Raw genomic sequence first — 72,089 nt, 5'->3', positions numbered from 1 at the left:
AGGGAGAATGTAATCCGGTGTACATCACTGTGCAGTGCAGCAACATGCATAGCTAGTCATTTCTGTTTGCGAAACAGTTAGGCTGCGTTCACACGGGCGAGATTTCCGCGCGGGTGCAATGCGGTAGGTGAACGTATTGCACCCGCACTGAATCCCGACCCGTTCATTTCAATGGGGCTGTTCAGATGAGCGGTGATTTTCATGCATCACTTGTGCGTTGCGTGAAAATCGCAGGACCTGTGGTGAGCATTAATTACAGGTAAAGGACTTTTGGTGACGTCACTCCGGTGATCACATGATCCATCACATGATCTTTTACCATGGTGATGGATCATGTGATGACCGGAGTGACATCACCACAGGTCCTTTACCTGTAATTAATGCTCACCACAGGTACTGTTCAGCAAAGGAGACAGAAGGAGATGCAGGGCTACGCGATCAAGTGGACTAAGGTGAGTTAAATAATAATAATTATTTTTTTAACCCCTCCAGAGCTAGTTTACTATGCATTCTGTATTCAGAATGCTATTATTTTCCCTTATAACTATGTTATAAGGGGAAATAATACAATCTACAGAACACCGATCCCAAGCCCGAACTTCTGTGAAGAAGTTCGGGTTTGGGTACCAAACATGCACGATTTTTCTCACGCGAGTGCAAAACGCATTACAGTGTTTTGCACTCGCGCAGAAAAATCACGGGTGTTCCCGCAACGCACCCGCACATTTTGCCCGCAACGCCCGTGTGAACCCAGCCTTACTGTTTGTCAGAATGACAGGCAGATCACATACAGTACAGACCAAAAGTTGGACACACCTTCTCATTCAAAGAGTTTTCTTTATTTTCATGACCTATGAAAATTGTAGATTCACACTGAAGGCATCAAAACTATGAATGAACACATGTGGAATTATATACATAACAAACAAGTGTGAAACAACTGAAAATATGTCATATTCTAGGTTCTTCAAAGTAGCCACCTTTTGCTTTGATTATTGCTTTGCACACTCTTGGCATTCTCTTGTTAATTCATAGTTTTGATGCCTTCATAGTCATGAAAATAATGAAAACTCTTTGAATGAGAAGGTGTGTCCAAACTTTTGGTCTGTACTGTATATGGCCGTGCACATCGTGCAGGCCACCAACATCACTAGCTAAACCAAAAAAAAAAGCATACAGCATCCTTCAGTAAAGCAAAAAAATGTGTCCCAATGACTCTTTAGTGGAACAAAATAAGGACTGGTTCATGACATGGAACAGTTCCTTCCCAGTGTGATTCCATTCACCCAGGCTGACCAGGTGCAGATCCGCATGACAACTGATGCTTAGCCTCGGTGGTATGCTGGAGGACCACTGTGAACTGTGCTTACAGTGAAGGCTAAGGATAAGGCGGAGAATGAGGAAGCAGAGGAGGACATTGTTGCAGAAATCCCACAATTACAATGTGGAGGCAGAATTGCCATCACCTGGCCAAGTTGCTGATGTCCCTGGCCTGGAACCACATTTACCTTAAAGGGCCTTAAAGGACATGGGCCTTAAAAGGACATATATTGTCATTGACCATAGCTACAGCTCCACACGTCAACATTGGTATGAACTGTACCAGACGCCGACAGGCTTAAGGACTGGCCCACCTTCTGCTCAACATATGTGAGTAGGGCGGTACAGCTTTTTTAGAAAAGTAATAACGGCTTGGGACTCTCCACTTTGGGTGGGCACAAGCCATCAGCACTCTGAAATGGGCAGAGTCAATGACATGGAAAGGGAGGGATTGTAGTACCAGCAACTTGGCCAGGTGCATAAATGAATTCTTCAGGTTATTACCGTCACGTGTATATTAAAATGTATACTAAATAATGGTGTTTTAGGGATTTTGGACAATTTTTTTAAAATAGTTTTATTTTTATTATATGACTTTATTTCAGACTTATAATGTAATAGCCTACTTCTCTATGTATGCTGATACACTGTGCTCTGTGTCAGTATGACACAGGATGCTGTTAGGGCCGCACTTTTTAAATGAATAAAGTACTACAAAATTATTTTTAACAAAAATATGTAACAATCTGCTCAGCTCATTTTGCTCTAAACATGACAGTTTCCCTTTAAACATTCCACATTTCCTAGGCTCAGCTTAACCCGTTTTTAAACATTGGCAGAACAAGAAAAGTAAAATCGCGTACTTCATATACTCTTCTGAATAACTTCTGCATTTTTCGCCCTATTAGACACACCGGCCCATAAGACGCCCTTAGGTTTTAGAGGCGGACAACAGGTCAGACCAGCAATCAGACTCCCAATGCTAATCAGGCCTCAGATCACAGCTCCAATCAGACCCCCAATGTTAATAAGACCGCAATAAGACCTCAGATCAGACCCACAATCAGACCTCAGCTCACACCCAAAAGTGAATGACCCCCAATCAGACCTCAGATATGAGCCCCAATATAAATAAGATACCATTCAGACCTCAGATCAGACCACCAGTCTCAAATCAGCCCCCATGCGTCTTTTGATCAGCCCCCAGTTTCATATTAGCCCCCATGCCTCTTTTGATCAGTCCCCAGCCCCATATCAGTCCCCATGCCTCTTTTGGCTAGCCCCAGTCTCATATCAGCTCCCATTGCCTCTTTTTTTCAGCCCCCATTGTCTAAGATGTGCCCCATGCCTCAGATGACATAAAGTAAAAAAAAAATATTACCTCTCCTGCTCCTGGACGCCGCCGCTCCTCACCACCCACACTCTTCTTCCTGCTGTCGGCTGTGCTGTGAACTGGCACGCACAGTGTGACAGCCAAGGACTGGACGGGCGCAGACTACATTGTGTAGTGCGCACGCGCAGGGTTTCAAACAGGTTCAGGAATTACGTCAGTGTGCCGGCTCTTGAATATATTATATTAGAGGTGGCGCTGGACTCAGGAAGGCGGCGCTGGGCACCGGACCGAGGGATGCAGCTGGGCATCAAGTAAGGAAAGGACATCTCCTCTCCTTGGGCACGTTATATAAGTCATTAGCATATCACTAAAATCGATTTTATAAAGAAATAAATCAAGACTATTAGTTAATATGGGCATCATTTAATACAGCTCAGGGAGACCTACAAGTAGCTATGTTTTACTGTAAGGGGTAAAATGTGGTGACAGAATCCCTTTAATGACTGATATTTAGACCAATATGAATAAGTGCAGAATCTGAACGAATGTTGTGTAAACTTTATTATGTTTCTGTCTAAACATAACTTAATTGATTAAATAGAAGTGTTCATATTGCTCCTGCTGAAACTCCTTGGAACTGATTTAATAAGATTAAGTGTGGTGCAAGTAAAAATACATAATATATAAGACTACTTGTTCTTTTAAAACGTGCCTCTAATAAATCACTTTTTATAGAATAAAACAACCAGGATCCATTCTGTGCTCACAGTAGAACGCTATAAAAAATTCCCGATAAGCCTGTTTGACTATAAGGGTTGTCCACCTATTAGGGCATGCATATCACATCTATTAGCATTGTCAAAGTTTTTCAAACAACTAGAAGCCAAATCTAAAAATTTAAACTGGGGGAGACGTCCATTATAGCTAAGGAGACGAAGGAGAGGCGATCAATCCGAAACACGATATAATCAAACTAATTAAGATTGCACTGGTTAGTCAGTCCGCATTGTTAATGTCTGTGCAGTATTGCGGGTGGCGTGTGGCCATTAACAATGCGGGCTGCGGCCCCGCCTCCCTCGTCTCGCTCCTTGCTGGGCGTCTTATCGCCCCACCACCGACTCTCTGCCTCTATGTCCTGCCGCCCTCGCCTCGCTCCTTTCCGGGCGTTTCATCGCCCTATTACCAACTCTTTGCCTCTATGTCCCGCCGCTCCATTGCCTGCCCTTGAAGGGAGCTAGATGCCGGCCGTGCGGTTGAAGTAAGGCACCCTGGGCGTGTGGCTGAAGCAAGCCACCCTGCTCGTCATTGCCTCCTTGTTCCAGCTGTTGCCGGTGGACGGTGAAGCTGATGCTTGGTTGACCTGGTGATCTTCTGCCGACGCCGCCCTACCGCCAGGAACTTTTGGACGGGGGTCAGACGTTTGGATGTCTGGGTGAAGTGAGGCCTGTGCCTGCGATCTAAGGTGGCACCTTATCCGCTATTTATTGTGGACAATCCTCAAATGAGGTGGTGAGGCTAAAATTGGTTAGCGTCATTAAGCATTTAAAGTACTGGTTTGGGTGGTGGGTGTGCAGAACAGGGGCTTTCGGTGGTGTTGGCGCCACGGGCGGAAGAGCAGAAGGGCACACTTGGTGTGAGCAAGGGTGCCCTGAGCCCTGCCATGGCCGCTTGGTTATCCCCTGTACCGCCCTAGTTGTGCAATCAGTGTGCTGTCTCGATCCCTGCAACGCCTCTGATGGGGATGAAGAGGGGTTCCCTGTGAGAAAGGGAGAAGACCCCAACGTTTCAGTGCTTTCTATCCCCTGTTTGGCAGTTTCATTGCTGACACCCCCCTTGAAAATTGGAGGGGAAGGGAAGGAAAAGGAAGGATCCGTTGGTCACCCCGCTTCAGTGGGGGTAGTTTGTCTACCACCCTTCACCAAGTTAACCTGGGCCTTCATTATACGTCCATTATATGTTCTAACAGATACTAACCAATTGTTGATAACCTGGATTGAATGGTCCCCACTATATGACTTAACAGACACTAACTCTGGGTACACCGGGACTGAATGGATTCTCTGCCTCTCTGTTATAACAACATACAGTACAGACCAAAAGTTTGGACACACCTTCTCATTCAAAGAGTTTTCTTTATTTTCATGACTATGAAGGCATCAAAACTATGAATTAACACATGTGGAATTATATACATAACAAACAAGTGTGAAACAACTGAAAATATGTCATATTCTAGGTTCTTCAAAGTAGCCACCTTTTGCTTTGATTACTGCTTTGCACACTCTTGGCATTCTCTTGATGAGCTTCAAGAGGTAGTCCCCTGAAATGGTCTTCCAACAGTCTTGAAGGAGTTCCCAGAGATGCTTAGCACTTGTTGGCACTTTTGCCTTCACTCTGCGGTCCAGTTCACCCCAAACCATCTCGATTGGGTTCAGGTCCGGTGACTGTGGAGGCCAGGTCATCTGGCGCAGCACCCCATCACTCTCCTTCATGGTCAAATAGCCCTTACTTTCAAAGTTTTCCCAATTTTTCGGCTGACTGACTGACCTTCATTTCTTAAAGTAATGATGGCCACTCGTTTTTCTTTACTTAGCTGCTTTTTTCTTGCCATAATACAAATTCTAACAGTCTATTCAGTAGGACTATCAGCTGTGTATCCACCTGACTTCTCCTCAACGCAACTGATGGTCACAACCCCATTTATAAGGCAAGAAATCCCACTTATTAAACCTGACAGGGCACACCTGTAAAGTGAAAACCATTTCAGGGGACTACCTCTTGAAGCTCATCAAGAGAATGCCAAGAGTGTGCAAAGCAGTAATCAAAGCAAAAGGTAGCTACTTTGAAGAACCTAGAATATGACATATTTTCAGTTGTTTCACACTTGTTTGTTATGTATATAATTCCACATGTGTTAATTCATAGTTTTGATGCCTTCAGTGTGAATCAACAATTTTCATAGTCATGAAAATAAAGAAAACTCTTTGAATGAGAAGGTGTGTCCAAACTTTTGGTCTGTACTGTATATGTTTCTACCCAGTGTAACCTTTATTTTGTTATAATTTTTAGTTGCCATTACGATCTGAAAATCTGGTCATAGTGGTATGCTCATTATTTAATTTTGTACGACTTAATTTTGAATTTCTCCTTCAGGTCGCGTATCACTGAATGTAAACTTTGGTTACGCTATTAGATAGGGTGGTAATATATTTGGTTACTATGCCCCCTAAGTTTCGGAAATCAGGGGGAGGTGCAAGCCCGTCGAAAGGCGGTCTAAGGACCAGCCGCCAAGCACGTCTAGACAAATTTCTGCGGTCACCCATGCCTAAAACTAGGGGGGGGTCCCAAAAAGCGGGAGCCTACCTTGTGGCGGCCGGGAATAAGACGGCCGCGGCAATGTTGGTCTCTGTGGAACCTAGTGAGGCCGAAAGGGAAGGACTGGAGGGAGTTAATAATAAACTAGCAGAAATCCTGGGTGCAGTAAATAAGACCAATAGCACTGTCTCCCAATTAACAACTACAATGGTGGCCTTACAGGGGGACATCACCATAATTAGGGATGAAATTACCAAAATAAGAACAAAAATGAAAGATCTGGAGCTGGAGACAGGGTACTTAGATGCAAAAGAGAGATAGACAAAATTTGCTTTCACGGGAATGACATCCAAATTTACCCGGATTTTTGTTGCGAGACACAAAATAAGAGACGCTCTTTTTTTATGTAAAAGAAAAGGCTCATTTCTGCGCATGTAAAGTATGCGATGTTGTTCCCGGCCAAACTCAGGGTTGTCTATAATGATTCAGTGCATTTTTTTTCCACCCCTATAGAGGCCGCAGAGTGGCTGGATTTGACTGGTTTATAGCCCCTTCTGGGACTTCTAATGTATTTATTGATTTGTTTGTATTTTTTTCATGTTTTTTATACAGCGGTGGTGTGAGGAGCGGGGGTGGGATTGGGAGTGGGGTTAGGCGATAGTGGAAGAGGTTGATGGGGACAATAGTCTCTTTGAGCCAAATGGTGTGGTTAGGTAGGGGTAATGGGTGGGGGGTGGGTACTAGTGAATGGGAAGGTGTGGGGGGGGGTTAGCTGCTGTCACTGTGCCTAGGGGTCCTCCCTCTCCCCTCTTGCCGGCCTGTGGAAAATTTTGTTCTGCTATAATCTATAATGACCCGTAGGGTTTTGTGTTGGAATGTGCGCGGGTTGGGGGATAGAATTAAAAGGACAGTGGTGTTTGATGTTATGAGCCGGCATCTCCCGGCAATAATGGCCTTATTGGAGACGCATGCAACGGTTGAGAAGCTCCCCCAGTTAAAGAGGTGTTGGGCGAAATTGGAATACCACTCATGCCTCTCATCATACTCGAGGGGTGTGAGTGTGTATATACATCAGGGGGTTGATTTTCTTCCGTTGGATGTTCAAGTGGACAAGGTGGGTCGATATGTTTTTCTTTACAGTCAGTGGAACGGACAGGAGATTATTTTAGCTTTCGTCTATGTCCCTCCCCCGTTTGCATCCACCGTGCTATCTCTGTTAGTTACATTTATTTGTAATAAACCCCCGTGCCCGATGTTGTTGGTCAGTGACTTTAATTCAGTTCTGGACCCGGTGCTGGATAGGGTATCTCTCTCCTCTCAGCAGAGGCAGTCCCGTTCTTCGTTGGGCTCCATTACTCAGGAGCTCGCCTGGGTTGATGTTTGGCGTTATTTGTATGAAAAAAAAAGGGCGTATTCATGCTTTGGCCGGTCATACAGGTCATTGTCAAGAATCGACTTAGCCTTTGCAAATGCGGCTATGTCTGACCAAGTAGTGAAGATGAAATATGAATTGCATGGAATCTCTGACCATTCTCCGGTTCTGCTTCTGCTCAGGGGGGCAGGGATAGATGCGCGTCCCAATAGAGCCTTTAGACTGAACCCTTATTGGTTGGAGGTTATTGGTGAGCGGGATTTGATTAATGAGGAAATTCAGGAATTCTGGCATCGTAATGAGGGCTCTACCCATATCCACTTTGTATGGGACGCCCTGAAGGCCTACATCAGGGGCCTCTATTGTAGTAAAATTAAAAGACAACGAGCGGAATTCCATAAACAGGAAAATGAAATAAGGGAGACAGTTAGGAGGTTGCAGGGAGCACTGACTAAATACGGCACGGACTCACTTTGTATACAATTGAAAGAAGCTAATTTGCAATATACACTGCTCAAAAAAATAAAGGGAACACAAAAATAACACATCCTAGATCTGAATTAATTAAATATTTTTCTGAAATACTTTTTTCTTTACATAGTTGAATGTGCTGACAACAAAAACACACAAAAATAAAAAAATGGAAATCAAATTTTTCAACCCATGGAGGTCGGGATTTGGAGTCACACTCAAAATTAAAGTGGAAAAACACACTACAGGCTGATCCAACTTTGATGTAATGTCCTTAAAACAAGTCAAAATGAGGCTCAGTAGTGTGTGTGGCCTCCACGTGCCGGTATGACCTCCCTACAACGCCTGTGCATGCTCCTGATGAGGTGGCGGACGGTCTCCTGAGGGATCTCCTTCCAGACCTGGACTAAAGCATCTGCCAACTCCTGGACAGTCTGTGGTGCAACGTGACGTTGGTGGATAGAGCGAGACATGATGTCCCAGATGTGCTCAATTGGATTCAGGTCTGGGAAACGGGCGGGTCAGTCCATAGCATCAATGCCTTCGTATTGCAGGAACTGCTGACACACTCCAGCCACATGAGGTCTAGCATTGTCTTGCATTAGGAGGAACCCAGGGCCAACCGCACCAGCATATGGTCTCACAAGGGGTTTGAGGATCTCATCTCGGTACCTAATGGCAGTCAGGCTACCTCTGGCGAGCACATGGAGGGCTGTGCGGCCCTCCAAAGAAATGCCACCCCACACCATTACTGAGCCAATGCCAAACCGGTCATGCTGGAGGATGTTTCAGGCAGCAGAACGTTCTTCATGGCGTCTCCAGACTCTGTCACGTCTGTCACATGTGCTCAGTGTGAACCTGCTTTCATCTGTGAAGAGCACAGGGCGCCAGTGGCGAATTTGCCAATCTTGGTGTTCTCTGGCAAATGCCAAACGTCCTGCACGGTGTTGGGCTGTAAGCACAACCCCCATCTGTGAATGTCAGGCCCTCATATCACCTTCATGGAGTCTGTTTCTGACCGTTTGAGCAGACACATGCACATTTGTGGCCTTCTGGAGGTCATTTTGCAGGGCTCTCGCAGTGCTCCTCCTGTTCCTCCTTGCACAAAGGCGGATGTAGCGGTCCTGCTGCTGGGTTGTTGCCCTCGTATGGCCTCCTCCACATTTCCTGATGTACTGGCCTGTCTCCTGGTAGCGCCTCTATGCTCTGGACACTACGCTGACAGACACAGCAAACCTTCTTGCCACAGCTCGCATTGATGTGCCATCCTGGATAAGCTGCACTACCTGAGCTACTTGTGTGGGTTGTAGACTCCGTCTCATGCTACCACTAGAGTGAAAGCACTGCCAGCATTCAAAAGTGACCAAAACATCAGCCAGGAAGCATAGGAACTGAGAAGTGTCTGTGGTCACCACCTGCAGAACCACTCCTTTATTAGGGGTGTCTTGCTAATTGCCTATAATTTCCACCTGTTGTCTATCCCATTTGCACAACAGCATGTGAAATTGATTGTCACTCAGTGTTGCTTCCTAAGTGGACAGTTGATTTCACAGAAGTGTGATTAACTTGGAGTTACATTGTGTTGTTTAAGTGTTCCCTTTATTTTTTTGAGCAGTGTAAGTCCTTTATAGTAAATAAGGCCCAACATAAACTTTTTTTTCAAGGACAGAGACGTTTTAGGGAAGAGGAGAAAACAGGTAAATTGTTAGCCTCGTTGGTCGCCAACCAACGAGGCGTAACCAAAATTAGGTATATTAGAAATATTCCGGGCCAAATAGTGAAGGATCCAGATCGGGTTAGACAGGAATTTGTAAACTATTATTCTACTATATACAGATCTACTATATATAGATGTAGCTCCTCTAATATAGATGACTATCTGGACCAATTAGAAATGCCTTTCCTTTCACCTCAGGAAACTGGAATGCTTGATCTCCCACTACAACTACAACAGGTGGAACTAGAAGAGGCCCTTCGGTCGTGTAAACATAACTCATCCCCCGGGGCTGACGGGCTGCCATTCGAACTTTATAGATATCACACTAAAGTACTACTCCCTATTTTGTTGAAGGTGTTAAGTGAATCCCACAGATACGGCTCTCTCCCTCCGTCTTTTAGGGAGGCAATCATCATTTTAATCTTAAAAAAAGATAAGCGTTCGACAGGGTAGAGTGGTCCTTTTTGTGGCAGAACATGGCACACTTTCGACTGGGGTCCACCTTTATTGCAATGACCCAATTGCTGTATACCCAGCCAATCACTAGAGTTAATATTGACGGGGTGAATTTCTCCACCATTGAGCTTCAACGTGGCACGAGACAGGGATGCCCCCTCTCCCCCTTACTTTTCGCGTTATTTATGGAGCCGCTGGCCTGTAGGATTCGTCTGGATGGTCAGATTCGGGGCTTCGGGGTAGCGGGAGAGAGTGATAAAATCAGGCTCTATGCAGACGATGTTATTATTTTTTTGGATCAGGGTTGGAAGGTTGTCCCCCACGTTATGCAGGTGATAGAGGAGTTTAGTGAACTATCCGGTTATTTAATTAACTGGGCTAAATCCTCACTCCTCCCGCTAAAACGAAAGGTCCCCGACGGAGGCTCCCGGGTTCGGATATTGTCCAGGGATGATTCTCTGAAATATCTGGGGATAAGAATAGGCCTTCCTATAGGTAGATTTTATGAGTTAAACCTTGCCCCGGTGATAGATAAAGTAAAGGGGAAAATTAGAGCTTGGCAAAATTAGTAATATCGCAAACTAACCGTTTGGCATTAATAAAAATGATCATATTACCGTTGGTTCTGTATCCGATCTGTGCTTCCCCCATCTGGATAGAAGATGCCTTTTTTTATAGATTGGAGGTTCTAATAAATGATTTAATCTGGGGGAGGAAGAGAAGCAGAGGTATTTGTGCCTGGCCGAATCAGACGGGGGACTATCACTCCCCTTTTTCCAAGGTTATTTTTTATCTGCGCAGATACAAAGATGCTGTAATGCTGGTCAGAATGCACTAGGGCAGTATTTAAATAGAGTATCAGGTAGGTCCCTAGATAACATTTTTACACATTTAGAAACTGCCTATTCTTTCACTTTGGATATTAGATGTTTAATTGCGACAACACTACAGAGGGTCTGGGACACATTGAAAACGATTTTGCAGGTACGACACGTCTTCCACTTTACCCCGTTGTGGCAGAATCGGAATTTAGGGGAATTTTTGAAAATAACTGATCACACTTATTGGAGTAGTAAAGGCATCACTAGAGTGGCCCATCTGTTTGTTGCAGATCGCTTTAAAGGTTTAGGGGACTTCAATTACACAAACACTTTTTTAGATCAATTTATGTACGCACGTTTACATCACGCCTATGAAGCTACACTTAACAAAACATATATGATTACACAAAAACATCCGTTCTTTGATTATGTCTTTCTTCACGTAGGGAAAAAGATCAAAATGGCACAGATCTACTCCAAAATGCAAAACTCACTTTCTATGGTATTTCCTTTTAAAAGCACATGTAAATGGGAACAGGATTTTAAAACCTTCCCCCTCCCCTGGCCACAGATTTTTCAAAATATAAAAACGGTATCATTGGCAGCTAGCTATAGACTGATCCAGTTTAAGATCATACACCGGCTATATTATACACCACAGATGCAGGCTAAGTTTGTTAAAAACCGAGGGCAAGTTTTTCCCTGCCAAAAGTGCGGTAGACCCAATGTTGGATATATTCACCTCCTATGGAAATGTATTGTGATAGAGCGCTTTTGGGAGCAGGTATTTACAGCATTGCAGGTGGAATTTCCTCAAGCTAGCGTACCAGATATGAGTTCCGTAATTTTGGGCTATTATACACCTGACAACCCCAATCTTTCTGTTCATCGATTAGCCTGGATGAAGGGCTGTTTGATCGCAAAGGTTCTAATAGTTAAGAGATGGGGTTCCCCCATTTCCCCGGTATTTGATGAGTGGAGACGGATCATGACTCAGATAACGCTATATGAGGAGGTGGAGAGGCGAAATAGGCGCGGTACGCATAATGGCGCAGCCTTGCAGTAGTGAGGTGTATTGAATGGCTTAGCTCGAAGGGTGGAGTAGACGGACCGGCATTGGGGGGGGGGATATGGGCTCTGGGGTATCAGCGACGGCAGCTAAGGGTAAGAGGGGGAATAGAGGGGTTTAAAGGTACTATGTTTGTGTATACAGTGCTGGATTTATTGCTATCATGTATGTCAACGTAGAAACTATGTTATTATTTATGGCACTTGTGTATGAGCTGTGCTCACTTTTTCTATGTTCTTGGCGCATTTTTTGTCCTTTTAGCACTGCTTAAAAAAGAGGAAAAAAAAGAAACAATGCGGGCTGACTAAACAGATTAGAGCCTGCTGCGGTTTGTACGGCCATGTGGTACTCAACTGATGCATCACAACCGCTACATGACTGCACTGTGCGGTCTTCCTCTTAGACATTGTACCCTGTGTCCAGCAGCCTCAAAGACCATGCAAATTAATAACCCCAGCGCAGCTAGATGCGCAAAATACAGCCGTCACAATAAAAGAGGACACTGCTAACTGAGGCTCAGACACATTGATGGTCGTGAGTAACTGATTCACTTGGTATATACTGAGCAATCAATCATAGTCAAGCTGTATACTGCACTTATTCAACAGACTAGAAGACTGCGGCCACCTACAGCAAAACGCTCATAGGTGATCCTTCTATGTCTGCATAGATATTGAGTATAACAGCAACTATAAAGGATATTTGAAGTACATACCATCATGAATACCGATTTTAGGTATTTGGGATTGTATATCTCTGGGGCGTTGCTATGTTAAAACATTCGGGGCCTGGCCCCTGATGTTTTGTCCCAGGCCCCAAATGTCCTGTCTGCCTGCTAGATACAACTGTACTGCCGTCCTCAGGATGTCAATACAATTGAATCTAATGCAGTGGAAGATCTGAAGGACCTGTGGTGACATCACAGGTCATGTGACTAGTAAAACAGGCTGTGGTTGAGAAGGATCTGTGAATATGTCACCATCATGTGACCAGTGCAGATGAAGATAGCAGTGAAGAGGAGAAGACCTGGGGGAAGAAGCTGTGGTGATGTCTGCATGCTGGGAGCTGTAGTTTCACAACAGCTGGAGTGCCGAAGGTTGCTGATCGCTGTTATAACCCATATATCACAGCCTTTTTATATGTGTTTGTATATACAATACTTTTAAAAGATTTCCTGTAGCACTTGATGTTTGCATATATCACGGGAGCTATGATAACTAGGTGCGCTGGCAAATGCTGCGCCTGACTTATGATGAGGCGTACGTCTTGTCATAAGTTAGTTGCAGCAGCATCCCACAGTCCGTGTGCATGAACTGAAATCTATGCCAGCCCCTGACTGGCGTAGATTTCAGTGTTCTTCTACGCCAGAAAGTCAAAAGTTACAGTAAAGATATCAAAAAGCTTGAAGGGCTCTTCCCAGCCTGGCAATTGGTTAGTAAATGCGTAAAAGGGTTAAAACGAAGAGCTATATCCTATAAGTCACATTTTATCAGTTACCATTTATCCTTGTTGTGATGGTCACTCCACCTAAGTTGTACTGTTGGACATGCCAAATTACTGCAGTGTACGGTAGTAATACATATGTCCATGCTATTATATCTCCCCACACCTAATTGTGCCATGTAATGCTCATTCATGTTTGATACGCCATATGCTACTGTGCCTTTAAGCTCATGTGATATACCAGCAAGGTAATGCACTAAAGGTTTAGGCAATGCGGTGATCTTGGTTGCGCAACAGAATAAAAATGAATAGGGTTGCAGCACATGTATGATTCGTGTTGCGACCCCGTTAGTTTATATGCTAGCACCTCCACACTGTGATTCCAAAACGATTCTTGGGCGCAAATTACAGCTGTCATGCAACCAAGATTGCCGTGTAGCCAAACCCTAAGATGGATTTTGTACCACTGAGGGAACACCAGCAAGAGTACTATAAACAGGTGTTGAACTGAGATGGGTGAAACACCCTGTGTGCAGAGGCCCATATACCACATAGCTGTATGTGAAAAATCAGAGGCAGCCTGGTACAGCGTATCACCATACTGTGGGGTGTGATTTTTCTTTTGGCAGGATGCAGTGAACAATGAAGGTGAGCCACACTAGGGGCATTCAGAAATGCACAGGCAATATGTGACTGCACTGTGATATAAATGTATTGTAATGTATATGTGTTAGCTGCAAAGCGCTCTAAGTTAATGCTGCCACCTAGTTGCCAATTGTATTATTGTTTTGGATAATATGCTGGTATGTGCGCAAGACCATTTAGTCATGTGATTACACAGTATTCAGGGTCTTCAGCTACTTCCTTCAGCATGGCAGCATTACCAGGGCCTGTAAAGTGGAAATGTCATCTTCATTGCTTTCAAGACCATTTAGTGACATGATTTAATTTTGCAGGTCCTTCACCTAGGACCAGGTCAATCAGCTATGAGTGAGAGCATGTCTGCAAGATAAATAGTAGGGCCCTGCAGATCTAGAGTCAGTAATAACAGGCGGAGAGAAAGTGGGCACTGGGGAGAAACTGCTGCAGGAGACAGATCCAGCAAATTTTTGCATGTAGTTAGCTAGTAGTGGAGGTGTGAGGTTTCAGTCACAGGGGCACACCACCTCAGGGCATAGATAAGGCCACAAAGCAACCAAGCATCACCATGGAGAGTAGGGTGGCCAGACATCCGGCTTTAGCCTGTCCTCCATCCATGCCTTGCTCTGGAGTGCCCTCCGTTTCTGTGGCAATACAGTCAGACAGCAGCATTGTGCAGTCTGAGCATGAGCTGCAGCCACAAACTGACTGACCGAAGCTTCTTTCACCCTTAGTCAGTCGCTAGAGCCGGCCAACATGTCACTCTGTGACTGACTGAGGGTGAGAGAAGTACTCATGGCCACGCGCAGCTCACCTTAACATCTTCCATATTTTTTTTTTATTTTTTTTTACTGGGCATCGGTTATTAGGAGAGGAGCATGGCTTAACAGGGTTGTGGGTGTGGCCTAGAATGTCCAACTTTTTGGAATGAAGAAGGGCCCTGGTGCAATGGTAGCTGAATTACACTTCCTATCTCCTGCATCCTGAAGTAGCTAGAGACCTGTGGAAAAGCCATTTTTGGGCCACAAAGACCAGCCAGCTTACAACAGTGTAGGCTAAAAATGTGTGTGTCATGACGAGAGATATCAAGACTACTGAAAGACAGTGAAAACTGCGCTCAATGATTTTTGACAGCGAAAATATCGCAACCTGGAAGCACCTGTGCAGAGGGACCATTTCTGTGTTGCAAGGAGAGATACCTGAACCTGAAGAGATGACTGTGCAGAGTACACTATAAGTAGAATTACCATGGCCTGTAAAGTGGAAACAGAAGGCGAATTAGAAACCAAGTGTCATCGCTCAGTTGGGTGCATTCTCTGACACAGAAAATAAAAGTAAGACAGAATCTGAATAAGTAGCCAGAGCCCAGGAGGTATTTTCTGAAAGTATACAGTTTTTTTTTGCATTCCACTAAGAAATTTGCCAGTCAGAGTAATGGCAATGATTAGCTCCATTGTAAAGTTTCTTTCATCTGTGAGATAAAGCGAGGCAGTGGGCTAGAACTAAGACTGGACACATCACTGCCGACATAACGTCTTATTTACAGAAAACAGTAGTTCAAACCACAGCAGGGAGCCGACTGTCTCATTACTATTTGGAGTGAATCGTTTGTTAGTGATATTGGCACCTGCAGGCTACAGAATTTTATTTCGTCAAAACTGAAAGATTTCCATGAATGTTATATTTCCCCTCTTAACTCTTTATGAAAAAAATAAAAATAAAATGGTTTATCTATCCATCTATCTAGAGAGCCAGCTAGGGTGCAAGAGGGACAGGCCGCGCTATCATTGTAACCCGCCCCCCCCCCTCAAGTGTCCCAGTCATGGCTGTCAACTAACACCCTCACTAATAAATAGGAGGCTACAGGGCCTCATAAATATATACCAGCAGTGGATATACCGCACACATTAATATACACCAGCAGTGATTATACCGCATACATAAATACATACCAGCACATGAGCCGGTACGCTTCCAGATAGCAGAACATGAACAGTCGCTGCTCCTGAAGTAGAGTCTCAGCGTCTGCATCACTACTCAGTGCAGCAGCGCAGGCGCAAGACTGTCAGGGCCAGGCAAGATGTTCAGCAGTTGGCTTCATATATAATAAACTCTGTGATACATATTACACTTAGGCCTCATGCCCTGATCGTGCCGTTTTTTGCAGTCTGCAAACCGCGGATCCGCAAAAAACGTGGGACTTCCACAATTTGCGGAACGGAACGGGTGGCCCATTGTAGAAATGCCTATTCTTGTCCGCAAAACGGACAAGAATAGGACATGCTATATTTTTTTTTGCGGGGCCACGGAACGGTGCAACGAATGCGGACAGCACACGGAGTGCTGTCCGCATCCTTTGCGGCCCCATTGAAGTGAATGGGTCCCCACCCGAGCTGCAAAAAATGGGTCTCGGATGCGGACCACAAAAACGGTCGTGTGCACGAGGCCTTACACACATATATACACATGACACGGCTATTACAGATATATCTGCATATACATTCACGCATATGACACACATAACACATACCTGTACACACACATTACACTTTCCATTCCTGCAGATGGCTGTCTCCAGACATCCCAGGGCTAGCGTTAGTACAGATCTGGCAGGCTGTTCCCCTGCCAGAACAGCCTGCCGGACTCTGCTAATGATAATGTGAAAGTAGCCTAAGTGAAGAGGACTGCAGCCAATTAGGAGTGAGTGGGGGTTGGGCTCCGTTCTAGCCCCACTTGCTCTGGAAGAGAAGGAGTCCATATACATTAGCCGCTCTTTACTGAAGTACAGGAAGAGCGGTGCAGCACATGGGATTATAGATCATATTAAACCTATTTGATTAACTTAAACCTACTAAACCTTAAATAAAATAGAAAACACATGGACACATAATAATCATGGATAAATTAGACCACGGACAACTTTATTAAAGAATAGCTCCAACATTAGATAAACCATATAATTTAAATTAAATTAACCACTGACTTAGACCAGCCATAAGCTCAGCCTAAATACCTGAATCACCTCCGCCGCTCGCCACTTCTTGGCGAGCGACTTTTCCCCTCCTTCTAATAAAGTGACCGTGACAAAAAAAAAGGGAGAGCGGGCGGGGCAGCAGATCCTAATGTGCAGCTTGGCTGACAGCCTAACGCTGGCAGCCACCGCAATTATATACCATTTTCTAAACACCACCCCACACCTATCCTCCAATGCCCTAACTGTTGCTGGGCCCCCTAAACTTCCTAGCCCCAGCAACCATCTCACTATAGGATATCCCATTAACCAATCCCCTGTTACCTGCCTCAACCCAGCAACCAGGCTATTTTTAGCCAACTTGACCACTGCTTTCGGCAGGAAAAATTCCTGCCAAAACGAGCTCCAAACTACTTATAGGATAATGATAATCCCATGAGGATCCCTCCATATGTAATTTTCTGGGTCCCAACATGGGATTATAGATTATATTAAACCTATTAAACAATGGCGTGCCCAGATGCAGTGCATCTTCTAAAGGGAATACTAGCGCTCACTAGTCTGGGAGGGAGAGTGGCGACAGGAGAGGTAAGTTACTTTATTATTTTACAGTCTGATCTGAGGTCTGATATGGAGGTCTAATGGGGGATCTGGAGAAGTCTAATGGGGGTCTGGAGTGGTGTATGGGGGGTCTGGTGGTCTAACTGGGGGGGTCTGGTCTGACTGGGGGTCTAGAGGTCTAATGGGGATCTGATTGGGGTCTGGAGGTCTGACTGGGGGGTCTAGAGGTATAATGGGAGTATGATTGGGGTCTGGAGGTCTGACTGGGGGGTCTGGAGGTCTAATGGGGGGTCTTATTGGGGGTCTGGAGGTCTGACTGGGGGGTCTGGAGGTCTAACGGAGGTCACATATGGGAGTCTGGAGGTCTGACTGGGGGTCTGATTGGGGGTCTGGAGGTCTGACTGGGGTTCTAGAGGTCTAATGGGGGTCTGGATGTCTGACTGGGGGGGTCTGGAGGTCTAATGGGGGTATGATTGGGGTTCTGGAGGTCTAATGGGGGTCTGATTGGGGGTCTGGAGGTCTGACTAGGGGTCTAGGGTAGTAGTGCATGAGCATGCTCGTCCGAACACCATTTTGACTCGAGCATTGCGATGCTCGGCACAACACAGTGTTTGGCCGAACACCGCGTGTGCTTTAGCGTGATGCTCGAGTCTCCTCCCCGCACGTTTGTTGGCTACTACTCTATTGTGGCCGGCAATAACAGCCAATAAACGTGCAGGGAAGTACTGCCAGTGCCACTCACTGTAATGCCGTAGCCATAGGATTCATTTTTCCATGACATTATACACTGCTCATTTCCATGGTTACAGACCACCCTGCAATCTATGAGTGGTGGTCGTGCTTGCACAATATAGCAAAAAGCACCAGCCTATGTGTGCTCCCATGGTCCCGGCCATCAGAGAGGCTGATGCTTTTTCCTATAGTGTGCAAGTACGACCACCACTGATGGATTGCAGGGTGGTCTGTAATCATGGAAAAGAGCAGTGTATAATGTGATGGAAAAATGACTCCAGCCAGCAAAGGAAGCAATATCGATAACAGTATATTAATAAGTGGCTTGTGTTAACTTTCTCTACATGATAAATGCAACTTACTGAAGTGAGACACCCCATTTAAGGAAGGGGGGGGCGCTTATTTAATGTTCGCCCTGTTGGTAAATTTCAATAGAAACAGCCCTGGTCCCAGTTTACACCACTCTCGAAGTCACACCAGTTGGATTGCAGCAGATAATGCTTCCAGTCAGTTAAGCACCACCCTGTCTTCTACAAAGTCCAGTCTCAGTAGCCAAGAGTATGGTCAACAGAATCTTCACCCTGATCCTCCTTCCTCCCACCATGGAGAGTCTTGGCAAACAAGTGATCCCACACTCGGATATTCCGAGGAGCTTTTTTCATCGCCATTTATTGATTTGGCCCTCTCACCAAGCCCGCTTGAAGAGGGACATGAGCAGATCTTGTGCAATGATTCCCAAACTCTTGAGCATCCACAGTCAGAAATGGGGAATGGCAATTAGTGTTTCACGAGGTGGATGATGATGATGATTTGACACAGTTGCCAATAAGTCAGCCGCAATTAGTGTCTCAAAAGGTTCATGATGAGGATGAGACACAGTTGTCAATAAGTGAGGTTCTTGTTAGGTCAGCAAGTCAGGAGGATGACCAGAGTGAAGAAGTGGAAGAGGAGGTGGTGGACCATGAAATCACTGACCCGACCTGGGAAGGTGGCAAGCCGTGCGAGGATAGCAGTACAGAGGGGGAGGGATCCTCAGCACCGCAAAATGCTGGAAGACGCAGTGGGGTGGCAAAAGGGAGAAGGCGGGACACACCAAAAAGGCCCACAACTGTTCTCCGGAGCACCCCCTTGTTGCAATCTCCCTTGCCAAGTGGTAGGTGTTCCACAGTCTGGCGCTTTTTTAAGGAAAGTGCAGACGATAAAAGAATTGTCATTTGCAACCTGTGCCGTACCAAAACGAGCAGGGGCGTGAACACTGGCAACCTCACCACCACCAGCATGATCCACCACATCGCATCAATGCATCCTAATAGGTAGGCCGAACGCCTAGGTCCACAATCAGTGTCTACGGGTTACACCACTGCCTCCTCTTCACCTGTGTTACGTGCTGGCCAATCCCCTCTCCAAGACGCAGGCCGATTCCTCCCGTCCTGCAACTGGACTTTCGCAAGCACCATCATCCAGCAAATCCACTTCTGTGTCCCAGCGTAGCATATAGATGTCCATACCCCAGGCCTTTAAACGAAAGCGCAAATACCCAGCCACCCACCCACAAGCCATAGCACTAAATGCGCACCTTTCCAAATTGCTGGCCCTGGAAATGTTGCCATTTAGGCTTGTGGACACAGAGGCCTTCTGCAGCCTGATGGCAATGGCCGTTCCTCGTTACTCAGTCCCCAGCCGCCACTATTGTTTACACCAGCATGCGTCTCGTAATATCACCTGTGCCCTGACCAGCGCAGTTATTGGGAAGGTCCATGTAACGACTGACACATGGACAAGTGCTTTTGGCCAGGGACACTACATTTCTCTGACAGCACACTGGGTGAATGTTGTGGAGGCCGGGAGCGAGTCATACCCTGGGATGGCACAGGTGCTACCGGCGCCAAGGATTGCGGGCCCTACTTCCATCAGGATTTACGCCACCACCTACATAAGTGGCTGCAACCCCCCCTTCTCCTCCTCCTCCACTTCCACCTCTGAATTCTCATCTTGCAGCACCAGTCAGCTATCAATCAGTAGCTGGAAGCAGTGTAGCACTGCAGTGGGGAACCGGCAACAGGCCGCGCTGAAACTAATTTGCTTAGGTGACAAACAGAACACCGCCGCATTGCTGTGGCAGGGTATAAGGGACCAGACTGAGCTGTGGCTCTTGCCACTCAACCTACAATCAGGCATGGTTGAGTCTGATAATGGCTGTAACTTGGTGGCGGCTTTGGAGCTCGGCAAGCTCACACACATACCATGCCTAGCCCCCATGTTCAACTTAGTGGGTCAGCGAGTTCTCAAAACCTACCCCAATTTGCCTGAGCTACTGGTGAAGGTGTGCCGCATGTATGCCCATTTCAGAAAGTCATCTACAGCTTCCGCCAATCTGGCAACGCTGCAGCAGCGCTTGCAATTGCCAGCTCACCGACTGTTGTGCGATGTAAGCACGCGCTGGAACTCCACGTTCCACATGTTGGCCAGGCTTTGTGAGCAGCAGAGGGCAGTAGTGGAATACCAGCTGCAACATGGTCGTCGCCTTTCCAGTCAGCTTCCGCTCTTCACAAGGGAAGAGTGGGCATGGATGTCTGACCTCTGTGAGGTTATACGCAACTTTGAGGAATCGACACAGGTGGTGAGGGGCGATGCCACTATAATCAGCATAACCATCCTGTAACTGGCCAGCTAGGACCTGTCCTAGGTTGCTAGTATAGCTTATATGTGTATACAGCTAGACCTGCCAATAGCCTTAATACAGTTCCTATGTTTATGTGTTAAAGACAAAAGCAGAGTTATTTACTGTGACATCATGTTTTGGATATCATATAACTGTTATATATTGTGTTCACAGAAGCAGAAAAAGATAATATGCCTTTAAGATTCATTTTGTAATGTAAGGTAAGCTCAGTGACACAGCAGAAACAACAGAATGCATAGTGTTAATCTGTTGTTGCTGGGCAGAAGTCTAGACCAATCACAGCCAGCTTCTCACACAGCAAGAGTTTTCACCAATCACAGCCAGCCTCACACATAGCCTGTCTGGGAATTCCCCTAGCAGGAGCTGCTAGAATCATTATTCACCAGAGACAGGAGCTGAAGAGACATTCACTCCACTGAGAGCTGTGTTTTTATGGGAACAAGAGGCCAAAATAGGTATTTAGAACAGTTATATAATGTTCATATTATTAGTATTGTGATTAGAACTGTATACTGAACCAGTTATATGTGTGTTTACTTACAGTTCCACCAAATTCAATTGCAAATACAAATTGCAAATACAAATTGCAAGCTACAAATTGCAAGCTAAAAATTGCAAGAATACAATTGCAAGCATACAGATTCCATATTGCAATCCAAATTGTATACAACAGTACCTGATCATACTCAACCAATCTGCAAATAGTCACTGCTAACTGCATACTGCAAGTGAACTATTATTTAGACCTCAGATATACCTCTCAGAGAGATCATAAAGTGCTTAAATAACTTAAAGTGAGAGTACAGATACTCAAAAAAGAAATATATCCACCATTTTATATTGAATTACAAGATTGAACAGTTGAACCACCATCTTATGCATACCGCCATTTTGTGATATCTTTTCAACACGTGTTTTGTACATGGACTATCTATTGGGGAGGCGGCAGTGTTATATATGAAGAAAAGTTGAAGTTAATAAAGAAGTTATTTGGTGTGCTCTTTAAACCTACTGTTTCTATAGACCGGCGCTATAGTAATTGCAGAGTATTAGACAGTCTGGTTAGACTAAAAAGTCAGAGATACCAAAATTCTTCTAATGACACAGCGCAAAAGGCACTTCATAGTGCTGCGCCTGCCACACATCCCACTTCTGTGTCTACTGAATTGCTCGCTGCTCACAATGAAGGCAGACGCTTTGCATGTGGAAGAGGTGGAAATGTGGGAAGACAGTACACAGAGTGATAGGCAAACCACCCTCAGTTCATTTTCTCAGCGCGAATTGGATGATGATGATGAGGAGGAGCAGGAGACGGTTGCCTCTGCTACAGAGGGTGGTACCCATAGCAGGCTTATTCCATCTGTTCAGCATGGATGGGCCAAAGAGGAGGAAGAGGATAAGGAGATTGAGAGTCATCCTCCTGATGAGGACAGCAAAGTCTTGTCTGTTGGGACTCTGGCACACATGGCTGACTTTATGTTATGCTGCCTTTCCCGTTACCCTCGCGTTATACTCATTTTGGCCAACACCGATTACTGGTTGTTCACCCTTCTCGACCCCCGCTACAAAGAGAACTTCTCATCCCTCATTCCTGTGGTGCAGAGGACTAGCAAAATGGTGCAATACCATAAGGTCCTTGTGGATAAATTGATCCAAAAATTTCCAGCTGACAACACTGACGGCAGAGTACGTAGTTCCTTGGGCAACCATGGAGGGGAGACGAGGGGAACACACAGCAGTTCCAACAGAGGCAGAGCAACACTCTCCAAGGCCTGGGGCAGTTTCATGACACCCCACCAGCACCCTCACCGTGATGCGTGGCCTAGTGTGACAAGGAGGAAAACGTTTTGGAAAATGGTGAAGAGGTACGTAGCAGACTGTGTCAGCGTCTTCAGTGATCCCTCTGTGCTTTACAACTATTGGGTGTCCAAGCTGGACATGTGGCACAAACTGGCGCTCTACGCCTTGGAGGTGCTGGCCTGCCCTGCCGCCAGCGTTTTGTCAGAGCGGGTATTTAGTGCTGCTGGGGGCATAATGACTGAAAGCGCATCCGCCTGTCATCTGAAAATGCTGACAGGTTGCCCTTATCAAAATGAACAAGGCCTGGATTGCCCCTGACTTCTCTACTCCACCGGAGGAAAGCAGGTGAACATAAAGGCACTTTAAATGTAGCTTTTATGGTGTATTGAATACACTATATTCCTACGCACCCCTTCCACCACAAAAAAGGGTATATGGTTCAATCTTCCTTTTGTCGTCCTCCCCCTCCTATCATATCAACATTCTTATTAGGCTGCCCTCGCTCCTAATGTTTTAGATCAGCAGCAGGCCCTCGCCCCTAATGTTTTAGAGGGTCAACTTAGCAGCAAACCCTCACCCCTAATGTTTTAGATGGTCAGATCAGCAGCAGGCACTCGCCCCTAATGTTTTAGAGGATCAGTTCAGCAGAAGACCCTCACCCCTAATGTTTTAGGTGGTCAGATCAGCAGCAGGCACTCGCCCATAATGTTTTAGAGGGTCAGCTCAGCAGCAGGCCCTCGCCCCTAATGTTTTCGAGGGTCAGCTTAGCAGCAGACACTCACCCCTAATGTTTTAGAGGGTCACCAGCAGGCCCTTGCCCATAATGTTTTAGATGGTCAGTTCAGCAGCAGGCCCTCGCCCCTAATGTTTTCGAGGGTCAGCTTAGCAGCAGACACTCACCCCTAATGTTTTAGAGGGTCACCAGCAGGCCCTCGCCCATAATGTTTTAGAGGGTCAGATCAGCAGCAGGCCCTCGTTCCTAATGTTTTAGATGGTCAGATCAGCAGCAGGCCCTCGCCCCTAATGTTTTTGAGGGTCAGCTTAGCAGCAGACACTCACCCCTAATGTTTTAGAGGGTCACCAGCAGGCCCTCGCCCATAATGTTTTAGAGGGTCAGATCAGCAGCAGACCCTCACCCCTAATGTTTTAGATGGTCAGATCAGCAGCAGGCCCTTGCCCCTAATGTTTTAGATCAGGGCTGGCCAACCTGTGGCTCTCCAGCTGTTGCAAAACTACAACTCCCAGCATGCCTAGACTGCTTACAGCTATCAGCCTACAGCAGGGCATGGTGGGAATTGTAGTTTTACAACAGCTGGAGAGCCACAGGTTGGCCAGCCCTGTTTTAGATGGTCAGATCAGCAGCAGGCCCTCGTTTCTAATGTTTTAGAGGGTCAGCTCAGCAGCAGACCCTCACCCCTTATGTTTTAGAGGGTCAGATCAGCAGCAGTCCCTCGTCCCTAATGTTTTCGAGGGTCAGCTTAGCAGCAGACACTCACCCCTAATGTTTTAGAGGGTCACCAGCAGGCCCTTGCCCATAATGTTTTAGATGGTCAGATCAGCAGCAGGCCCTCGCCCCTAATGTTTTCGAGGGTCAGCTTAGCAGCAGACACTCACCCCTAATGTTTTAGAGGGTCACCAGCAGGCCCTCGCCCATAATGTTTTAGATGGTCAGATCAGCAGCAGACCATCACGCCAATTTTTTTTGATGGTCAGATCAGCAGCAGGCCCTCGCCCCTAATGTTTTAGTTGGTCAGCTCAGCAGCAGACCCTCACACCTTATGTTTTAGAGGGTCAGATCAGCAGCAGGCCCTCACCCCTAATGTTTTAGATGGTCAGATCAGCAGCAGGCCCTTGACCCTAATGTTTTAGAAGGTCACCAGCAGGCCCTCACCCATAATGTTTTAGATGGTCAGATCAGCAGCAGGCCCTTGACCCTAATGTTTTAGATGGTCAGAACAGCAGCAGGCCCTCACCCCTAATGTTTTAGAGGGTCAGCTCAGCAGCAGACCCTCACTCCTAATGTTTTAGAGGGTCATCAGCAGGCCCTCACCCATAATGTTTTAGATGGTCAGATCAGCAGCAGGCCCTCGCCCCTAATGTTTTCGAGGGTCAGCTTAGCAGCAGGTCCTCGCCCCTAATGTTTTAGATGGTCAGATCAGCAGCAGACCCTCGCCCCTAATGTTTTAAAAGGTCACCAGCAGGCCCTCACCCATAATGTTTTAGATGGTCAGATCAGTAGCAGGCCCTTGACCCTAATGTTTTAGATGGTCAGAACAGAAGCAGGCCCTCACCCCTAATGTTTTAGAGGGTCAGCTCAGCAGCAGACCCTCACTCCTAATGTTTTAGAGGGTCAACAGCAGGCCCTCACCCATAATGTTTTAGATAGTCAGATCAGCAGCAGGCCCTCGCCCCTAATGTTTTCGAGGGTCAGCTTAGCAGCAGGTCCTCGCCCCTAATGTTTTAGATGGTCAGATCAGCAGCAGGCCCTCGCCCCTAATATTTTAGAGGGTCAGCTCAGCAGCAGACCCTCACCCTTTATGTTTTAGAGGGTCAGATCAGCAGCAGTCCCTCGCCCCTAATGTTTTAGAGGGTCACTAGCAGGCCCTTGCTCATAATGTTTTAGAGGGTCACCAGCAGGCCATCAATCATAATTTTTCAAGGGTGTGTATGATGCCCTACTTTATGTGTAATAAAGGGTGTATTGGAGTGCCAGTTCCTTGTAATTTTTGGCAGCCTTTTAACTTAGTGTATAGGCTTTATGAGTGTAGGAGTCCCACTACCTGAACAATTGTACCACAATGTGAATGAGGCCCTCCTTTATGTGATATACAGGTTGTATCCGAGTGCCTCTTCCTTGTAATTTTTGCAGCACTTGCACTTTATATACAAGTAAATATACAGGAAAGAATGTTTCCTAACAATTTTTCCTCTAAAATTGATTTTATCTTCGGTTTTGTGCGTATTATTGTCAGTCTGTAAAAGTGGTGTACTACTCAGACAACATCGTTCCCAGCAGAGACCTGGGAGTCCAAGATGCATCCATCAATTTCTGACCTTTTCCTGTGAACCAGACACCCTCCCCTCTTCAGAGCAGGGGGTGCCTGGTTTAATGCTCTCGTTCTCCCATTGACTTCCATAGTGCTTGGGTGCTCTGTAGAGCACCCGAGCATCTCAAAGTGTTCCCCTCAAACACCAGAGCACCCGAAAACTTTGGTGCTCGATCAACACTAGTCTAGAGGTCTAAGGGGATATGGAGGTCTGACTGGGGGGTCTGGAGGTCTAAAGGGGGTCTGGAGGTCTAGTGGGAGTCTGGAGGTCTATGGGGGTCTGGAGGTCTTGTATGGGGGTCTGGTCTGAGGTCTGATATGTGGGTCTGGAGGTCTAATTGGGGTCTTATATGGTGTCTTATCTGAGGTCTTATATTAGGTCGGGGTCTTACATGAAGGTCTAATGGGGGTCTGATCTGAGGTTTAAAACTGGGGTCTGACATAGAGGTCTGAAGGGGGTTTGAAATTGGGGGATCTCATTTAGGGTTTTTATATGGGGGTCTGATCTGAAAGGAAGGTGGGTATTTTATTACTAGCGCACAATATAAAGGGGTGTTTTTATACTGACGGTACCAGTTTTTTCGAGGGACTGTTTATACAGGAAAGTATTGGGGAGCACAGTGGACGCAATATTGGGTGTGGCAGAATGGGTAAGTAAGATGTCTGTTTGTTAAACTCTGCAGAGACGAGGAGCGGCTAAAATAAGTCACCATGGTGGTCTGGTCTAACAGGAGAAGAAGAGGAAAGAGAATATCTACATCAGAGAAGAGAAGTCACTGGATGTAAGAGGTATGTGACGCTGTATGACCCTGTATGTTCTGTAGCGCTGTATGTAATGTTTTCCAAGTATGTATTTAAAGGGGTTGTCCGCTTTTTTTTTTTGTATGAGGCTGCCTTCTCTGCTCTGTTTACCTGCTCATCACTGCAAATGTTATGGTGAGCAGGTGTCACCGGCAGTTCTGTGAGAAGGTCTGGCAGATGTTCTTCTCTACCTCTTGCATGACGTTCTTTGTTTTGGTTTCACTTTGTCATCTCCTTTCCTTCTCCCAGGTGTCACCTATTTAGACTAATTGTCTCCCTTTATATTCCCTCCCATACTGCCTCACTTTGCGGTTTATACTACTTCCTGGATGAGGTGTTCACTGCTGGAGGCTGCTGCTGCTGTTTCCTCAGATAAGTCTTTTTCCTTTATTTGTGTTTCCTTGCTGGCTTGATTCTAGGTGACCCTGACTCCGTCCGTATTAAGTGCAGGGAGCCGGTGGTCGTGTCCCCTCACTATTATAGGGTTTTCAGGTGTCACACAGTATTAGGTACGTGGGCATGCAATCGTCTACCATAGAGACCCTTGCATGGGCATAGCAGTCAGGGAGAGCTCTAGGGGTTTTATAGGGCTCACCCATATGCTCCTTAGTTTGGGATCAAGCCAGTCGGATGTTTATTTATAGGTTCCAGCTTTCTGCAACATCATCCGTGACAGCAGGTGAACAGAACAGAGAAAGCAGCTCTCATATGAGCGCTGCCCTCTCTTCAAGCTGGGGGCACAGAGGGCATTAGTACTATGGAGGGGCACAAAGGGCATTACTAATGTGAAGGGGCACAATGGGCATTTCTACTATGGAGGGGGCACAGAATTAAGGGAATTACTATAATAATGGGGGCACAGTGGGTATTATTACAGTGAAGAAGACACAATGGGGATTTCTACTATGGAGGGGGCACAGAGGGTATTAATAGCACAGTGGGCATTACTACTGTGAAGGGGCAAAATGGACATTATTACTATGAAGGGGGCACAGTGGGCATTATTACTATAAAGGGGGCAGAATGGAGATTATTACTATGAAGTGGACACAATGGGGATTATTACTGTGAAGGGGGCACAATGGGGATTATTTCTGTGAGGGGGAACAATGTGGGCATAACTACTGTGAGGGGGCACACATCTGTACAAAACTACTGTGAAGGTTGTACAATGAGGGCAATGCTACTGTGAGGGGGTACATTTTTTTTTTTAAGTATTGGGGGGAGGGGGGGGGGCAGAGAAAGTACCCGCCCTGGGTGCCAAACACCCTAGGCACACCACTGCTACTAAACCTTAAATAAAATAGAAAACACATGGACAAAATAGAAAACACAGGATTCCTCGGCCGGGAAGTTTTGCGAACGCGCGTTTCCGATCAAATGTTCACGAACCGCGCGTTCGCGGCGGGCCGCATTCACTTTAATGGCAGGCGAACCTGAAAATATTTGCAGCCACCAAATACTTACTAGAAGTGCACAAATAGTCCCACAACATGGACAGTGATATACCAGAGGGGGATCAATGGCAAAAATTCCCACAAAAAATATGTATTTTAATCAGGGGCCATTTTTATGCGTCTTAAAGGGAAACTCGCAAAAATGTGCCCTGCTGGAGCCTAGAGAAATTTTATTTTAGGCCACGGGAGTACGGGCCCCAAGAATTAGGCATTCACCTGAAAGAAAAGAACAAGTGATTATGTGGCTGGAGGTATATTAGACGGTCAGTGGATAACAATTTTACTGTAGGCCCCAAAAATTATGCATTCACCTGACAGAAAAGAATAAGTGATTATGTGGCAGGCGGTATATTAGACGGTCAGTGCATAACAATTTTACTGTAGGCCAGTGGAGTACAGGCCCCAAAATTTATGCATTTACCTTACAGAAAAGAACAAGTGATTATGTGGCTGGAGGTATATTAGACGGTCAGTGGATAACAATTTTACTGCAGGCCAGTGGAGTACAGGCCCCAAACATTAGGCATTCATCGGACAGAAAAGAATAAGTGATTATGAGGCTGGAGGTATATTAGGTGATTAGTGGATAACAATTTTACTGAAGACCAGTGGAGTAAAGGCCCCAAAAACTATGCATTCACTGGACAGAATAAAACAAGTGATTATGTGGCTGGAGGTATATTAGACGGTCAGTGGATAACAATTTTACTGCAGGCCAATGGAGTACAGGCCCCAAACATTAGGCATTCACTGGACAGAAAAGAACAAGTGATTATGTGGCTGGAGGCATATTAGACGGTCAGTGGATAACAATTTTACATCAGGCCAGTGGAGTACAGGCCCCAAACATTAGGCATTCAACGGACATTAAAGAAAGAGTGATTATATGGCTGGAGGTATATTAGGCGGTCAGTGAATAACAATTTTAAATCAGGCCAGTGGAGTACAGGCCCCAAACATTAGGCATTCAACGGACATTAAAGAAAGAGTGATTATATGGCTGGAGGTATATTAGGCGGTCAGTGAATAACAATTTTACATCAGGCCAGTGGAGTTCAGGCCTCAAACGTTAGGCATTCACCGGACAGAAAATAACGAGTGATTATGTGGCTGGAGGTATATTAAGCGGTCAGTGGATAACAATTTTACTGCAGGCCAGTGGAGAATAGGCCCCAAAAATTAGGCATTCACTGGACAGAGAACAACAAGTGATTATGTGGCTGGAGGTATATTAAGCGGTCAGTGGATAAGAATTTTACTGCAGGCCAGTGGAGCACAGGCCGCCAAAATTATGCATTCACCTGACAGAAAAGAACAAGTGATTATGTGGCTGGAGGTATATTATGTGGTCAGTGGATAACAATTTTACTGTAGGCCAGTGGAGTACAGGCCCCAAAAATTATGCATTCACCTAACAGAAAAGAACAAGTGATTATGTGGCTGGAGGTACATTAGGTGTTCACTGAATAACAATTTTACTGTAGGCCAGTGGTGTACTGGCCCCAGAAATTAGGCATTCACCTGACAGAAAAGGCCTTTTATGCCGCTGTATATACATAAGACAAGGACCATTCTTTGTTTTGGGTGGTGGCATGAGGAAATTCAATTACATGTGGTTGTCACAGGTGTTAAATTCCTCCGAGATCCATGCCTCATTAATTTTTAGAAATGTGAGGTAGTCCACATTGTCGTGAGCTAGGCGAGTGTGCATATCGGTCATGATCCCCCTGCTGCGCTGAACGTCCTTTCGGACAAGACACTCAACGAGTGGCAAGCCAAGAGTTCCATGGCAAATTTTTCCAGCTTTGGCCACAGGTCAAGCCTGCACACCCAGTAGTTCAGGGGTTCCTCGCTTCTCAGAGCGTCCGCATCAGCCATTAACCCAATGTAGTCAGACACCTGTCGGTCTAGTTGTTCCCTGAGGCTGGGTCTGGAGGAGCGGCTCTCGATGGGTTGGTTGCAAGAATGAACTCACATCCGAAGTGACCAACACATCTTCAAACCGCCCTCTTCTTGCAGGAGTGGTAGGATTGGTACCCGCACCTGTTTCGCTGTGGGTGGAAATTCCTCTGCCAGGGCCCGCAACAGTTGAATGCAGCATCTCTCGCAGCAAGGCCTGGAAATGCTGCATTCTGATAGCCCTCTGTGATGCTGGTAACATGTCCACCATTTTGTGTTTGTACCGGGGGTCTAAGTACGTTGCCACCCAGTACTGGTCCTTGCCCTTTATGCTTTTTATACGAGGGTCCCTCTTCAAGCACTGGATCATGAAGGCCCCCATTTGCACTAAATTGGAAGCGGTAAAGCTCCCTGGCTTCTGCTCATCGCCAAGGAGAATGTCGTCCTCGGACTCCTCCCCACAGCCACGGACAACACTAGGGATCCCCGAAAAGAATAAAGTCCCCCTCAAAGCCTGCTCTTCTTGCTCCTCCTCCTCCTCCCTCCAGCCACCATCATCCTCTGACTCCTGCTGACTAGTCTTAGATGGAGTAGCCCCCCCTAGTGATTTTTTAATTGCGACTTCCTCATCTTCCAGCTCCTGCTCCTCAACGGCTTGATCAATGATACAACGTAATGCACACTCCAGAAAGAAGGCATAAGGTACGATGTTACTGATGGTGCCCTGGCTGCGACTGAACAGTTTAGTGATCTCATCAAATGGCCGCAGAAGTCTGTATGCGTCGCGCATGAGCAGCCACTAGCAGTGAAAAGAAACCAAGCTCCCCAGAACCTGTCCTGCTGCAGAGTTTGTACAGGTAGTCGTTAACGGCACATTGCTGCTAGAGCAGCTAATCAAGCATATACAATGTGGAGTTCCAGCACGTTGGGCAGTCACAAATCAGACATCTGACGGGCAGGTGGTGTAGCTGCTGAACGTCAGCAAGGCGAGCCATGGCCGTGTAAGATCTTCTAAAGTGGCCAGAGATTTTTCTGGCCTGCCGCAAGACGTCCTGGACCCCGGGGTATTTGGCAACAAATCGCTGCACGACTAAGTTCAGGACGTTTGCCATGCATGGCAAGTGTATAATTTTGCCCTGTTTCAGCGCACTCAGCAGATTGGCACCATTGTCGCACACCACTTTACCAACTGTAAAATTGAGCGGGGTTAGCCACTGATCAGCCTGTGACCGCAGAGCTAAAAGCAGTGCAGGGCCGGTGTGACTCTTTGCTTCCAGGCACAACAGCCGCAGCACAGCATGGCAACGTCTCACCTGGCACGTCGAATAGGTTTTGGGGAGCTTGGGGGGGTGCAGTGGAAGAGGCGGTAGCAGTGGAAAAGGAGGAGTCAGCGAAGGAGGAGACGGAGGATGGAGTAGGAGGAGGAGAAGAGGAAGGCCTGCATGCAATCCGTGGCAGTAACACAAAATCCACACGGGTGCCACGGGTTACATGCTTGACGGCCGTCAGAAGGTTCACCCAATGGGTGGTAAAAGTTATGTACCTTCCCTGCCCGTGTTTTCTAGACCACGTGTCTGTGGTCAGATGTATCTTGGCACCGACACTGTGTGCCAGAGATATATTAACTTGCTGCTGAACATGGCCATATAGCTCTGGGATGCCCTTCTGGGTGAAATATTTCCTTCCTGGTACCTTCCATTGCGGTGTGCCAATGGCCACAAACTTTCTAAAGGCCTCCGGGTCCATCAGTTTATATGGCAGTAGTTGGCGGGCTAGAAGTTCCGACAAGCCAGCCGTCAGTCATTGGGCAAGAGGGTTATCCGGCGTCATCAACTTTTTACGCTCAAACTTTTGGGCCACGGAAGCCTGCCTTCTGCCAGATGAATGCGACGACAGCACGGTGGAAGGTGGAGTGGAGGACAAATGGGAGGAGAGAGGAGAAGGAAAAGAGGCAGGACGTGGAGCGCCGGGAGTGTAGCTTTGTGGGTTCTGACGGCGTTGTTCCCACTGGGCTTGGTGATGGGAGGCCAGGTGCCTTCTTAAGGTGAGTGTTGGGCTTACCGTGACTTATGCGTTGACAGCACAGGCGGCAAATGGCAACACAATTGTCAGCAGCTGACACGTTAAAAAAAGCCCACACTGCGGAGCCGGTGTCCTGGGAGCACAAGATGTGACCGTGCATGGTGGATGGCTCGCTCCAGATAAATTTGCAATCTGCTTTTTGCCTCCTGTGCACTGAAAATTCTGCCTGCTTCTCCTCCTTCTCCTCACTATCTGCTGTGCCGTCTCTCCCTCTGAACTCCCCTCCTCTTCCTCTCTTGTGGACACCCACGTGACGTCCATCGACATGTCACATCATCGTCACCTTCACCACCACTGACATTAGAGATCTTAGAGTAGGCAGCAACAGCGGGGACCATCCTCCTTGGGCTGATCTGGGTACTGTCGTCAGACCGCTGGGTGGCGGCCGTTGCTACCTCCTCTTCCGATGCCAAGAATGGCTGCGCATCGGTAAGGTCTGGAAATGGATGGGAGAATAATTCCTTTGACTCGAGTGGAGGTGCTATGGTTGTAGTGGTGGTGGTGGTGTCTTTGGGGGTGCACACAGCAGAGAGTGAGGAGGGTGCATATACAGAGGATGAGGAGGGTGCAGAAGCGGAAGGCTGAGTGAGCCACTCAACCAAATCTAGTGCGTCCTTTGACGTAATCGCACGCACCTTCTCCAACTTTCCACTTAGGCTCCGGCCTGGTGCTACTACCCGACCTCTACCACCCCTGTGGAATGGCCTGCCTCTTCCTCTACCTGTCATTTTCAAAATGACCCTGTTCCAAACTCCGTATAGAAGGGCAGTATTTGTGGAAGCAGGTATATCGCAGGCCTCAATCAGTATTTGGTGGAAGCTGGTATATCGCACCCCTCAATCAGTATTTTGTGGAAGCAGGTATATAGAACCCCTTAATCAGTATTTTGTAGAAGCAGGTATATCGCACCCCTCAATCAGTAATTTGTGGAAACAGGTATATAGAACACCTGAATCAATATTTGGTGGAAGCAGGTATATTGCACCCCTCACTTAGTATTTTGTGGAAGCAGGTATATCAAACCACTAAATCAGTATTTTGTGGAAGCAGGTATATAGAACCCCTTAATCATTATTTTGTAGAAGCAGGTATATCTCACCCCTCAATCTGTATTTTGTGGAAGCAGTTATATCAAACCCCTTAATCAGTATTTTGTGGAAGCAGGTATATCATACCCCTCAATCAGTATTTTGTGGAAGCTGTTGTATCGCAGGCCTCAATCAATATTTGGTGGAAGCAGGTATATCACACCTCTCAATCAGTATTTTGTGAAGCCAGGTATATAGAACCCCTTAAACAGTATTATGTAGAGGCAGGTATATCGCACTCCTCAATCAGTATTTGTGGAAACAGGTATATAGAACACCTGAATCAATATTTGGTGGAAGAAGGTATATCGCACCCCTCAATCAGTATTTTGTGAATGCAGGTATAGCAAACCCCTTAATCAGTATTTTGTGGAAGCAGGTATATCGCACCCCTCAATCAGTATTTTGTGGAAGCAGGTATATCGCACCCCTCAATCAGCATTTTGTGGAAGCAGGTATAAAGAACCCCTCAATCAGTATTTTGTGGAAGCAGGTATATCGAACCCCTTAATCACTATTTTGTAGAAGCAGGTATATCGTACCCCTCAATCAGTATTTTGTGGAAGCAGGTATATCGCACCCCTCAATCAGCATTTTGTGGAAGCAGGTATATAGAACCCCTCAATCTGTATTTTGTGGAAGCAGGTATATCGAACCCCTTAATCAGTATTTTGTAGAAGCAGGTATATCACACCCTTCAATCTGTATTTTGTGGAAACAGGTATATAGAACACCTGAATTAATATTTGGTGGAAGCAGTTATATCGCACCCTTCAATCAGTATTTTGTGGAAGCAAGTATATCAAACCCCTTAATCAGTATTTTGTGGAAGCACGTATATTGTACCCCTCAGTTTTTGGGGGGGCAACAGGTATATCACACCCTTTGCAAATAGTTGTTCCAATAACGCTTGTCCCTCTATTGTTGTTTTGCAATGCCGGATCCATCACTAATGCAAGTCAATGGGAATTAATGCCGGATAGTCGCATTCCGGCGACTGATCATTCCTGCGGTATCACAGCAGTACCGTACACAACTGCTGCACAATACAAATGCACTATAATTTACTTTCTGTTAGAAAGTATATTATAAGTATATCACACTTCTCAGTATATCACACCTATCGATAGCACACCTATACCAGTCTTTAAAAGGACTTTTGTGGCCCTATTAGCTAGCGTTTGGTGTCCCTAACAGTCTGTCCCTGCTCCACAAAGCAACCTCTCCCTATACTGGCAAAACACAGAATGTAAAATGGCTGCCAGTTTGGGTTCTGTTATAGGGTGGGGGTGTTTCCATGTGCTAAAACATCTCAATTGGCTGTCCTTTCCCACCTGATGGATGTGTCATGGGTGAAAGTTCAGCGCAATGCAAAAAAATATGGCGCATGCGATCATCGCCATATGTTCGCATGTTTGGTGAATCGCGAACGAGCAAAGTGCGCCACGAAACGACCGCCAGGCGAACCTCAAGGCCATCTCTAATAATAATCATGGATAAATTAAGCCACGGCCAACTTTATTAAAGAATAGCTCCAACATTAGATAAAACCATATAATTTTAATTAACCACTGAATTAGACCAGCCATAAGCTCGGCTTAAATACCTGAAGCATCTCGTCCACTCGCCACTTCTTGGCGAGCGACTTTACCCATCGGACCATGCCACCCCACCCACAGCTAACTCGATCATAGCTTGCAAGTCCAAATTAAAGATATCCAAACCAATATCCGAAAGATGAATTTATCCGTAAAATAAAGGCCGGGCAAACCTCCTTCTAAGTCCATGTGTCTAAAAGAAAGTTCTCAAACTAGCGGCATAAAACGAGCCATAATTCTGTTTATGTGAATCCTAATTTTATCTAAATACTTAAAATTTGCACAAGACAGCCATAACAAATGGGAAACTATTTTGGAAAAAACAAGACTGAAGTCAGGAAACAAGCACCTGGTTCTAACCATGGTCCGCTTCAAACAAAAGGCTAAATTAATAGTGCCTACCTTACCTACATCATTGCCACCCGCATGAAAAATAATAACATCCGGATCTGGATACAAATAACAAATTTCTAAAATTACATCTATCACAGCTTCCCAACGAAGTCCCCTAAGGGTACTTTCACACTAGCGTTAGTGTGATCCGGCAGGCAGTTCCGTTGTCAGAGCTGTCTACAAATGCGGATCCGTCTACAAATGCATTGCAAGAACGGATCCGTCTCTCCGCTTGTCATGCGGACGGACGGATCCGTCTTGCAGTCTTTTTCACAGTTTTCCCGGTCTGCGCATGCGCAGAACGGAAGGACAGATCCATCCTTCAGTTGTTTTGCAATGCCGGATCCGGCACTAATTCAAGTCAATCGGAATTAATGCCGGATCCGTCATTCCGGCGACTGATCAGGCATTTTGGACTGACATAATACCGCAGCATGCTGCGGTATTATGTCCAGCCAAAACGCCTGACAGTGACTGAATGGAAGTCATACTGATGCAAACTGAATAGATTTCTATCTATTCAGAATGCATTGGGATATGCCTGATCAGTTCTTTTCCTGCATAGAGCCCTTTTGACAGAACTCTATGCCGGAAAAGAATAACGCTAGTGTGAAAGTACCCTAACCTCATTCCAGTAAATTTGGACTTCATCTGTGGAGCATGAAAGGTTATCACCGTATGATCTTCCTAACACTCTTCTATGGGCCCCGTGCACAAAGGAATGGCCGACGATCCATACGGTGATTCCTGTGAAGACTATCGAAAAACACATAGCATTAAAACACATGAAGAGATGGGCGAATATAAAGCTTAAAGCGATTAGAAGACCACCTCCCTATCTTTTTAATCAGCGATGTACTCAGACCACACTGCGCAGCCTTAGTTGCTGCCCGATCCTGAATGAGTGTGACGTAAAATTAAAATCCTCCACACCCAATTACCGCAAGCATTTCAGGGCTCTCACAAGCGGCCCAAAACGGATCAGTTCAGCCCCAATGCATTCTGAATGGATAAGGATCCGTTCAGAATGCATCAGTTTGGCTCTGTTGTGCTTCTATTCCACTCTGGAGGCGGACACCAAAACGATGCTTGCAGTGTTTTGATGTCCGCCTGACGATGCGGAGCCAAACGGATCCGTCCTGACTTACAATGTATGTCAATATGGACGGATCCATTTTCTCTGACACAATATGGTGCAATTGAAAACGGATCCGTCCCCCATTGACTTTCAATGTAAGTCAGGACTTTTTTTTGAAAGAATAATGCAAACAGATCCGTTCTGAACGGATACAAGCGTTTGCATTATCGGTGCAGATCCGTCTGTGCAAATACAAGACGGATCCGCACTGAACGCAGGTGTGAAAGTAGCCTTAGAGTTTTGAAGAAAAAACAAAACATAGTTACGATGTACATTTCCCAAGGCAAGACCAACACCAGAGCTTCTATTCTTCGGAAGGAGCTCACTGATCCGGAAAGCACCAAAAAACATGCTTGTAAAACCCGATGAAAAAAGCAAAGCCTCATAAGCATCAAAACAGACTGAAGCCGTTACATGACATAGAGATGATAACAAACTGGGAGAAATAGGGCACCTGTTATCAGGAGAACAATTACCTGTCTTATAACCCTTCAAGATTTGCTTAACCATGAAATAATCCAAAAACACAGGAACACCCAAAACTCTAAGAAAAAATGAAACCCCAGACAGAACCTGCACAACCGATGAATGCGCCAATTGCTCCTGAAAAAGCGACAGACAGAAAGATAAAGCCGAAGATTAATTTCCTACAAAAGGGAACCAACATCTAAACTTCACAAAATGGCACAACTTACCACACAAACAAACATAATCCAAACAAGTAGCAGGAGCCACAGAAGACTGCAGAATGACATTCCTAATGTAGTGTACGGGAACTGTAATACCCGTCACTACCAAAGTGTCACTTGGTGTGCTGTCGTCCCTCCTAATTATGGGAAGTTGGTATATGTCAGTTTTATAAAATGTCATGTAATGTATGTATTTTCCTGTTACTGAGACTTGCATGTACAGGCCTGCTAGGGGTGTCATTCCAGCTCTTAGTCCTTAGAGGGAGCTAGGGAGCCCTAGTCTATATAAGGCCCAGTCAGGGAAGTAGAAGAGAGACGGAGTCTAGTGTCTGTAATCTACAGTTGGAGATTAGACAATGTCTGAGACAAGTCCAGGCCAGAAGCCTGCTGTCCAGGAGAAGATTCCCTCCTGAATTCCCATGTGCAGAAACAGGAATATGTTAGACCAAGAGCCTGAGGAACCTTTCAGAAGCTGAGAGAGACAGAGGCAAAGATCAGGAAAGCAAGAGGTACTCAGAAAGACAGAGGAGGTACTTATTAAAGCTATAGCCAAGGATATAAAGCCAGAAATAGGTTAATGGGCCTTGGTGAAGAATTGCTATATTCCAGGATCAGACAGAATTAGAGTGCAAGCTCCTGTGCTGCAAGTCCTGTGTTCAACACTCTGTAATTACCCTGCTGTAACTGAATTGCCTGCATCGACCGAATTGCAAAATCGACTGTATGCTAAGGAACTGCATTTCCATTATTGTCTCTGCTTGGAAAAACTACTAAAGTTGGAGTTCTGTTTAAATCCTACGTTTCCTCAATTTATTCCTGCATCCGCAAACGGCGTGCCACCGTTTACTTGGCACTGGCGTCACGACCTATTTCTACCTATACCTGCCCTTGCAGAGAGTCAGCTGTACCAGGTTAGTGTATATTGCACTACATCACCCAGAAACACCTACTGCACACAACTTGAGTACGCTGAACCTCGACCAAATCAGATTCCAAAAGGTATGGAGGGCACAATTCCCCCTCTAGGTCGGCCCCGCTTGCAACATGCGAAAAGTCTGAAACTGAAAATGAGAGAGCGAGTCAGGAATAGAGCTATCTACACCTGGAATATGCCTAGCAGGGCCGGACTGGCCATAGGGCAGACCGGGCATTTGCCCGGTGGGCCGGGCCGTCTGGTGGGCCGGGCCGTCGGCTGAGTTTTTTTTATTTTTTTTATTAATGTGGCAGGCAGCAGCCGGGCAGGAGTGGAGATGAGCACTTCCCAGTGGCATAACTATCAGGGAAGCAGCTGCTTCGGGGCCCGAGAGCAGTCACTGTACTTCCGTCACCCCGGGCCCCTGTCAGAGCAGCTGACTTCTCCTGCTGCACCACTTGCACTCTGTCACTGACCTGACGTCAGTGACATTGCTCCGCCTCTCCCCTCCTTAGTTCTTATCATGGACAGTGGTCACCAGCAACAGGACGGCCCGATGTGGGCGGAGCTATAATAGCCCCACCCCCTTTTCTGCCCGCGAAGCGATTCCTGCAGCCTGAACCTTTCCTGCCCACCATGCTGAACAGTGAACATCAGTTGGATTGTCACAAATGCACCGGTGATGTGAGTAGCAGGGGAACTGGGGTTATATTCAGCTTTCCCAGACTGTGCACATGTGACCTGCAGTACAGTAGGAAAGCTGGGTGAATTATATCATGAAATGTCATCCAGCTTCCCTGCTATCCTGCATGGCACAAGTGCAGAGGCATTAGTGTATGCGGGAGAGGTACAGCAGGAAAGCTGGGTGTCTATATATGTGTATTGTATATGTGTGCATCCATGTATGTGGTGACTGTGTGTATGTATGAATGCATCCATGTATGTGGAGAGTGTGTGTATGAGTGCGTCCATGTATGTGGAGAGTGTGTGTATGAGTGCATCAATGTATGTGGAGAGTGCGTGTATGACTGCGTCCATGTATGTGGAGAGTGCGTGTATGACTGCGTCCATGTATGTGGAGAGTGCGTCCATGTATGTGGAGTGTGTGTGTGTATGACTGCATCCATGTATGTGGAGAGTGCATCCATGTATGTGGAAAGTGCGTGTATGACTGCGTCCATGTATGTGGAGAGTGCGTGTATGACTGCGTCCATGTATGTGGAGACTGCGTTCATGTATGTAGAGAGTACGTGTATGACTGCGTCCATGTATGTGGAGAGTGCGTGTATGACTGCGTCCATGTATGTGGAGAGTGCGTGTATGACTGCGTCCATGTATGTGGAGAGTGCGTGTATGACTGCGTCCATGTATGTGGAGAGTGCGTGTATGACTGCGTCAATGTCTGTGGGGAGTGCGTGTCTCACTGCGTCCATGTATGTGGGGAGTGCGTGTATGACTGCGTCCATGTATGTGGAGAGTGCGTGTATGACTGCGTCCATGTATGTGGAGAGTGTGTGTATGACTGCGTCCATGTATGTGGAGAGTGCGTGTATGACTGCGTCCATGTATGTGGTTGAGTGCGTGTATGACTGCGTCCATGTATGTGGAGAGTGCGTGTATGACTGCGTCCATGTACGTGGAGAGTGCGTGTATGACTGCGTCCATGTACGTGGAGAGTGCGTGTATGACTGCGTCCATGTATGTGGAGAGTGCGTGTCTGACTGCGTCCATGTATGTGGAGAGTGCGTGTATGACTGCTTCCATGTATGTGGAGAGTGCGTGTATGACTGCGTCCATGTATGTGGAGAGTGCGTGTCTGACTGCATCCATGTATGTGGAGAGTGCGTGTCTGACTGCGTCCATGTATGTGGAGAGTGCGTGTATGACTGCGTCCATGTATGTGGAGAGTGCGTGTATGACTGCGTCCATGTATGTGGAGAGTGCGTGTATGACTGCGTCCATGTATGTGGAGAGTGCGTGTATGACTGCGTCCATGTATGTGGAGAGTGCGTGTATGACTGCGTCCATGTATGTGGAGAGTGCGTGTATGACTGCGTCCATGTATGTGGAGAGTGCGTGTCTGACTGCGTCCATGTATGTGGAGAGTGCGTGTATGACTGCGTCCATGTATGTGGAGAGTGCGTCCATGTATGTGGAGAGTGCGTGTATGACTGCGTCCATGTATGTGGAGAGTGCGTGTATGACTGCGTCCATGTATGTGGAGAGTGCGTGTATGACTGCGTCCATGTATATGGAGAGTGCGTGTATGACTGCGTCCATGTATGTGGAGAGTGCGTGTATGACTGCGTCCATGTATGTGGAGAGTGCGTGTATGACTGCGTCCATGTATGTGGAGAGTGCGTGTCTGACTGCGTCCATGTATGTGGAGAGTGCGTGTATGACTGCGTCCATGTATGTGGAGAGTGCGTCCATGTATGTGGAGAGTGCGTGTATGACTGCACTATGGGGGCATCTACTGGGGGCCCTGTATACTGGCACGCATTATAGGTGGGCACTATGAAGAAGTGGGGAACAAGAGCACTATGAGGGCATTATATAGGGGCATTTAATATTGGCACCTATTTTGATGCCACTATGGGGAAGGGAGGAAAGGAGCATTATGGGGGTATCTATGTGGGGCAGTCTATAGGGGCATTTTATAGTGCCACATTATGGAGGGCACTATGGAGACGGGGAAGGAGCACTATGGGGGCATCTTCTGGGGGGACTTTATAGAAGTATTTTATACTGGCACAAATTATAAGGTCACTATGGGCACCTAAGCTCAGCTGGTGGTGCAGCGTACTCAAGTTGTGTGTAATAGGTGTTTCTGGATGTACTAGTGCAATATACACTAACCTGGTACGGCTGACTCTCTGCAAGGGCAGGTATAGGTAGAAATAGTTCGTGACGCCAGTGCCAAGTAAACGGTGGCACGCCGTTTGCGGATGCAGGAATAAATTGAGGAAACGTGGTATTAAAACAGAACTCCAACTTTAGTAGTTTTCAGCAGAGACAATATTGGAATCGCAGTTCCTCAGCATGCAGTCGATTATGTAATACGGTTGATGCAGGCAATTACAGCTTGAGCAAGGTTATTACAGAGTGTTAAACACAGGACTTGCAGTACAGGAGCTTGCACTCTATTTCTGTCTGATCCTGGAATATAGCAAATCTTCACCAAGGCCCATTAACCTAATTCTGGCTTTATATCCTTGGCTGTAGCTTTACAAAGTACCTCCTCTGTTATTCTGAGTACCTCTTGCTTCTCTGCTCTTTGCCTCTGTCTCTCTCAGCTTCCTCAGGTTCTAGAAACTTCTGCACTCCACACTAGATCAGATTACACTGACTTTCCCTTCCTTGTCTGGGCCTTATATAAACTAGGGCTCCCTAGCTCCCTCTAAGGACTAGAAGCTGGAATAACACCCCTAGCAGGCCTGTACATGCAAGTTTCAAGTAACAGGGAAATACATGCATTACATTACATGACATTTTATAAAACTGCCATATACCAACTTCTCCATAATTAAGGAGGGACGACAGCACACCAAGTGACACTTTGGTAGTGACGGGTATTACAGTCCCCGTACACTACATACCCCACTGCTTTAAGCTGAGTACGACCTCGTACTCCATCATGGGTCGCCCAACTGGAATCTCTACCTGAAATAGAAAAAGAGACATGCAGGCATACATATATGCAATTCATCTGCATTTACATCAGGTCCAATTGGCAAAAGTGAAGTGTAGTGACAAGGGGCGTCGTTCTCTTCTCTCAGGATAATGAATGGAACGGGGGCGCTGACCTGGCACAGCGTAACATTATAACCAGGATAGTCCATGACAATGAATAAGTCCATGATAAAACAGTAAAAGAGGTAAAACAGTATAAAAGTTTTTGGAGGCTCAAAGAACAAACATGAGTCCGTACCCAGGTTATTTTTTTTAGTAAATCACAGAGGCTCTCATGCGGTGGAGTCCATCTCTGGGCACATTTCCTTAGTATGAAGTTGCACAATAAAATGACAGCATAATAACGGAACTACCCAGGGGTTTCCTGTGGGTGTAGCACAGGCAAGGGCTCACGTGGGGGAGTCCATTCTTGCGCACAAATGTCCAACAAGGTATTCCCAGTAGCAACGGCTTGGGAGGGGACGCCACCAGAATAGTCAAAGTCTCCTAAACGGACTGGCGGGCGTCCCCTGGTCATCCGGGTAGACCTTCTCAGTACAGGGGTCTCCTCTTCCCTTAGCAACGAAGTAGAAGGGACAGGAGCAACAGGAGGGTCTCCATCAGCGAGACCCTGGTCAGGAACAACTGGAACAACTGAAACAACAATATCCACGAGAGGGGGAACTGGATCCGGGGCATCTTGAACCGCCTCTTCTGGAGGTGAAGCTACGGTAGGTGCCGGAACAGGCACCAGCAAGTTCAACCAAGGTGTCAGAAGCCAATGCATGGGATCAGCGTCATACCTCAGATTACTAACAGCCTGCATAGGATCCTCGGGCTGTATTGCTGACTCTGACACAGGATATTCAGATCCAGAACTCTCGGCACTAGGTTCTGGTGTCAGGCAGAGCTTCAACCGGTTTCGGTGTACAATTTGGGATCCCTTGTCTTCCCGGGTGATCTCATAAGTGTGAGTTCCAACATTTGGGATTGCAGTGACAACATAAGGACTTCGCTCCCATTTACTGTCCAATTTACTGGTACGGCGGTTATTCTTTAACCATACCACGGCCCCTATGGTCAAGGGTTCGGCATGGGCTGCCTGATCATAGTCTCTCTGCTGTCGGTCTCTAGCAAAGTCCATACGTTCCTGAACAATGGCTTTGGCTGCATCCAATCGCCTTTGGTGCTCAGCAACCCAGTCGGTGTTAGGTAATGGGTTAATGCAATCAGGTACGTGTATGTCCAATGAATGATCAGCAGGCAATGTCCCTTGGCGCCCAAACATCAAGTAAAAAGGGGTATACCCGGTGGAACAATGTATAGTATGATTGTATGTGAACATGAGCTGTGGCAACAGACTGGGCCAATCTCCTCTGTTTTCAGGAGGCACGGCCCTCAGCATCTCTATCAAGGTCTGATTCATTTTTTCACATAATCCGTTACCTTGAGGATGGTAGGCCGTGGTCCGGATCTTCTTACAGTTGTGTAAGCGGCACAGTTCATGGAACAGATGGGACTCAAAAGCAGGTCCTTGGTCGGTGAGGATCTTTTCTGGACATCCATAGGGCAGGAGGAATTGCTTCCAGAACATTTCGGCTGTAGTCTTGGCTGTCTGGTCTCTCACAGGCACTGCTACAACAAACTTTGTGAAATGGTCAATAATAGTCATGGCATAAGCATACCCTGAGCGACTAGGCTCCAGTTTTACATGGTCGATGGCGACAAGTTCAAGAGGACGGGTACTTACAATGGGTCTCAGTGGTGCCCTCTGATCATGGTGCTCACTTCGTTTCAAGGCACAGGCTACACACTCTCGACACCACTTCTCCATGTCTTCTCTCATGCCCACCCAGTAAAACCGCTGGCGGATAGTAGCCTCAGTCTTTTGGACCCCAAAGTGACCGGATTGATTGTGGTACATCTCCAACACCATACCTGCATCTCGTCGGGGTATGAGAATCTGGTGTACTCTTTCGTTGGACACTGGGTCTAGGCTTCTCCGTAGCAATAGGCCTTTTTGTATGAAGAGTTGATGGCGCTGTCTCCACAGTTTGATGAGCTCAGGATCTGCACTCTTACGCCGAATCCTCTCAGGGGCTCTGCCACTAGTAATGAAGTCCAACAACTCACCCAGCACTCTACTTTCAGACTGTAGTTTCACCCACCTTTCTTCTTTAGGTTCAGGCCTATTAGAGGGTGAAGGAACTGCAGCTCTGTCATTGGTAGCTCGAGCCTGGTCCTGTTGAGCAAATTTGTTATAGAAAGCCGGCATCTCTACATCTTCCCAAGCATCTCGCACATCATCAGGAGCTGTCTCTGTGGGAAGCCTGGACAAAGCATCAGCATTATCATTAGTACGTCCAGCACGATTTTTTACAGAGAAATTATAGTTGGCAAGGCGAGAGGCCCATCTCTGCTCCAAGGCCCCCAATTTAGCTGTATTTAGATGTGCCAGAGGGTTATTGTCAGTGAATGCAATGAACGGGGTGGCGGCTAGATAATCCTTGAATTTTTCTGTCACCGCCCACACTAACGCCAGGAACTCTAGTTTAAAGGAACTATAATTCTGGTCATTTTTCTCAGCTCCTTTCAGGGAGCGGCTTGCATATGCTATCACTCTCTCTTTTCCCTCTTGGATTTGGGCTAACACAGCTCCCAGGCCTCGCTTGCTAGCATCGGTATACAGATGGAAAGGCTTGCTATAATCTGGATAACCTAACACAGGAGGCTCGGTCAGTTTCTTTTTTAGCAATTGGAACGCTATCTCTCTTTCCTCATTCCACTCAATGGGCACAGGAGTTCTAGGACTCTTTTTGGGTTGCCCCCTCAAGAGTTCCTGGATAGGATCAGCTATTTGAGCAAAATGGGGGATAAAACGTCTATAGTAGCCGGCAAAACCAAGGAAACTCCTCACCTCTTTGACGGTAGTAGGAACCGGCCAATTACGGACAGCTGCTAACTTATCAGGGTCAGGTTGCACGCCCTCTCCACTTACCACATGCCCCAGGTATCTTACTGCAGGTTTGAGCAGGTGACACTTGGATGGCTTCACCTTCAAGCCATATTTGATAAGGATTTCAAATACTTCTGCCAAATGTTTCAGATGGTCTTCATATGTTTTTGAGTACACAATGACATCATCTAGATACAGCAGCACTGTTTCGAAGTTTTTGTGACCCAAACACCGCTCCATTAGTCTCTGGAAAGTTCCTGGGGCATTACATAGCCCGAACGGCATACAATTGAATTCGAACAGGCCCATGGGAGTAGTGAAAGCAGTCTTTTCCCTATCTGCAGGGGCCATGGGTACTTGCCAGTAGCCACTGGTCAAGTCCAAGGTGGAGAAATAGGCAGAGGAGCCCAAAGCAGTTAGTGACTCCTCAATGCGGGGCAGTGGGTATGCATCTTTGTGGGTTATTTGATTGATTTTCCTATAATCCACACAGAAACGGATACCACCGTCCTTCTTCTTTACAAGGACTAGGGGTGCCGCCCACGGGCTACGGCTGTCCCGGATTACATTTGAGTCCTTCATCTCCTGGATCATTTCCTTTACAGTCTGATATGAAGTAGGCGGTAAAGGTCTGTATCTCTCCTTGATAGGAGGATGAGAGCCAGTAGGTATGGTGTGTTGTATGGCACTCACCTCTCCATAATCAGTGGCATGCTTACTGAAGGCCTGGTGGTGCTCCTTGACAAGCTGTAGAATCCCTTCTTGTTGTTGTTGGGGGGTAGTCTCGTCCCCTACATGGAGCTCTTCCCACCAGGGCACCTGTGGCTGGGTCACCGGCGAACATCCGCTGTCTGCAGCTGGCGGCTTTTCTGTCACTGGAAGACGAATGATGTCTTGGAAGGACACCTGGGACAGCTGGGCAACACGGCAATGCTTAGTAAGCGCAACAGGATGATTACTCAGGTTAATCAGACGGACAGGTACTTTACCTTGGGAGACGTTCACCAGGCTCTTGGCAGCTCTCACATAAGGATAATCCTCCATCTGGATTGGTTCCACCAGGGCTGGATAATCTCGGCCTTCAACTCCCAGGACAGCACGACACCATAAGAGAGTTTGAGAATTAGGAGGCAAAGTCACAGGCTTAATATCACGAATCTTGGCAGTACAAATTTCTCCTTTCCCATTAGCAAACCTCTGCTGGGCACTTAACACAGTAATAGTCTTTTGAATCACCCTCCTGGAAGCAGAGGAAGCAGTGGGCAAAGTCTGATGTAATACGGCAAGTATTTCTGAATAACAGTTTCTGAAGACATTGGTGCCTAGAATGACAGGATGTCCCCCTCTGTCGCCGGCCTGTACTACTATCACCCCCTGTTGTGGTAAGGTTACTTCTCCCACCTGCAGGGTGGGTTCCCAGTATCCATGAACCTTTACTAGTTTGCCATTGCTGGCGATAATCTCCACCCAGGATTCAGGCGGCTGGGTCAACTGGTTGGTGTCCCAGAACTTTTCAAATGCAGGCAGCTGAATAGTAGTGACTTGAGACCCAGTATCTAATAGGGCTTCAAAGGGGACCCCGTTGATCTCTATATTGATTTTAGGATGGGATCCTACATACCGTGGCATCCAATTTGGATCTTCTGGACCTAGTGTTCTACCTCCCGAGGGGTGGTCCTCAGCCTCAGGGGTTGCCCGTTTAACTGCCAGCACGTGGATTCTGTGTGTCCCAGCTTTTTGCAGTATGTACACACGGGCCGCTTACGGTTTTTATTGCGCCTCCCCGGATCCCTGGAGTGAGTCTCTTGGTAAGGAGGTGGGAACGGCCTAGGAGGTGACAGGAATTCTTCTTCTAGCATTATGGGTTTTTCCCATTCCTCTATTTTTCTGCACACCTTCTCTAGACTTTTAGTGAGGTGATTTACTTGCTCTGTCAGCATGGCAATAGTATCGGTAGCTGACACTTGAACAGCTTGGCCGGCCTCAGCTCGGTTAGTGACAAGCGGTTTCGGTCTGCAGGCTGATGACTCAGGTGGGGTGCTCAACTCAGGAGGTACTGCGGACCCCAGAATTTTTATAGCCAGTTCTTTAAAGTCCAGAAAGGCACTGTTAGGGTGCTGGGCGGACAGCATCTTTAATTGGGTCCTTATTTGCTCACTAGACACCCCGGTTATAAATTGTTCCCTTAGGGTCTGGTCCCGGTTATCAGCCTCTTTGGGATCTATCTGAATTACAGCCCCTAAAGCCTCCTGAAGTGATAGGGCATAGTCACGGAGGGACTCACCGGACTTCTGTTTCTTGCCAAAGAAGTGCATCTTTACCTCTGAGGCAGTCCTAGTTTCAAAAGTGGCTCTGAGGCGGGTGAATATCTGTTCTAGAGTACTCCGCTCAGTAGCAGGCCAGGATAACACTTCCCTGCGGGCAGCTCCCTCCAGTTGCGCCAGCAGGATTTCCATTTGCTGGTCGGCATTTATGGGGTACAGCCGGAATAGTGCCAGCAACTTTTCTTCAAAGTCCCTTAGGGTATGGGTCTCTCCCCTGTAGCGAGGGAACCATGGGGCCCCGAAGTAGTAAGGCATGGTAAAGGGCATCATGCTGGGGGCTGTAGGATGATTAGGAGCCGCAACCTCTTCCGGGGCCGGCTGCTCAGGCACTCCTGGCTCTGACATGGTAGTCTATTTAGAGGTGGCCGCTGGCGACTAAAGGGGCCGGAACACTCCCCTTCCCTCCGGTTACAGGTGCTTACCGGTATCGTCGGGCTTGCGCAGGTCCAAATCTCGCGAGATCCCGGACGTCCTGAGAACGCGGTGACGTAGGAGGAGCAGGGCCGCGGCGGTGCGATGATGACGAGGGGCGGGATTCTCTGTGTCTTTGCAGGGATCCGCCCACGAAGGTCCTCAGCGGCGCGGGAAAATTCACTCCAGGCAGCCGGTGGCCATCTTTAGCAAAACGCTGTCCATTCACTGACAGCAAGCAGGATTGTAAAAAGTCCACAAAACCACACTCCAATGTGGCGATTTTCTTCCTCTGAGTAGCGCAACACTGCACAGCGCTTTTTAGAAGTTTTTGGTACACTTTGGGTATGATTTTCAGTCCACAAAGTTCACTTGAAATAAACAGGAAAATTGTCACTTTGGTCACAGGGCAACTGTATAAGGCACAAAGTTCACGCTTCTTGCACTATAAAGCGTGCGTATCCTGTTCGTGACGCCAAAAGAGAGGTGCAGCGTACTCAAGTTGTGTGTAATAGGTGTTTCTGGATGTAGTAGTGCAATATACACTAACCTGGTACGGCTGACTCTCTGCAAGGGCAGGTATAGGTAGAAATAGTTCGTGACGCCAGTGCCAAGTAAACGGTGGCACGCCGTTTGCGGATGCAGGAATAAATTGAGGAAACGTGGTATTAAAACAGAACTCCAACTTTAGTAGTTTTCAGCAGAGACAATATTGGAATCGCAGTTCCTCAGCATGCAGTCGATTATGTAATACGGTTGATGCAGGCAATTACAGCTTGAGCAAGGTTATTACAGAGTGTTAACCACCTCAGCCCCCAGTGCTTAAACACCCTGAAAGACCAGGCCACTTTTTACACTTCTGACCTACACTACTTTCACCGTTTATTGCTCGGTCATGCAACTTACCACCCAAATGAATTTTACCTCCTTTTCTTCTCACTAATAGAGCTTTCATTTGGTGGTATTTCATTGCTGCTGACATTTTTACTTTTTTTGTTATTAATCGAAATTTAACGATTTTTTTGCAAAAAAATGACATTTTTCACTTTCAGTTGTAAAATTTTGCAAAAAAAAACGACATCCATATAGAAATTTTGCTCTAAATTTATAGTTCTACATGTCTTTGATAAAAAAAAAATGTTTGGGTAAAAAAAAAATGGTTTGGGTAAAAGTTATAGCGTTTACAAACTATGGTACAAAAATGTGAATTTCCGCTTTTTGAAGCAGCTCTGACTTTCTGAGCACCTGTCATGTTTCCTGAGGTTCTACAATGCCCAGACAGTACAAACACCCCATAAATGACCCCATTTCTGAAAGTAAACACCCTAAGGTATTCGCTGATGGGCATAGTGAGTTCATAGAACTTTTTATTTTTTGTCACAAGTTAGCGGAAAATGATGATTTTTTTTTTTTTTTTTTTTTTTCTTACAAAGTCTCATATTCCACTAACTTGTGACAAAAAATAAAAAGTTCTATGAACTCACTATGCCCATCAGCGAATACCTTGGGGTCTCTTCTTTCCAAAATGGGGTCACTTGTGGGGTAGTTATACTGCCCTGGCATTCTAGGGGCCCAAATGTGTGGTAAGGAGTTTGAAATCAAATTCTGTAAAAAATGACCTGTGAAATCCGAAAGGTGCTCTTTGGAATATGGGCCCCTTTGCCCACCTAGGCTGCAAAAAAGTGTCACACATCTGGTATCTCCGTACTCAGGAGAAGGTGGGGAATGTGTTTTGGGGTGTCATTTTATATAAACCCATGCTGGGTGAGAGAAATATCTTGGCAAAAGACAACTTTTCCCATTTTTTTATACAAAGTTGTCATTTGACCAAGATATTTATCTCACCCAGCATGGGTATATGTAAAAAGACACCCCAAAACACATTCCTCAACTTCTCCTGAGTACGGGGATACCAGATGTGTGACACTTTTTTGCAGCCTAGGTGGGCAAAGGGGCCCATATTCCAAAGAGCACCTTTCAGATTTAACAGGTCATTTTTTACTGAATTTGATTTCAAACTCCTTACCACACATTTGGGCCCCTAGAATACCAGGGCAGTATAACTACCCCACAAGTGACCCCATTTTGGAAAGAAGACACCCCAAGGTATTCCGTGAGGGGCATGGCGAGTTCCTAGAATTTTTTATTTTTTGTCACAAGTTAGTGGAAAATGATGATTTTTTTTTTTTTTTCATACAAAGTCTCATATTCCACAAACTTGTGACAAAAAATAAAAACTTCCATGAACTCACTATGCCCATCAGCGAATACCTTGGGGTCTCTTCTTTCCAAAATGGGGTCACTTGTGGGGTAGTTATACTGCCCTGGCATTCTAGGGGCCCAAATGTGTGGTAAGGAGTTTGAAATCAAATTCAGTAAAAAATGACCTGTGAAATCCGAAAGGTGCTCTTTTGAATATGGGCCCCTTTGCCCACCTAGGCTGCAAAAAAGTGTCACACATCTGGTATCTCTGTATTCAGGAGAAGTTGAGGAATGTGTTTTGGGGTGTCTTTTTACATATACCCATGCTGGGTGAGATAAATATCTTGGTCAAATGCCAACTTTGTATAAAAAAATGGGAAAAGTTGTCTTTTGCCAAGATATTTCTCTCACCCAGCATGGGTATATGTAAAATGACACCCCAAAACACATTCCCCAACTTCTCCCGATTACGGAGATACCAGATGTGTGACACTTTTTTGCAGCCTAGGTGGGCAAAGGGGCCCATATTCAAAAGAGCACCTTTCGGATTTCACAGGTCATTTTTTACAGAATTTGATTTCAAACTCCTTACCACACATTTGGGCCCCTAGAATGCCAGGGCAGTATAACTACCCCACAAGTGACCCCATTTTAGAAAGAAGAGACCCCAAGGTATTCGCTGATGGGCATAGTGAGTTCATGGAAGTTTTTATTTTTTGTCACAAGTTAGTGGAATATGAGACTTTGTATGAAAAAAAATAAAAAATAAAAAAATAAGCATTTTCCACTAACTTGTGACAAAAAATAAAAAATTCTAGGAACTCGCCATGCCCCTCACGGAATACCTTGGGGTGTCTTCTTTCCAAAATGGGGTCACTTGTGGGGTAGTTATACTGCCCTGGCATTTTCCAGGGGCCCTAATGTGTGGTAAGTAGGTAAATGACCTGTGAAATCCTAAAGGTGCTCTTTGGAATATGGGCCCCTTTGCCCACCTAGGCTGCAAAAAAGTGTCACACATCTGGTATCTCCGTATTCAGGAGAAGTTGGGGAATGTGTTTTGGGGTGTCATTTTACATATACCCTTGCTGGGTGAGAGAAATATCTTGGCAAAAGACAACTTTTCCCATTTTTTTATACAAAGTTGGCATTTGACCAAGATATTTCTCTCACCCAGCATGGGTATATGTAAAATGACACCCCAAAACACATTCCCCAACTTCTCCTGAGTACGGCGATACCAGATGTGTGACACTTTTTTGCAGCCTAGATGCGCAAAGGTGCCCAAATTCCTTTTAGGAGGGCATTTTTAGACATTTGGATACCAGACTTCTTCTCACGCTTTGGGGCCCCTAGAATGCCAGGGCAGTATAAATACCCCACATGTGACCCCATTTTGGAAAGAAGACACCCCAAGGTATTCAATGAGGGGCATGGCGAGTTCATAGAAATTTTTTTTTTTTGGCACAAGTTAGCGGAAATTGATATTTTTTATTTTTTTCTCACAAAGTCTCCCGTTCCGCTAACTTGGGACAAAAATTTCAATCTTTCATGGACTCAATATGCCCCTCACGGAATACCTGGGGGTGTCTTCTTTCCGAAATGGGGTCACATGTGGGGTATTTATACTGCCCTGGCATTCTAGGGGCCCTAAAGCGTGAGAAGAAGTCTGGAATATAAATGTCTAAAAAATTTTACGCATTTGGATTCCGTGAGGGGTATGGTGAGTTCATGTGAGATTTTATTTTTTGACACAAGTTAGTGGAATATGAGACTTTGTAAGAAAAAAAAAAAAAAAATTCCGCTAACTTGGGCCAAAAAAATATCTGAATGGAGCCTTACAGAGGGTGATCAATGACAGGGGGGTGATCAATGACAGGGGGGTGATCAATGACAGGAGGGTGATCAGGGAGTCTATATGGGGTGATAACCACAGTCATTGATCACCCCCCTGTAAGGCTTCATTCAGACGTCCGGATGCGTTTTGCGGATCCGATCCATCTATCAGTGCATCCGTAAAAATCATGCGGACATCTGAATGGAGCTTTACAGGGGGGTAATCAATGACAGGGGGGTAATCAGGGAGTCTATATGGGGTGATAACCACAGTCATTGATCACGCCCGTGTAAGGCTTCATTCAGACGTCCGGATGCGTTTTGCGGATCCGATCCATCTATCAGTGCATCCGTAAAAATCATGCGGACATCTGAATGGAGCTTTACAGGGGGGTAATCAATGACAGGGGGGTAATCAACGACAGGGGGGTGATCAGGGAGTCTATATGGGGTGATCACCACAGTCATTGATCATGCCCCTGTAAGGCTTCATTCAGACGTCCGGATGCGTTTTGCGGATCCGATCCATCTATCAGTGCATCCGTAAAAATCATGCGGACGTCTGAATGGAGCTTTACAGGGGGGTAATCAATGACAGGGGGGTGATCAGGGAGTCTATATGGGGTGATCACCACAGTCATTGATCACGCCCCTGTAAGGCTTCATTCAGACGTCCGGATGCGTTTTGCGGATCCGATCCATCTATCAGTGCATCCGTAAAAATCATGCGGACGTCTGAATGGAGCTTTACAGGGGGGTAATCAATGACAGGGGGGTGATCAGGGAGTCTATATGGGGTGATCACCACAGTCATTGATCACGCCCCTGTAAGGCTTCATTCAGACGTCCGGATGCGTTTTGCGGATCCGATCCATCTATCAGTGCATCCGTAAAAATCATGCGGACGTCTGAATGGAGCTTTACAGGGGGGTAATCAATGACAGGGGGGTAATCAATGACAGGGGGGTGATCAGGGAGTCTATATGGGGTGATCACCACAGTCATTGATCACGCCCCTGTAAGGCTTCATTCAGACGTCCGGATGCGTTTTGCGGATCCGATCCATCTATCAGTGCATCCGTAAAAATCATGCGGACGTCTGAATGGAGCTTTACAGGGGGGTAATCAATGACAGGGGGGTAATCAATGACAGGGGGGTGATCAGGGAGTCTATATGGGGTGATCACCACAGTCATTGATCATGCCCCTGTAAGGCTTCATTCAGACGTCCGGATGCGTTTTGCGGATCCGATCCATCTATCAGTGCATCCGTAAAAATCATGCGGACATCTGAATGGAGCTTTACAGGGGGGTAATCAATGACAGGGGGGTGATCACCACAGTCATTGATCATGCCCCTGTAAGGCTTCATTCAGACGACCGGATGCGTTTTGCGGATCCGATCCATGTATCAGTGCATCCGTAAAAATCATGCGGACATCTGAATGGAGCTTTACAGGGGGGTGATGAGGGAGTGTATATAGGGTGATCACCACAGTCATTGATCATGCCCCTGTAAGGCTTCATTCAGACGTCCGGATGCGTTTTGCGGATCCGATCCATCTATCAGTGGATCCGTAAAAATCATGCGGACGTCTGAATGGAGCTTTACAGGGGGGTAATCAATGACAGGGGGGTAATCAATGACAGGGGGGTGATCAGGGAGTCTATATGGGGTGATCACCACAGTCATTGATCACGCCCCTGTAAGGCTTCATTCAGACGTCCGGATGCGTTTTGCGGATCCGATCCATCTATCAGTGGATCCGTAAAAATCATGCGGACCTCTGAATGCAGCCTGACAGGGGGGTGATCAATGACAGGGGGGTGATCAATGACAGGGGGGTGTTCAGGGAGTCTATATGGGGGTGATCAGGGGTGATTAGGGGTGATCAAGGGCTAATAAGGGGTTAATAAGTGACGGGGGGGGGGGGGGTGTAGTGTAGTGTAGTGGTGCTTGGTGCTACTTTACTGAGCTAACTGTGTCCTCTGGTGGTCGATCCAAACAAAGGGGACCACCAGAGGACCAGGTAGCAGGTATATTAGACGCTGTTATCAAAACAGCGTCTAATATACCTGTTAGGGGTTAAAAAAAACACATCTCCAGCCTGCCAGCGAACGATCGCCGCTGGCAGGCTGGAGATCAACTCTCTTACCTTCCGTTCCTGTGAGCGCGCGCGCCTGTGTGCGCGCGTTCACAGGAAGTCTCGCGTCTCGCGAGATGACGCATATATGCGTGACTGTGCGCAGCGCTGCCACCTCCGGAACGCGATCCTGCGTTAGGCGGTCCGGAGGTGGTTAAACACAGGACTTGCAGTACAGGAGCTTGCACTCTATTTCTGTCTGATCCTGGAATATAGCAAATCTTCACCAAGGCCCATTAACCTAATTCTGGCTTTATATCCTTGGCTGTAGCTTTACAAAGTACCTCCTCTGTTATTCTGAGTACCTCTTGCTTCTCTGCTCTTTGCCTCTGTCTCTCTCAGCTTCCTCAGGTTCTAGAAACTTCTGCACTCCACACTAGATCAGATTACACTGACTTTCCCTTCCTTGTCTGGGCCTTATATAAACTAGGGCTCCCTAGCTCCCTCTAAGGACTAGAAGCTGGAATAACACCCCTAGCAGGCCTGTACATGCAAGTTTCAAGTAACAGGGAAATACATGCATTACAATACATGACATTTTATAAAACTGCCATATACCAACTTCTCCATAATTAAGGAGGGACGACAGCACACCAAGTGACACTTTGGTAGTGACGGGTATTACAGTCCCCGTACACTACAGTGGCACTAAGTGTTTTTTGTAGTGGCACACAGTACGGGTCATTAGAACACATAAGGGGACTCTGGGGACATTGGCTCTACTGGGGGCACTAAGAGGAGGTATTTCTTTTTTTACTGCCACACAACGGGGCATTTTTTGTACTGGTGCACATTATAAGGGGGGGGGGGGTTCTACTGTCACACATTATAAAGAGAATTATTACTATCGGGGCATTATGGTGGGCTTTATTACAACTGGGGGACTATGGGAGCATTATTACTTGTGGGATACAATTACTGTTGGGGGCACTGTAGGAGCACTATTACTACTAAATGCACTCTGGCAAAGAAATAATTACTATTGTTGGGACTTTGGGGGCACCATTACTGTGGGGGCACCATTACTGTGGGGGCACCATTACTTTGGGGGCACCATTACTTTGGGGGCACCATTACTGTGGGGGCACCATTACTTTGGGGGCACCATTACTTTGGGGGCACCATTACTGTGGGGGCACCATTACTTTGGGGGCACCATTACTTTGGGGGCACCATTACTTTGGGAGCACCATTACTTTGGGGGCACCATTACTGTGGGGGCACCATTACTTTGGGGGCACCATTACTTTGGGGGCACCATTACTTTGGGGGCACCCTGGCACACCTTCAGCTTAGCACAGTTCTTTTTGCAGTATAGTTTTGGGGAGCACAGCTTCTCAGTATTGGGGGTGCATGATGGGATGTTAATTGGAGGATGATGGAAAAGTAGGAAACTAAGATGTCTGTCAAACTCTGCAGAGACGTGAGATGGCTGAAAGAAATCATCATGGCGGTCTGGTCTGAATGGAGAAGATGAAGAAAGAGAACATCTACATCAGAGGAGACGTCACTGGATAGAAGAGGTATGGGGCGCTGTATGAGGCTACTTTCACATCTGCGTTAATGATCCTGGCGGCTGTTCCAGCTGAGAAGTCACTGGATCCGGCACTGCTGGATGCAGACAGAATGCCCGCCAGCCCCATGAACTATAATGGGGTACGGCAGAGATCCGGCCACAATCTGGGAAAAATGCAGAGAATCAGCGGGACATAAACCGCTGCATGCTGTGCTTTGTGTCCAGTCGATTCCTTGCATTTTCTGCCGGATTAGGTGGCCGGATCTTACTAAGACCCCTAATGTCACCTGGGGACCCCCAAAGAAGCTTGTGTGTTGGCTGAAGCCTTCCTATCTTACTGGTGACTGGCCCTGCCTCTCAATTGGGCTTCCGATTTTGGCTCCGCCCCTAGACTGCAAGGGGGTGGGGCCTGTTGGGGGTCATGTGATTGGGCTGCTCAGTCAAAAATGCCCGGGCCTATTTTTCGTCCCAGTCCGGCCCTGATGCCTAGCTTTAACCCAAATATTTAATTTCAGACAAAGAAGAACTAAATGACGTAACAATTTAACAACTAACGGACACTTGGACGACAAACAATTAACTGCGAACTAAACCCTTTTATTTTCAGTATGCAGAAAAATTTGTTTATTAGAGAAAAACCTACCCCATAAATCCAAAGACAATTCAAATAAAACAATATTCTTTGTTACTCCATTTACAACCCACGATGGATGCCATTTTGACGCACACCAATGACCCTTCCAATATGCTCCAAATCCACAGGAACGAGCCGCATCCATGAACAAATCCAAAGCAGGAGCCAAGACAAATTCTTCCTGCCAATAACGACCATTACATTGCTGAAAAAATTCTAGCCAGATGGACAAATCCTCTTTTCACAAACACACATGAAAGACTGGATTATGCAGACCAGAAACTTTAGCAGCCAACTGCCGACAGAAAACACAAGTCTATCGGCATGACCCTAGAAGCAAATGCTAACAGACCCAACAAGGACTGGATCTCCTTCACTGTTGCTTTTCTTTTACTTAACAAAATTTTTATAGCAGAGCATATCCTAGCAACCTTCTGCACCCTTCACAGAGTCGATAACAATTCCCAAATACTCTAAACAATTAACTGGATAAACAGTCTTATCTGCCGCTAAAGGGACACCAAACTCTGAACAGATACAAAAAAAGGAATTCAAAAGATCTGAGCAAACCGAAGAGTCAGCCGGACCAATAAACAAAAAATCATCCAAATAATGTGTTACAAATCCCCGCATGCTCCTTACTGCGACCACCCATTCTAGAAAGGAAGAAAAAAATTCTAAATAAAAACAAGATAATGAACACCCCATTGGTAAACACTTATCAAAATAAAAGGAACCCTGAAAATGAAAACCAAGTGAACTAAAAGCAGAAGGGTGCACTGGCAATAGGCGAAAAGCCAGCCGAATGTCCGCTTTTGCCATTAAATACCCCTTTTCCGTAGCTACGCACCAGATCCACCGCTGAATCAAATGTAGCATACTTAACTGAACATAATGCCTTATCAATATCATCATTTAAAGATGCCCCATAGGGAAAAGATAGATGATGAATTAAACGATAAGCATTAGGCTCTTTTTTGGTATGACACCTAGCGGGGAGATCTGGAAATTAATAAAAGGAGGGCATGGGAAAGGACCTGCGATCTGATCCAATGCCAACTCCTTTTCCAACTTGGATTGCACCACCAGCGGCAGTTGTGCCACCGAGGATAAATTATTTACCCACTCACAACATTTACCTGAAAAAGATGGAAGGCAAAAGCCGACCGAAAAAACATCAACGAGCAAATCCTGCGCCTTGGATACCGCTCTAGCCATGGACGCATGATCTCCAGTTTTACTGGCGTCCATTCTTTGCACAATAAATTCCCTGGTAGAAGGTTGAGTGGGCAAATTTACTTTCTTTAAACAACGCACCATGGAGTAGCTGTACCCACAAAATGCACATTTGTGGTGATATTTACAGGAGAAGAGCCATTGACACTGCCTCATTAAAAGCAAAGCAGGTGCCCTTCCTTAACATAGAGGACTGCTGGCCTGTCAAAGGAGGTTGCTGCTTAGGAGAAGAAAAGGATTGATGCTGCGGAACCAATAAATTAAGCCACAAGCCCACATCCTTTGTGCCCCACCGCATACTAGGGTAAACTGCCAGCCTCTGCCTAACACCCTCATCATAGGTAAACTAACCAATTCCTCCAAAATTTTTATAAGCATCCAAGATGTTATCTAAATGTTGAAATAGACCCGAATATCTCTAAGGGATCTTCTCTCCCATTATGCTACAAAAAATACAATACACCTGCAACCAATTATTAAAAGTCAGAGGGATCGGACGTCTCCTATCCTCTTCTGAGTTATTTTCCCGTTTCTCTAATTTAACCAAAAACTACTTAGATGCGGGTAGCAGATATAGGATGTCAACAAATTCATTTCTCCATATCTTTTCTTTCACAGACATGGATAAATGAAAACCTAGAGAGGAGATGTCGCAGGGAAGTGCCTCCTTATAGCATCCCTCTGCCATCCCTCTTTTCTTAGTGACAAATGGGAGAGGAAGGGAATCCTCACTATCCGAGTCCTGGCCCTCCCCCCGCTCGCCAAGTGTCAGAAACATCCCCCCCATAGCAGCCGGACTGTAACAGGGTTCCGAAGGTGCACACGGTCCCCCATTGCCAGCAGAACTGTTGCTTAGCTTTGGGAATGAGAATCTGTGTTTGACCTCATTCCCAGGGCGGCTTTATTGCTGGGTGGCTCCCTGCTCCTAAGTCTGCCTTGAGCGCCGAGCTGATCACTCGGTGCTCAACTGGTTGGTCTGTCGGTCATGTGACGCTGGCCACGTCACATGACCCTCACTCCCCACTATAAATACAGGCAGCCTGCTAGCCACAGGTTGCCTGTTAATTTCTAGGTTCCTGGCTATCTGTTGGACTACTGAATACTTACCTGATCCTGTTCCCTGACGATCCTCTGCCTGCTCCTCCTGTACTGCGCATCCATCCTGGTATTGTGACCTCGGCTCCCACCTGACTACTCTCTTAGGACTCCTCTTGTACTTCGCTACTCTCCTGGTATCTGACCCCGGCTTCTCCTGACCATTCTTTGCTTAATCCGTTGTACTGCGTAGCTCTCTTGGTTCTGACCCGGTCCGTTCATGTTCCGTATTTTGTCTTGTCTGTCTTCCCTGCACATATCCTAAGTTAGGGACTGCCGTCCAGTTGTCCCCTGTCATCAGGACTCGTGAGGCAAGTAGGCAGGGCCAGGGGTGAGGGTGGAGCGCAGTGGTCACTACCCTTCCCCCTGTGTGTGTGTGGACGTGACCGTTACACGGACCAGCTGGCGGAGACAAAGGGGGAACTAAACTTTGTAAGGAGGACAAAACAGCAGACAGGGACGCAAGCACAGGGGCCAAACCATTATGGCACTCACCACCCGATGCTGCCCCAGGCCGCTCCACTGGAGGAGATGAGTTCGATGGAATCAGGGGGACATCTTCCTGGCACGCACCGTCCCGCTGCTCAATGCCAGAGTAGAGCTGCTGGGCCGGGTGCTGCACTGGAACCCGCCTCCGCTGCTGCCGGTTCTTGCGATGGTGATAAGTGGATGAGGACTCTCCGGACACACCACCCCGAATCAAGGCCATCTGGGAAGTCTTCTTCTTTGACAGGAAACAGGAAACAACGATACTGCCTATGTTTCCGGGGGACACTGTTCTCTGCCTGCACACCCGGATGTGACTTCATGGTTCTGCTTCCGCTTCTCCCCTCTGTTCTGCTCCGGGATAGACCTAGAAGGAGAGAAACGTGCGCGCTGCCTCCTCTCCCGCTGAGAAAAGCGCAGCGCAGGTAGGACTGCCGGAGCTCCCGCATCCCCCTCCGTCTCAGCTGCTGATCCCCCGACATCCGCCGCTCCGCCATCTCCGACCCCGAAGCCGCCAGGTCCGACAGGCAAGTCTCCAGCCAAACGGAAGTCTCTCCATCCCCGGCTTTCTGAGCTCTGATACAAATTCTTCCATTGGTGAGTAGACGACCTGACCCACAACAGCAGACTTGAGACGGGCAGCAGGCAGGGCAGCAGATCCTAATATGCAGCTTGGCTGACAGCCTAATGCTGGCAGCCACCGCAATTATATACCATTTTCTAAACACCACCCCACACCTAACCTCCAATGCCCTAACTGTTTCTGGGCCTCCTAAACTTCCTAGCCCCAGCAACCATCTCACTATAGGATATCCCATTAACCAATCCCCTGTTACCTGCCTCAACCCAGCAACCAGGCTATTTTTAGCCAACTTGGGCACTGCTTTCGGCGGGAAAAATTCCCACCAAAACTAACTCTAAACTAACTATGGGATAATCATAATCTCATGAGGATCCCTCCATATGTAATTTTCGGGATCCCAACATTCAAATACATATTTATAGCCCAGAAGTAACCTAGAGAACACAGACTTCAGGAGCTACACCCACACACAGCCCAATGTAACCGCTGACTGGAGCTGCTCTGCGCAGACACCGCACCCTGCTGGAGTCTGTCTAGGTATGTCTGCCCTTTGCAGCATCCTCATTCAAAAGCGGGTGGAGCCGTGTCACATACAGCAGTCTCTCCGTCTGGCCCCCTTCCTTTTCCCCACCTCTTGATTCTGCCCCTCCTGTGACGTAACCGGCCAGCAGCTCCTGCACACTGACTTGTACATCTACCCCCAGGATAGTGCAGGCTGCCCGGGGAAGAGCTGGCAGGGAACCAGCGTGATGAGGCTGAGCTGAGGCAGCTCTGGAAGGCAGGGAGCAGGCACAGAGGAGGTGGCATCCAGCCGTGTTTGTTAACTGCTGTGTGGATGCCGCCCCCTCAAAAATACTGCAAACTGCCGCCTGAGGTAAGATTTTTATCTCACCTCATGGCAGAAACAGCCCTGGGAAGATATCCATACACACCTTGACCATATTTGGTTGCTGGAAATTATGCACATTCAATTAATAGTGTCACATGAGGAAAGGCAGGAGAGGATCCATATCTATCTATCTATCTATCTATCTATCTATCTATCTTTCTATCTATCTACTATATTTGTCTATCCATATCTCTCTATCTATTTTTTGAATCTATCTATCTATCTATCTATCTATCTATCTATCTATCTATCTATCAATCTATCGCTCTATGTGCTCTGGCTGGAATGGGATGCTCTGACTAGGGCATGCATACTTATATGAGAGCATTCCAGCTATGAGGGCACTTTTTTGATGATCATAAGATCAAAAGACTTGCACACAACCTTTTCTCTTTTTCCTTACGTGTCAAATCAGCATTTTTTGGAAAAACACCAGTGCAGTTTTTAAAGCAGTTTTGGGCCAAAGCCAGAAGTGGATTCAGAAGTAAGGAGAAGTATAAGGGTATATTCAGACATGGTGGAAACATTATAGATACATTGCATTCAGATTTTGGGCAGAAAAGCACCTGAGACGTTAACAAATCTCTTCCACACGTTATGGGAAAAAAATCTGTGCAGAAATGTACAACCAGAGCAGATTTTTAATCCTTTGCAGATTATTACCGTGGGTTTTACCCTTTGCAATCCATAGCACGGAATCCGCAGCAAATCTATGATGAAGTGGGTTGTGAATTTGAGACATATTTTTTCTGTTGAATTTATGTCTTGTGTGGACATAGCCTAAGGCCTCTTGCACACAACCATATGGCTTTTTCAGTATTTTGCGGTCCGCAAAAAACGGATCCGCAAAAAATACGGATGACGTCCGTGTGCATTCCGTTTTTTGCAGAACAGCTGGCCCCTGATAGAACAGTACTATCCTTGTCCATTATGCGAACAATAATAAAACATGTTCTATCTTTGAACGGAATGGAAACACGGAAACGGAAGGCATATGGAGTACCTTCCATTTTCTTTTTGCGGATCCATTAAAATTAATGGTTCCGTATATGGTCTGTATACGGAACGCAAAAAAGGGAAGGTAAACGGATAAAAAAAAATGTTTGTGTGCAAGAGGCCTAAGTCAGGGTTTCTCAACTTCTGTCATCGGGACCCACCTACCAGTTATGTTTTTAGGATTTCCTTATTATTGAGCAGGTGATATACCGTAATTAGTGTCCATGCATCAGGACTTATCACAGGTATTCATTTTGTGGAATATTCTCAAATCCTGACCGGTAGGTGGGTCCCGAGGACCGGAGTTGAGAAACCCTGGCCTAAGTTCTTTCTTTATTGTATGCCGCAATTTTACCTGGAACTTCAGTTGAATTTATGTCTGGTGTGAACATAGATTAAGTCCTTTCTTTATTGTATGCCGCAATTTTACCTGGAACTGCGGGCCTCACTCTTGAGCCCTAGTGTACACTAAAAGTGAGCATTCATTTTTATTTTAGCTTTTCTTTAAGCCTGGAAAACTATAACTCCATGGTTGACTATGGACTTAAAAAAATCTATTTATATTTTTTAGCTTTTTTTTGTGCTGAAATGTATTGTGGGACATTTTTGTTTTTTTCTGTTCCAATTCAAATAGCCCAGAGGTGTTGAATAAAAAAACTAGCAGTATAAACACTTTATAAAAACAACGTCTGATTCACTAAAAGAACATATAATATTTTCCAGCCACGGCCGGGTAGTGTAATCCACTTTATTTTGCATCAAATATTACTTGTTTATTGAGGTTACAAATGGGGGCAGTACATACTGTACCTTTGAACTGTTAATGCTTTATTTAGATATTATGTTTTTTTTTGCGTTTCTAAACTTTTCCATCAAAAAACATGATAAAAACTGAAAATCAAAGTAAACAAGACTTATATAGCCAGGTACAGCTTAAAACTGAAATATATGTACTGTTTGTAGTCTTGCTATGATTTTGCCAGTGCTGGAGGAAGGTTTATTTTTTGTTAGGGTCCATTCATTCTGCAATTGCAGTGTTCATTGGAGGTTTACATTGGAACAATTCCCTTATGTTTATCTGCAACAGGTACCACTGTATATGTCACCCATAAATGTCCAAAAAATATACAGTGGGATCTATGTAGCCTTAAAGGGGTTGCCAACACCTTTATTATTGATGGCCTAGCCTCAGGAACTACACAGCTCTGTTCTTTGTGCAGTGGACTGAATTTGTAACTGCAGTGCTTCTGCTCTTCAATGGTCCCATCACTGTGGTAACCAGCTTCATCCAACGCACAATGGACATATAAGGGTGGCAAAGCCAGCGTAGTATACAAGCGCAGAAACCGGGCAGATGGCACTTTACTTCAGTAATGAAATGTATAACTCTGGGTTGTAATGTGACACAATATTAGTCTGTGCCCATTTCCACAAACCACTGACACAGGTCTCCACTCAGCTCCCAACTGCCACCTCTCAGTGGTAACAGTTCTGGCCGCTCTTGGTCATGTTATCTTTAACCCTGGTCTTAGTCTCCTCATCTCTCTCTAGAAGCTGCTCTTCTTGATAGCTCTCCTCTCTACAATAAGTCTGACACATGCTGTCTGAGCATGCTCAGTACACTCAGTCACATATAATATATTTATTCTACGTAGATAGACACCTAACTGAAAACTAACCTCTGTTCCATATCACACATAGTAAACAGTGGAATATAGGGTCATACTTACCAATGTTTCAGTTAAAAATCAGGACACATACAGTCAGGTCCATAAATATTGGGACATCGACACAATTCTAACATTTTTGGCTCTTGTTTGAAATGAAACAAACAAGATGTGCTTTAACTGCAGACTGGCAGCTTTAATTTGAGGGTATTTACATCCAAATCAGGTGAACGGTGTAGGAATTACAACAGTTTGCATATGTGTCTGCAGTTAAAGCACATCTTGTTCGTTTCATTTCAATTGTGGTGGCGTATAGAGCCAAAAATGTTAGAATTGTGTCAATGTCCCAATATTTATAGACCTGACTCGAAAAATAAACAATAAAACCCATAATGATCATGGGCATCATCGCATCCAAAAATGCCTGAACTATTCAAATCTAAAAATATTTATCCCATATGGTAAATGGCATAACGGAAAAAAAATTAAAATGACCAGTTTGCCATTTTTTTTAAATCAATTCACTTACCCTAAAAATTTTATACAATGAGATTGAAAAGTCATAAACACTACACATCAATAAAAACTACAAATTGCCCTGCAAAAAAACAAAATCCCCCACACAGCTCTGTAGAAAAAAAAAGTTTTGGGGGTCAGAATATGGCGATGAAAAGAATTTTTTTTTTTTTTTTTTTTTCAGTATTAAAGTGGGTCTGTCACCAGGATCAACCTTATTAAATGAGATATACTGCCTGGTAGGACTCCTCATGCTGATTAAAACAATATTTTTTTTGTCTGTATGCTAAACAGCTGCAGAGATATATGCGTTTTATTCATATGCAAATGAGCAAGTTAGAGCACCAGGAGGCGAAGCTGAGTAATTTGAGCGCTGCTTTGCAACACCTCCTGTGCTCTGTACACTCCCCTTCCCCTTCATTGACAGGGCTAGACATCAACATGCTGAGAGCAGAGCTGTCTCCTAGCATATACATATCATATACTCTATGTACTATAGCTTTACCACAAGCTGATATACATATTACTGCTTTATTTGCAGGCACAATATATTATAAGACACCAGTAATATGTGTTAGCTTATAAGTATAGAAAATCCCTGCTTCGCTATGTTAACAGGCTATAGCTTAATGCTGAGTGTTTGACTTTGCATTTTGAGATCCCAGGTTTGAATCTTGGGAAAAACTTCAAAGTTTTTATTCTTCAGATATTTTTTTCTTCCAAACTTAACCTATAATAATGGTCTATATTGTTATGATATTGAGAATAATGTTCTTAGGCATGAGATAAATATTGATGGTTTCTTTATAATTATACATTGTGCCTGTGAATAAACCAGTAACAGGTTTTAGGTTTCTAATAAAAAAAAATATTCTCAATATAGTAAGGCCTTTTATTGATAGTATATGATTATGTATTATATACAGGGTGGCCCATGAAAAAGTAGCCCATCTTCAGCGATAGTATGACAAGATGAACGAGCAAGTGGATTGTTTTTTTTTAATTACCCACAAGTCACAAAAGATGCTGAAAGTGGTCCCCGTTCATGTCGAAGCATCTTTAGGCATGTCAGATTATGTTGGCTGATTCTGCTTGCAGCTCTTCAACAGTGATGCTGCAGATAGAGTTTGTGATGTTTTTCTTGAGTTCATCCAGTTTATATGGATTGTTAGTGTACACTTTTGATTTTAAATTTCCCCACAAATGAAAATCTCATGTCTGGAGAATGTGGTGCAAATAACCCCGTGCCCACAATTCGCTCCTCCATGCCAGTGAGTTCTGTGAGGTATGGCATGTTGCCCTATCTTGAAGAAAATTGGGCCCACTCTTTATGTTCCCGACACTATGCACCAAACGCCAATTTTCTCGTCGTGAAGTGGTGTTTCATAAGTCAAGTGAGGATTTTCACCAGACCAATACCTCGTATTCTAGGATTTTATGTAACTGATATGTACATCAATGGGTCAAAATGTCTGTCAGCAATCATAGTCAGCAACTAAGTCCAGTAATTTACACGTTTAGCTTTGTCAGACTCTTTCAGTTCTGGCACACACGTTATTCGGTAAGGTTTCAGGTTCAGAGATTTCAGCACTCACTGACACTTTCTTCGTGATACACCAACTTGCTGAGACAGTCTTCCAGGTGATTTTTGGGGGCTACTTGCAATCAGCTGATGAGTTTTATACAAAACTTCAGCCGTCCTGATTGATGTCGGCCTTGGTTTCTTCATGTTTGCAACACAGCCAGTTTGATGCCATTTCCGAACCAGACTCTGAATACAATGTTTCGTTGGTGGTTTTGTTCCTGGGTACGTGTCGGCAAAGGTCTATTGAGTTTCCTTAATCGATCTGCTTTGCACATAGCCTTCCATAATCACTATTCGCTGTTCCAGGGAGAACACCATCTTTCTGACATAATAGGCCACTTTTATCAAACTGAATAATAGTTTTCGTTTTAGTTGCCCATAGCAACCAATCAGAGCTCAGCTTTCAGTTCCTACAGGGCTCTGAAAAAATGAAAGCTGAGCGCTGATTGGTTGCTATAGACAACTAAGACAGATTTAGTATTAGGCAGTTTGGTTTGGAAATATTGTAGGAGTGCTACTTTTTCGTGGGACAGCCTTTTATTATGGGTTAAGTGAGAGTGAAAAAAATGTTCATATTAGACTCTCCTAGGACTTAGGATTTCTACATGCATGGCAAACCATTTAGCACCAAACTATAGGATTACCACATAGAGTAAGCAGTTTTTTCTATGCTTATAAGCTAACACCTATTACTGGTGACTTTATAATTATATATTGTGCCTGTGAATAAACAAGTAAGATGTGTATTCGCATTCTGAGCAGATCTCAATGTGGTAAAGCTATAGTACATACAGTACATGATATGTACATGCTAGGACACAGTTCTGCCCTCAGCATGCTGATATATAGCCCTGTCAATCAAGGGGAGGGGGGAGTGTCCGGAGAACAGTGGATGTTACAAAGCAGTGCTCAGAGGACTCAACCCTGCCTCTTGGTGCTCCAACTTGCTCATTTGTATATGAGTAAAAATGCAGATATCTCTGCATCTAGCATACAGACAAAAGAAATGTATAGTTTTAATCAGCAGTATGCTTCGTTTAATAGGGTTGATCCTGGTGAAAGAGCCTCTTTAAAAGACAAGAAAAACTATATAAATGTGGTATCATTGTAATCATAATGACCCAAAGAATAAAGGAAACAGGCCAGTTTTACTGCATAAGAAAACCTTAGAGAAAAAAAAACGTAAAACTGTGGCGGAATTGCATTTTTTTTCTAATTTCTCCCCATTTGGATTTTATTCCTGCTTACAACTACATTGTAGACAATATTAAATGGTGCCATTACAAAGTACAACTTGTCCTGCAAAAAACAAGGCTTTATATAGCTATGTGAATGGAAAAATAAAAAAGTTATGGCTCCGGGAATAGAGGGTATAAAAATGAAAACGCAAAAACGAAAAATTATCCAGAACTCAATTGATTAAAGGGGTATTCCAAAATTATCCCCTATGTAAAAATAAATGTTAATTTTGTTCTTATACTTAATATCTGCATATAGTGTACATCATAGTATAACATATTTCCTATCTGTTTCTCCCAGCATGCCAGAGACTGAAAAAAATATAAAAAATAAGTGTCATATATTTCATTTGTTTTAGCACAGCCTGTATGTGCCCTTTTAATATCCTGCTAATAATACTTGGCAAAGGTGCCAGTCTAGCTAGAATTTTCTGTCCACTGTAAACTTTTAATGAATAGTGGAAATATAGAATAAAAAGGTAAATATAGTATTTACTTGGGGCCCTTTTCCAGGAACCATAAAGCTCTGTGGTTATTGCGGTCTTCCAAGCTGTCAGCAGCTATCTCAGTCTTTAAAACCCAGTAGTTGCTATATGATTTGATAAAATAGCAGAGCTTTAAAAAACACACTTCTGTACAACTTGACCTTGCAATGAAAATGATTGCAATGTTACATAAAACTATTTTGCATGAATACATTTTTATACAATGTAATATGAAATACTTCTGATAAATGTAATGGGAGTGACAACCTTGTGCCCATGCTAAGCACAACTTCTGCAATCATATATATATAAACTTAAGAACAACACTTCATGAACTTTCAAGTTTCCTTTCTTTTGTTGATTTTTTTTCAAGCTCAGAACATTCTAGGGAATGTAATTTATGCAAACTTTTAGTGATTTTTTCACTAACACAGGCAGGAGATTATTGTCGTATCTGTTAAACTTTTCTCCAGCTGTCAAAGGGCTAAATTCTGCCTGACAGTCCAGATCCACTGTCACCTCTAATCTCATGATATATATAGCCAATTATTATAGTCATAAATAGCAGCGCTTTAAGATAATATTTTAAAAAAATTGCACTATTCCATGGATCTGTTGTAGAATTTCACTGAATCTCTTCTATGCATCTAGTTGATTCTACATTAATTTAATATCTTTAAGGCTACTTTCACACTTGCGGCAGAGGAATCCAGCAGGCAGTTCCGTCGACGGAACTGCCTGCCAGATCCGGCAAAATGTATGCCAACTGATTGCATTTTAAGACTGATGCATTGCAAGAATGGATCCGTCTGTCCGTTTGACATACGGACAAACGGATCCGTTTTGATTTTTTTTCCACATTTTTACCAGTCAGACCGGAAGGACGGATCCGGCATTCCGGTATTTTGAATGCCGGATCTGGCACTAATACATTCCTATTGAAAAAAATGCCAGATCCGGCATTCAGGCAAGTCTTCAGTTTTTTGGGCCGGAGACGTAGCATGCTGCGGTTTTATCTTTTGCCTGATCAGTTAAAAAGACTGAACTGAAGACATCCTGATGCATCCTGAACGGAATGCTCTCCATTTAGAATGCATTGGGATTAAACTGATCAGTTCTTTTCCGGTATAGAACCCCTAGGACGGAACTCTATGCCGGAAAAGAATAACACTAGTGTGAAAGTAGCCTAAAGGAGTTGTCCTCAGGATAGACCATCACTAGCTAATCATTGGGGGTCTGATACTTCGTACCCCTGCCAATCAACTGTTCAGATATTGTGGCCAAATTTTGGTTTTCGCAAAGATTGGTGCCTCAGTGTTTTTTTAGTGTTTTTGTCAGATGTTTCTATAGTATACTGAAGTACAATTATAAGCATTTCATCATTTTTTTAACTTCTATTGACAAATACATAAAGTTTATGCAAGGACTCAATTTCTGTGTTTTTGTTTTGAGATTGAGATCTGGGGAGTATCCTGGCCTTGGACCCACATTTTCAATGTTTTGTTCACTATACTAGTTAGTTATCACTTTTGCCGTGTGCTCCATCATGATGGAAAAATAATTGTATATCACCAAATTGCTCCTGGATCATTGGGAGAAGTTGCTCTTGGAGGAAGTTTTGATACAATTCTTTCTCCATGGCAGTGTTCCTAGACAAAATGAGCCCACTCTCTTTCATGAGAAGAAACCCCACACATGGATGGTCTGATGATACTTTACTATAATACAGGACTCATGGTAGCATTCACCTTTTATTCTGCAGAAAATAATTTTTTCCAGAAGTCCCAAAAAGTCTGAAAGGAGCTTGTGATGTTTTTTTTTTTGGGAGAGAAGTGGTTTCTTTGTTGCCCTTTTTGACACGAGATCATTCTACAAAGCTTTTGCCTCACTATGCTTGCAGATGCACTCACACCTGCCCACTGTCGTTCCTGAGCAAGCTCTGCATTGGTTGTGACCTGATCCCATAGCTGAATCCTCTTTAGGAGAGAGTCCTGGCACATACTGGACTTTCTTGTGCCATGAAGCCTTCTCCACAGCAATTGAACCCATCTACTTGAAGTTCTTGATGATCTGATAAATGGTTGATTCTTACAAGAAGCAATGTCCTTGCCTGTGAAGCCCTTTTGATGCAAAGCAATGATGACTGCAAGTGCTTCCTTGGAAGCAATTATGGTTATCAGAAGAAGACATTGACACCCCCACCCTTTTAAAGTAACCAGTCTGCTCTAATTCAATCAGCAAGAGATATCAGCTGTCTTGTCCTCATTAACACTTTCTCCTGAGGTAATGAGAAGATCACTGAAATAATGTTAGCAGGTTGATTTGTGGCAGGAAATTTGTGACTGAAATACAGTGCTTTTTGTAATTAGGTTAATTTTCATGGCAAGGAATGATTTTGCAATTAATTGCCATTTATCTGATCACTCTTAATAACAATCTAGAGTTAATGCAAATTGCTACCATAAAAAGTGAAGCAGCAAACTTTGTGAAAAATTTGTATCAATCTCAAAACATTTGGCCATGACTGTACACAGCTGGAGTAAATTTGCAGTAGACAGAGCTTGTCACTGCAGTGCTGTTGTCACTGAAATCATTGAGAGCAGCTCTGTAGTAACGAGCTCCGTTCACTACAAGGTTGACATGGTGCTGTGTAGTTCAAGCGCCAACTTCTGGAGAGGGAACTGCTCTGAGGTGGGTTGTCCAACTCCCATTGATCAGCTAGTGATGGCTTTTCCTAAGCATAGGCCATCTCTTAAGAAAAGCTGGACAACCCCTTTAAAGATATAAAATTAATACAGAATTAAATATATAGACTAGACCAGTGGTGGAGAACCGTTTAGAGGCCGAGTGCCCAAACTACAACCCAAACCCCATTATTTATCGCAAAGTACCAACACGGCAATTTAACCTAAATATTACGGTCCAATACAGTCTATCTTCTATGTACTTTATCATTCAGCTATAATACCCTGCTAACATACAGTGCACTGCGCTGATGAATGGAAGGGAAAGTCTAAGGCATACTAGTACACCATACACTTTTTCCAGGGTGCGGGAGCCCACAGAGAAGGCTCTAAGTGCCGCCTCTGGCACCCATGCCATTGGCAACACTGGACTAGACTCAGTGAAATTCCACAACAGAGCCATGTAATTCTGTATCATTTTTTGTTTTCCTAAAATCATGCTAATTATTATATAAGCTGGACAACCCGTTTAATAGTATTTTGAGTCAATGTGCTTTAAAACAGTAAAGCAGCTTAATCTTTGGCAGGCCTGAGTAATGTATGCATTACATGGTCAACCTGAACAGCTAATTGTAAGGGATTGTAGACAACCTCTTTAAAGGGGCATTCCAGTAGTATAATTTTTTATAAAACGGGCCACAGTGGGGTCAAATAAAAAACTGCCAGAACTCACCTTATTGATCCCCCACTGCTGCTGTTAAGATGCTGCTCTGGTTCCTGGTCTTTTCCACTGCCTGTTCTCAGGCTCAACATGTTGGTATTGGCTTGGATTGTCCACCCAGCAACTGGCAGGGGGTTGGTAAAGTGAGCACTGACTATTTACAAATTTACTCCAATCTGACCCCATTTTAAATTAACATTTTCCCGCTGGAAACGGGTTGTCCAGTCATTTAAATGTTTGTTAAAAACCTCTGTTCAGATGCTCCACGGTCTGTGCTGGTCTTTGCTTCCTGCTCTCTCTCGATATGCAGGAGGTGCCTGTTCAGACAATCTTTATCCCTAAGCCCTTCAGTTCTGGTTCTCAAAATTTGGCATCTAACGCTGCTATCTTCTCTTCTATGTATGGAATTTTTGGTTCAGACATTGGATATATGCTCCACCGAGATAATCCATAGGTGCAGGTCATGCATTTAGTGGCTATGCAATTCAGTGTAAATAAAAATCTTATTTTACAGTCTTCCTTAACTTATTTCCAATAAGCCAGACTGTAATCCGTGCCGATCATATTTTACAGTCCTAAAATAGAAAATATTAAAAAGTATACTTGTCACGGGGCGCCAGCGATACGCTCGCTCTCCACGGCGCCCCGCCTCTGTGCAGGAGCGAGGACACGTGCAGCGTCCTCGTCTCCTAGGTGATAGGGGGTGGGACGGACCTGGCCACGCTGAGGAGACCCCAGCAACCAGGATAAGCCTGAGCACCGAGCTGGGCACTCGGTGCTCAGCCCTATGTAGCAGGGTGAGTCATGTGATGTTGGCCATGTCGCATGACCCCTGCTAGTCAGTATTTAAACAGGCAGCCTGCTGGCCACAAGTTGCCTGTTATTTAGGTTCCACCTGCGATTTTGTCTTACCTGGCGTACTTACCTTCTGCTAAATTCTCTGCCTGCTCCTTGTGTATTTTTGCTGCTTTCCTGGTATTCTGACCCCGGCTTCCTCATGACGATCCTCTTCTGACTCCTTTGGTACTTCACGACTCTCCTGGTATTTATGACCCCGGCTTCTCCTGACAATTCTCTGCTTGCTCCATTTGTACTTCGTTGCTCTCCTGGTATTGACTCGGTCCGTTCACGTCTGTTGTTTGTCTGGTCTGTCCTCCCTGTACTTATTCCAAGCTAGGGATTGCCGTTCAGTTGTCCCCTGTCATTAGGACTTGCGAGGTAAGAAGGCAGGGCCAGAGGTGAGGGTGGAGTGCAGTGGTCACTTCCCTCCCCCCTGTGTGTGGTGTGTACGCGATCGTTACAATACTTTTGATGTAGTAAAAACACCTGCTGAACACCTGGACCCTCAAACATTACTTCATCCTTCTATTGATACAGAACCCACCCACTGTTCATACCATATAGGAGAATTGGAATCAGTTTTACTGTATGTGCCCAGTTACACCATTTATACGGACCACCCAAATCTATGAACATTTTGATAAGAAGATACCCTTTCTCCGATAGATGATGACAAAACTGTTACATTGGATGCTACTTGCACATTTGGCTATAAAAATGTCAGATGTTTTTATTTCCATTACTTGAGACTATACCAAGGAAGTTGGAAACTATAACTTGTGGATTATTCTCTCTATTGGGTCCAATTATTCATGCTTTTCTATTCACATTTATTTGACTTGTGGGAATGTTGATGCATTTTATGAGGTAAAAATTTGCATAGTGAGGTTATTTTGTCTAGGAAAATACATGGGCCATGTGGAAATGGCTGAGCTTTATACTTTACATGTCAGTGAAATGTACACTGCTCAAAAAAATAAAGGGAACACAAAAATAATACATCCGAGATCTGAATTAATTAAATATTTTTCTGAAATACTTTGTTCTTTACATAGTTGAATGTGCTGACAACAAAATCACACAAAAATAAAAAAAATGGAAATCAAATTTTTTAACCCATGGAGGTCTGGATTTGGAGTCACACTCAAAATTAAAGTGGAAAAACACACTACAGGCTAATCCAACTTTGATGTAATGTCCTTAAAACAAGTCAAAATGAGGCTCAGTAGTGTGTGTGGCCTCCACGTGCCTGTATGACCTCCCTACAACGCCTGTGCATGCTCCTGATGAGGTGGCGGACGGTCTCCTGAGGGATCTCCTCCCAGACCTGGACTAAAGCATCTGCCAACTCCTGGACAGTCTGTGGTGCAACGTGACGTTGGTGGATAGAGCGAGACATGATGTCCCAGATTTACTCAATTGGATTCAGGTCTGGGGAACGGGCGGGCCAGTCAATAGCATCAATGCCTTCGTCTTGCAGGAACTGCTGACACACTCCAGCCACATGAGGTCTAGCATGGTCTTGCATTAGGAGAAACCCAGGGCCAACCGCACCAGCATATGGTCTC

This window comes from Bufo bufo, chromosome 3 (assembly GCF_905171765.1).
Source record: "Bufo bufo chromosome 3, aBufBuf1.1, whole genome shotgun sequence".
Lineage (NCBI taxonomy): Eukaryota > Metazoa > Chordata > Amphibia > Anura > Bufonidae > Bufo > Bufo bufo.
Note: the sequence above shows the minus strand (reverse complement) of the source record.